The sequence below is a fragment of the Carica papaya genome, chromosome 9, assembly GCF_054855325.1.
Source record: "Carica papaya isolate Zhongbai chromosome 9, ASM5485532v1, whole genome shotgun sequence".
NCBI lineage: Eukaryota > Viridiplantae > Streptophyta > Magnoliopsida > Brassicales > Caricaceae > Carica > Carica papaya.
The window spans coordinates 6,635,667-6,707,755 of NC_142317.1; the positions used below are offsets into that span (position 1 = coordinate 6,635,667).

At 35.5% G+C, this 72,089-nt stretch overlaps 3 protein-coding genes across 4 annotated transcripts; all 3 read right to left on the reverse strand.

Moving 5' to 3' along the window:
• Positions 1-13,979: 13,979 nt before the first annotated feature.
• On the reverse strand, positions 13,980-15,110 carry LOC110820320 (ethylene-responsive transcription factor). The gene has a single exon (XM_022049770.2). It carries the CDS (start codon positions 14,940-14,942, stop codon positions 14,157-14,159), a length of 786 nt encoding a protein of 261 aa, XP_021905462.1. The 5' UTR covers positions 14,943-15,110; the 3' UTR covers positions 13,980-14,156.
• A 7,943-nt stretch (positions 15,111-23,053) lies between these two features.
• PFK4 (phosphofructokinase 4) lies at positions 23,054-40,425 on the reverse strand. 2 transcript variants are annotated; one of them, XM_088212157.1, is made up of 15 exons: positions 39,886-40,425; positions 38,092-38,138; positions 36,422-36,461; positions 36,132-36,194; positions 35,916-36,053; positions 29,152-29,310; positions 28,899-28,952; positions 28,722-28,790; positions 28,451-28,580; positions 28,304-28,344; positions 27,261-27,485; positions 26,867-26,915; positions 26,309-26,463; positions 25,340-25,533; positions 23,054-24,034 (listed from the first exon to the last, which is right to left on the reverse strand). In XM_088212157.1, exons 1-14 carry the CDS (start codon positions 40,123-40,125, stop codon positions 25,366-25,368), a joined length of 1,578 nt encoding a protein of 525 aa, XP_088068283.1. In that variant the 5' UTR covers positions 40,126-40,425; the 3' UTR covers positions 23,054-24,034; positions 25,340-25,365. The 2 variants fall into 2 exon arrangements, with proteins under 2 accessions (XP_088068283.1, XP_088068282.1); XM_088212156.1 differs by lacking the exon at positions 23,054-24,034 and having other exon boundaries at positions 24,963-25,533.
• Positions 40,426-41,703: 1,278 nt separating this feature from the next.
• LOC110820564 (alpha/beta-Hydrolases superfamily protein) lies at positions 41,704-45,712 on the reverse strand. Its single transcript, XM_022050071.2, has 11 exons — positions 45,381-45,712; positions 44,823-44,890; positions 44,261-44,331; positions 43,883-44,125; positions 43,502-43,665; positions 43,329-43,384; positions 43,119-43,171; positions 42,911-43,031; positions 42,479-42,576; positions 41,927-42,026; positions 41,704-41,835 (listed from the first exon to the last, which is right to left on the reverse strand). The coding sequence occupies exons 1-10, from the start codon at positions 45,500-45,502 to the stop codon at positions 41,955-41,957; spliced, it is 1,068 nt and encodes a 355-aa protein (XP_021905763.1). The 5' UTR covers positions 45,503-45,712; the 3' UTR covers positions 41,704-41,835; positions 41,927-41,954.
• Positions 45,713-72,089: the final 26,377 nt, after the last annotated feature.

Sequence of the window (72,089 nt, forward strand, 5' to 3'; positions counted from 1 at the left end):
GTTCCTATGTATATTTTTTAAAAGGAAAAAAATCCAGTTTTTTTCTTATATATTTATTAATATAATATTATCTCCAACTAAATAAAAAAATTATTATTATTATTATTATTTTTATGTAACTCACAATTTAAACTCAACTACTAAATGATTTGTAAAAAAAAAAAATGAAAATTTCACATTTTACAATTAAAAAAAAATCTTTTGTGGTTAAACTTTGAGGTGAAAACATAGAGTTTGTTATTTTTCTTTTAAGTAATTAATTATTTAGATTTTGTAAAAAAAGAAAAGAAAAGATATAAAATTGTTAGCTACGGTAACAACTAAAATTAATTTTAATTGTCACAAAAATAGGATGTGATTGCTAGTGCAGGCATGATAATGGTAACATTGTGCAAAAGATTATAGAGCGTGGTATTTCCCTAAATGATTGGGGATGCTCACTAGTCAGTAACTTTTAAGGACCGAAAGAGGAGCCTGTATGAGCAGATCATAAGAGCACACTAGGCTTGACCAATGGTAAACAACGACCAGCTAGCTAAGCTAAATTGTGAATACATTTAGTTGCTAGAACAAGAAGATATTTTCTGGAGATTGAGGGAAAAAAAGTTATGGCCGCAATAAGGTAATAGAAATTCGAAGTATTTACACAGACATGCTTCTTATCGTAAGCGGTGTAACCATATTGCGGGCTTGCAGGGTGTGGATGGCGAATGGATTTGGCATAAATTTGCACTACAAGAGCATATTATCCAATATTTTACGTCTTTATTCTCAATCATAGAAGGGGATTGAAGGCAAGTAATAAATAGTCTATCTCGTAGGGTGATTGTAGACGATAATGATATGCTACTCATACCCCTTAGCGGGGAGGAAGTCTGGTTGGCTGCGTTTTAAATGCAGCTAGATAAAACACCTGGACCAGATGGTATGAATCCAACGTTTTACCAAAAGATCTATCAAATTGTTGGATTAAAAATTAACAATGGTTTGAGCAGATGATATTTCTCGACCATCTCATTGACACCACCATTGTGCTTATCTTGAAGAAAGACAACCTAGAAACAATCAGAGACATGCGGCCCATCTCTTTAGGTAATGTTGTCTATAAAATCTTTATGAATACTTTAGCTAACTGATTGAGGGGTGTTTTATCAAGTCTAATTGTTGGAGCATAACTGACTTTCATCCCTGGTAGAAGCATGTTCAACAATATCCTCTTGATGTTCGAACTTATTCATAACATGAAAATAATAGGTAATCGTAAATGTGCGGAGATGGCAATGAAAATAGACATAAGTGATGCGTATGATAAAGTTCAATGGGAATTCCTTGAAGCTATGCTTCTCATGCTCGGGTTTGATAAAAAATAGGTGAGCTTGATGATGATGTGTGTGTCCACAGTGACTTACAATCTGAACTTCAATGGTAAGGAGATCGCCCCAATTACACCTTACAGGGGATTACGACGAGATGATCTGTTATCTCCATACCTTTTCATTCTCTATGCAGGGAATGTCTGTGTTGTTCTGATAAGCGGAGATGAATAAGGGGATTCATGAAATAGTAGTAAGTCCAAAAAGCCCGAGCATATCGCACTTACTGTTTGTATATGATTCTTTCTTTTTCTTCTTCATAACCAATGCAGAGGATTGTCAAAAAGTGAAACAGATCCTCACCCAATATAAGTTTGCGTCGGGCCAAGCTATTAATTTCTATGTAAAAAAATCCAACCGAGTGAAAATAGAATTTTTAATACTATTTTGATTTTCTACCTAGTTTATTGGGTGAAGGCATTGAGAATATATACACATGCAGGAGAGTAAAAGAAAAAGGGGGAAGGTGGTCTTTGGAATCTACTGAGACCACCGGTTGGCCCCAACAATCTAACCAATTTTAAAATAGAAAAAATCTTGACACTTTATTTTAGGATTTTGATTTGGGTAGTCCACCTGTCCATCTCCTTTCAGCCTTTCTTTTTTTTACTCTTAATTCTTTTCACCGCTCCTCAAGATGAAGTCTGTTCACTTTCGACTCTTCAAGTTCCTCACCACCACTTCTTTAACCCTTTGTTTTTTCCTGTTGCAGGTGCTTTATCTTGAATAGAATTCGGTGATGTGCTGAGGTTCCTAAAGGTTTCGTGAGCAGATCAGCAAGTTGTTCTCTCGAAGTGACATGTTTTGTTTTGATGAAGTCCTTTTGTACCTGGTTGGGAACTATGTGGCAATCGATGTCGAGGTGCTTCGTTCATTCGTGAAAGACCGAATTTGCTGCTATGTGCTCGGTGGCTTTGTTGTCACGATTCAGTATTACGGGTAAGTGAGGTACTATTTGAAAATATCGAAGGAGGTAGGTTATCCACTGAACTTCATATATTGTGGATGACATACTTCTGTAGTGCTGGCCTGAGGAAGACACAAAAGCTCGTGAGGGATTTGCAGGTCATCAGACACGATGCCCAGTTCGAGTCACAAAAGGCTTGAACTTTAAGGTCATTCCTTCTTGGAAAGAATATGCCTTACTCCGGATATTACTTTAGCTACTTTGTAACATGTACTGTTGCGTCGAGATGCGGCCGTCTGGGCTGTTGCATGAATTGACTGAGATGTTGGGTGGAGTATGTTATGTTAGGTCTGGTAAAGTTGAGGTAGAACAAGTGGTCGATTAGAAATCTGTACCTCTCTGGATCTGGTAAGATTTCTCTTTCTTCTGCATTTAGTTTTAGTCCGAAAGGCAGGGGAAAGTGGCTTTCTTTTGCGTCTTCCATCCTTGTATATTGTAAAATGTCTTTGATGTATTTCTGCTGGCTTATGTAGATCCCTTCTTTTGACCTGACTATCTCGACTCTAAGGAAGTATCTTGCTTGGCTGAGGTCCTTGACCGTGAAGGCTTCATCTAGGGCACTTTTGACTTTATAAATCTCTTCATCGTTAGAACCCGTAATAAGTAAGTCATTCACATACACCACAACTGCAACATACTTTCCTTTTGTTCTTTTTGTGAATAGACAGTGGTCGACTTCTGACTTGGTGAAGCCGATGGATTGAAGCTTTGAAGTAAGCTCCTTGTTCCATTAGTGACCCACTTATTTCAGGCCGTACAGGCTCTTGGTTAAACGATAGATTTGCCCTTCACTGACCTTGAAGTAGCCCTCTGGGGGTTTTAGGTATAGATCATCTTCTATAAACCCATGTAGGTACGCATTATTGATATCTAACTGATAAACTAGCCAGTCACTTGCAACTGCCACGACTAAAAGTAGTCGAACCGTGACCATTTTGGCCACTGGTGAGAAGCTATCATGATAGTTTATGCCAAATTCTTAATTGTAACATTTAACAACGAGTCTTGCTTTATATTTATGAACGGATCCATCAGCATTGTATTTTATTCTATATACCCATTTTGAGTCAATTGCTTTCTTTCATTTTGGTAGTGCAGTTAGTTCCCAAGTATTATGTCTTCTAGTGCGGACAGCTCAGCTTACATGACCTTAACCCACTTGCTATCCTTTTTAGATCCCTGTATGACATTTGTTCCTTCGTAATAGACACTTGTACAACGAAATTAACATAGCCATGATTGTATTCAAGTGAGGTGGACATGAAGAAGGGAGGTTTGGGCACAGGTTGTTCAGTGATATGGGCAATAAAGTCTTCCATGCAGGCGGGCCTGCTTCTCACCCTGGTGCTCCTCCTCGTTTTAGACTCTTGGGGGATGATGTTTGGTAAGGGAATTTCTTCTCTACTTTGTAACAGGTTTTCGGGTGTGGTTGCTGTGTCGATGCTTGATATTGGTAGTGGTGTATCATGATAATCTGGTTTAGGGTGTTGTGTTTGGTATGGATGAATATGTTCATGTAATATGACATCCTTTGACAAAATTGTTTTTCTGTTTATTATATCATATAATTTGTAGGCCTTATCATCGGATGCATACCTTAAGAAAACACATTTTAAAGCCCTGGGTTCAAAGTTGTCATTTTGGGGGTTAATATTTGTAGTAAAACATAGGCAACCGAAGAGTTTTAGGTTTGAGTAATCTGGCTATTTTTTTGTATAAAATTTCATAAGGAGTTTTTCACTTTAAAACAGAGCTTGAGAAAACGTTTATTATATGTATGGTTGTGAGTATGGCTTCATCCTAAAACCTTTTTGGTAATTTTAATTCAAACATCAATGCCCTAGCAATAGAGGACATCCTGCAGAATTAGATTATCACACAGTTTTATGGTTCCTTTGTGGGTTGAATGACTCGTGGTTCCGTCTGGTAGCGAGACATGCACTGTAGGTTCTTGTTTTATGGGTTTTGAAAGTATTTTAAAATCATGGCATATGTGTGATGTGACACCTGTGTCTATTATCCAAGTTCCTATATCATTAGAGATATGTAAAAAATAGCATTTAAGTTGTTTACCAGCAGGGCCAGAGTAGCCCACATATCCTACCGACTCTGCCTTGTTTGCTCCTTAGTTTTTCATGTATTTGCAGATTTCTTGTTATATGAGTGTGGCCATTTCTGTGCCCTAATTTGTGTTGGATGCTTTTTTTTTGTGCCATCAGAGGCATTGCTTGCCACTATATTGGCTTTTTCTTTGTTCCTTTTCCCTTTGAGTTCTGCAAACCATTCTAGGTAGCCACGGAGCTTGAAGCATGTGTCCTTCGTATGCCTTGTGTTTCTACAATAAATGCATGTCCAACTATCTTTTTCCCTTTTTTGGTTTGAAAATTTTGGATTGTCTTTCAAGTTGGTGTAAAATGCAGTGAGTGTCCCTTCAGGTGAGTTGATATTGTGTACTTCTCTTTATTTTTCAACACTAATCACTATGGAATAAGCTCTGTTCATAGCGGGTAAGGATTCCATGATCAATATTTGGTTTCTGACATGGTCGTATGAGTCATTAAGACCCATTAGAAATTGGATCAGGTTGTCGGTATTGTCTATTTCATTGTGTTGTGTTGCAGCATGGCAAGTGCAAACAAGTGAGGGCCTTAGGTAAGTTAACTCTTCCTATAGCCTTTTGAGTTTTGTATAATAGGCTGTGACAGAAAGGTTAGATTGCGTGATGTAACTTATTTCACGTTTTAATTGATATAGCAAAGGCCCGTTACTTTCACCATACATTTCTTTTATTTCATCCCACAGGGTTTTTGCTAATGTGGTGAACAAGAAGGCGCTAACAAACTCTTTGTTCATCGAGCTTAAGATCCAGGACAACACCATGCTATCTGTTTTGTGCCATTGTTCATATTCTGCTGCATCAGGTTCTAGCTTTTTGCATCTGCCATCAACAAGAGTGAGCTTGTCCTTGGCTCTCAACGAATTTCCATGGCTCGGCTCCAAGACAAATAGTTGGAGCCATCAAGGGTAGCTATGACAAGTTGCATTCTAGGTTGATGCGAGTTTAGGAGTGTCAACACATCTGTATTAGGGTTTGCCATTGAGTAGTAGAGTAATAGTGTAGTGTAGAAATCAGAAAAATAAGTGTTTATCACAGGCACTACTTTGATACCATGTAAAAAAAACCCAACCGGGTGAAAAAGAACTTTTAATACTCTTTTGATTTTTTGCCTAATTTATTGTGTGAAGGTATTAAGAATATATACACATGCAGGAGAGTAAAAGAAAAAGTAGGAAGGTGGTCTCTGGAATCTACTGAGACCACCAGTTGTCCCCAACAATCTAACCAATTTTAAAAGAGAAAAAATTTTGACCCTTCATTTTAGGATTTTGATATGGGCGGTCCACCTGTCTATCTCCTTTCAGCCTTTCTTTTTTCTTACTCTTAATTCTTTTCAATGTTGTATGTACTTCAGCTCAAATACACCAATTGAACTACGATCCTTATTGAATAATATTATGGGGATACACAATAACATTGATCATGGGAGGTACCAATGTTTGTCGTCCTTGGTTGGCTGCAACAAAAAGAATATTTTTGTCTTCCTCAAGGGTTTGCTTAACAAGCGGTTCCAAAGTTAGAACCACAAATTCCAAAGGTAGGTAAGAAGGTTTTGCTTAAATCAGTATCACAAGGTCTTTCAACATTCCGTATGAGGATCTTCTTAATCCCAGTGAGCTTATATGACGAACTTCAACGTATGATGAATAATTTTTAGTGGGGTACAAAGAAAAATAGCCAGTGAAACTTGCATTGGCTGTCGTGGGAGTCTATGCGTAGGAGCAAGGAGAAATGAGGCATAGGTTTTTGCAATTTACACGAGTTTGACCTTGCTATACTAACAAACAAGTTTGGAGGATCACCAGAAATCCACATTTCTTAACTATTAGAACCCTCAAAGCTAAATATTTCCCGCATGGGGACTTGTTAATTATAAAGTTAGGGGCCAACCCCAGTTTTACATGAAGGAGCCTGTTTATTGCAAGGAACATGATGAGGAGTGGTTTGAGATGGGTGATTGGAACTGGACAGAGAGTCAATGTTCGGACGGATCCATGGCTGCCTTAGATGCAGAGTTTCACATCCGTAGCCCATATATAACAGGATTGGAGGACATGATCATAGGGGATCTGAGGAACGAAGATCACCTAAGCTGGAACCCAGCTATTATCAGAAGACTATTTGCGAAAGAAGAACCAGACCTTATCCTCAATATTCCCCTAAATTTGAATTGGAGAGAGAAAAAATGCATCTGGGCACTCATAGAATATGGTAAATATACAGTCAAATCAGGATACTAACACATGAGAGGTTTTTGAAAAGAATTAAGTGTAAAAATGGAAAAAAGCTGAAAGAAAATAGATAGGTGGACCGCCTAGATCAAAACCATAAAATGAAGGGTTTAGATTTTTCTTTTATGTTTAAAAGTTGGGGATAGCTGGTGGTCTCAGTTGATTCTAGAGACCACCCGTATCCTCTTTTCATTTATTCCCCTGTATGTGTATATATTCCCAACGTCCCACTCAATAAAAAGTTGCAGTAGAAAATTAAAGATCATTAAATGCTCCCTATTTACCTTGTTGGGCTTCTTTACATGGTATCAGAGCAGTGCCTGTAATAAGCATTGATTCCTCTAATTTATACATTACAATATTACCCTACTGCTCAATGGCAAACCCTAATACAGATGTATTGACACTCTTAAACTTAGACCAGCCTGGAATGCAACTTGTCACAACCACACTTGATGGCTCCAACTACTTGTCTTGGAGCCGAGCTATGGTGATTGCATTGAGAGCTAAGGACAAGCTCGCCCTCGTCAATGGCAGATGGAAAAAGCCTGAACCTAATGCAACAGATATGAACAATGGCACAAAACAGACAGCATGGTGGTGTCTTGGATCTTGAAATCGATGAACAATGAGCTTGCTAGCGCCTTCCTATTCACCACATCAGCAAAAAACTTGTGGGATGAAATAAAAGAAAGGTATGGTGAAAACAACGGACCTCTATTGTATCAACTAAAACGTGAAATAAGTTCCATCACATAATCTAACATTTCTGTCACAGCCTATTATATAAAACTCAAAAGGATATGGGATGAGTTAGCCCACCTAAGGCCTTTACTTGTTTGCACCTGCCATGTTGCAACACAATATAGTGAAATAGACAATACCAACAACTTAATCCAATTTTTGATGGGTCTTAATGACTCATACAATCATGTTAGAAACTAAATATTGATCATGGAACCCTTACCCGGTGTGAATAGAGCTTATTCCATGGTGATTAGTGTTGAAAAACAAAGAGAAATACACAATAGTAACTCACCTAAGGGGACGCCCGCTATATTTTACACCAACCTAAAAGACAATCCAAAATTCCCAAGTCGAAAAAAGAAAAAGGACAGCAGGATATATACTTATTGTAAAAACACAGGGCACACGAATGACACATGCTTCAAGCTCCATGGCTACCCAGAATGGTTTACAGAACTCAAAGGGAAAAAGAACAAAGAAAAAGCCAATTCAGCAGCAAACAATGCCCCTGATAGCACCAAAATAGAACCATTCAACACAAACTGGGGCACAGAAATGGCCACACTCATACAACAAGAGATCAACAAGTACATGAAAACCAAGGAACAAACACGACAGAATCGACAGCATACGTGGGCTACTCTGGCCCCCCTGATAAGCAACTTAAATGTTGTTTTTTACATGCCTTTAATGATATAGGAACGTGAATAATAGACACAGGTGCCACATCACACATATGTCATGATTTCAAAATGCTTTCAAAACCCGTAAAACTAGAACCTGCAATGCCTATCTCGCTACTAAACGGAACCACGAGTCATTCAACCCACAAAGAAACCATAAAGCTGTGTGACAATTTAATTCTACAGGATGTCCTCTGTATACTAAAATTCACTTGTAACCTTATTTATGTCAGAAAACTAACCCAAGCTTCAAATACCTATATTTCCTTTCATCCCAACTATTATTTTATGCAGGATTTGACAACTAACAAAATATTGAGGAAGGTAACAATAATGAAGGGCCTGTACACCCTGAGTGAAGACATTGACCCTAAGAAAGCATGCATCAGCCACACCCAAGAAAATAACCTACAACTATAGCACAAAAGACTCGACCATACGTCCACAAAACAATTGATCCACATTCCCAGTCTAAAGTTACCAGGTAGTGCAACTCTACATGATTGTGAAATATGCCCCTTGGCAAAACAACAACGTTTTTCTTTCCCTAAAATCTTCATCAATATCAGTGATATTTTTAGTTTAATACATGTTGACCTTTGGGGACCATACCCAATCAATTGTATCTCTGGTGCACTATATTTTTTAACCATAGTTGATGATTTCTCAAAAGCCACTTGGACTTATTTATCAAAAGAAAAAACGAGTGTACCAAATACCTTGAAATATTTTTACAATCTAATACAAAACAAATTTCAGAAAACAATCAAAATAGTCAAGACAGACAATGGTACTGAGTTCATAAACATTTCATGTAAAATCTTTTTTTAAGAAAGGGGAATCCTACATCAAAAAACCTATACATACACACTATAGCAAAATGGTGTGGTGGAGAGGAAACATAAACACCTATTACAAATTGCTAGGGCATTGATGTTTGAATCAAAATTACCAAAAAGGTTTTGGGACAAAGCCATGCTCATAGCCACACACATAATAGACGTTTTGCCAAGCTCTATTTTAAAATGGAAAACTCCTTATGAAATTTTGTACAAAAAGCAGCCGAATTACTCAAATCTAAAAGTCTTCGGTTGTTTATGTTTTGCTATAAATATTAACCCTCAAAAAGACAAGTTTGAACCCAGGGCTTTGAAATGTATTTTCTTAGGGTATGGACCCGATGCAAAGGCCTACAAATTATATGATATAACAAAAAGAAAAACGGTTTTGTTAAGGGATGTCATATTTCATGAACATATTTTTCCATACCAAACTAAACACCCTAAACCAGATTACCATGATACACCACAGCCAATACCAAGCAACGACATAGTAACCACACCTAAAAACCAGTCACAAAGAAAAGAGGAAATTCCCCTACCAAACATCATTCCCCAAAAGTCTGACGTAAGGAGGAGCATTAGGATAAGAAATAGGCCCACCTGGATGGAAGACTTTGTCGCCCATACCACCGAACAACCTATGTCTGAATTCCTCTTCCTCATGTCCACCTCACCTACATACAATCATGGCTATGTTAATTTCATTGCACAAGTGTCTATTACGAAAGAACCAATGTCATACAGGGATGCTAAAAGGGACAACAAGTGGGTTGAGGCCATGGAAGTCGAGCTGTCCGCACTAGAAGAAAATAATACATGGGAACTAATTGCACTACTGAAAGGGAAGAAGGCAATCGACTCAAAATAGGTGTATAAAATAAAATACAATGTTGATGGATCAGTTGATAAATACAAAGCAAGATTCGTAGCTAAAGGTTACAACTAAGAGTTTGGCATAGACTATCATGATAGCTTCTCACCAGTGGCCAAAATAGTCACGGTTCGGCTACTTTTAGTCGTGACAGCCACAAGTGATTGGCTAGTATATCAGTTAGACATCAATAACGCGTACCTACATAGGTTTGTGGAAGAGGAGCTATACTTAAAACCTCCAGAGAGCTACTTCAAGGCCAGTGAAGGGCAAGTCTACTGTTTAACCAAGAGCCTGTACGGCTTAAAACAAGCGAGTCGCCAGTGGAACAAGGAGCTTACTTCAAAGCTCCAATCCATCAGCTTTACTGAGTCAGAAGCAGACCACTGTCTATTCACAAAAGGAACAAAAAAAACTACGTTGCAGTTGTGGTATATGTGGATGACTTACTTATGTCGCGGGTCCTAATGATGAAGAGATTTGCGAAGTCAAAAGTGCCATAGATGAAGCCTTCACAGTCAATGACATCGACTAAGCGAGATATTTCCTTGGAGTTGAGATAGCTAGGTCAAAAAAAAGGATCTACATCAGCAAAAAAAAATACACCAAAGATATTTTACAAGATACAAAGATGAAAGATACAAAAGGAAGCCACTTTTCCCTGCCTTTCATATTAAAATTAAATGCAGAAGAAGGAGAAATCTTACCAGATCCGGAGAGGTATAGACGCCTAATCGGCCACTTGCTTTACCTCAACTTCACTAGACCCAACATAACATACTCCACCCAACATCTCAGTCAGTTCACGCAACAGCCCAGATGGCCGCACCTTGACGCTGCACTACATGTTGTCAGGTATCTAAATCAATATTCGGAGCAAGGCATTTTCTTCCCGAGAAAGAGTGACCTTAAAGTTCAAGCCTTTTGTGACTCGAACTGGGCATCTTGTTTGATGACCCGCAAATCCCTCACGGGCTTCTGTATCTTCCTCGAGCCTGCATTAATCTCCTAGAAAATAAAGAAATAAACTACGGTGAGCAAGTCTCCCGCAGAGGCTGAGTACAAAAATATGTCATCCATAGTATGTGAAGTTCAGTGGATAACTTATCTGCTTTGAGATTTTCAAATAATACCCCACTTACCTGTAATACTGAATTGCGACAACAAAGCTGCTAAGCATATCGCAACAAATCTAATTTTTCACGAACGAACGAAGCACCTTGACATCGACTGTCACATAGTTCGCAACCAGGTTCAAAAGGGCTTCGTGGAAAAGAAACAAGTCCCCTCGAGGGAACAGTTCACTGATATGCTCATAAAACCTTTAGGAACCTCCGCACATCACTGAGTTCTGTTCAAAATGAAGCATCTGCAACAAGAAAGTTCAAAGGGTTAAAGAAGTGATGGTGAGAAATTCGAAGAGTCGAGAGAGAACTGACTTCATTTTGAGGAGCGGGTGAAAAGAATTAAGTGTAAAAACGGAAAAAGGCTGAAAGAAAATTGACAGGTGGACCGCCCATATCAAAACACTAAAATTAAGGGTCTAGATTTTTCTTTTATGTTTAAAAGTTGGGGACAGCTGGTGGTCTCAGTTGATTCTAGAGACCACCCGCATCCTCTTTTCATTTATTCCCCTATATGTGTATATATTCCCAACGTCCCACTCAATAAAAAGTTGCAACAGAAAATTAAAGAGCATTAAATGCTCCCTGTTTACCCGGTTGGGCTTCTTTACAGTTTTCACACAACCTATACTGAGCGATCAAGTAATCTGTAGAAGCATATTTGGTATGTCGAAGTTCCAGCGAAAATCAAGAGTTTCATTTAGAGGCTGCTGAATAATTCACTCCTTGTAAGAGTTTAACAAGGAGAGAAGGGGATTAGAATAGTTACAGCCTGCTCAAAATGTGAAGAGGTGCAAACCATTACGCATGTCTTCTTTGATTGTGACAAAGCCAGAAGGTGTTGGGAGATGCTAAGCATTCCAAATCAGGAGTCAGAAACTCCAGAAATATTTAAATGGTTGGAAGAGAGAGTTAAATCAATGACAAAACAAGAGGTGGTCGAGGTTTTTATTGTATGTGGTGGTTATGGATAGAAATGAATGACTTTGTATGGACTAGTGAATGTTTGCTTATCAAACCACTATCTATCTATTACGAAAATTCTTATGTGAATGGAGGCAAGTGAAGGAGATCAAAAGTAGAGGCAATGTACGTCTCTGGGCCAAACTCCACCCGACTGACATGTGTGGCAAGCTCCAGATTCTGGACTCTGAAAATGTAATGTCGACGACACAATTTTTTGAAACTAGACCTGAAGCTGGGTACGGTGCAATTGTCCAGGACACCTCAAGGACGGTGATGGCTTCCTTCTTGAGGCAGATTCAAGGGTGTTGGACGCCTTAGCTAAATTGTTTGGTTGCCGAAGTGCCTTTCAATATATCATTGCTAACGTTTGAGGGCCAAACATTTTAGAAATGGACGTCCAACGAGTGACAAATGCATTAATATCCAAATAAAAATATGTTTTTGAGTTTGGCTTCATCATAGCAAATTGTATAGCTTTACTAGACCTCAGACTTGATATAATCCTTAACTGGGTCAGAAGACAATGTAATAAGGTGGCTCACAGAATAGCGAGAGCTGCACGATCATTTTTTGGTTTCCATGTATGGGAAAGTTTTCCATTGGACATTGCTGTAATGGTTTCATAAGAAGTAATGAAGTTAGTTATTTGAAAAAAAAAGAGGATGTGATTTTGAAATGTGCACTATTTGTTTATTTAAATAATAAAATTAATGAAAAAGTAAGGTCAATCACTCTGAATATATTAATTCTAGTGGTGTCAGAGAAATTATAATAATATTTTTCAATAATAAAATATTATATAATATTAATTAATTACTAAATTATTATAAAATCTTAAAAGATCACTGTTGAGACATAATATCTAAAAAAAAATGTAATAAAATTTTAGTTGATATATAATAAAATAGTATATATGAGTAATGAATACAAGGGAACTGGTACATTCTACAAATACAATTTGTTTATTTCAAGCTTTTATCTTAATTTTGTTTTTCAAATATTTAAAACAGATCACTTTAATTTATATATATAATCTTCTAACTCATATTACACGAAATAAATTGATAGAATTTAAATCTTGATGAGTCAAGTTTGTTAATAAATAACGTAAATTTATATATTATGTTTAAAATTCAATTCCTTACAATAAAATAATAAGAATTTCTTCTATGTAACTTTTAACTTCAATACACATGACTTATATTTAATCATACTAAAAAAATTTAATCTCAATATACAAAAGTTAACTCTAGAAAAATTTATACTCACTAGAAAAAAAGTTAAAAGAACTTTGATAATCTCTTGTCCTTGAAGAACTCTAAATTCTACAAGAGAACCGACGGTAGAAGGAAGGAAGTTAAATTAGAGAATTGCATGTAAGTGATTTATTTATTTTTTTTTTAAGAAAAAAATCAGAACATATTTGTACTAAAACAATAAAATTTATTAAATCGGTTCAAACATAACCAAACGAATTTAATGTTTAAGAAAAAACATAATAAATAAGCTTTTAATTTACTCATGTAATTAAACGTCAAATGCCAAAAATTTATACTATTTTTATATTTATATAATATTCTTTTATATCTTACGTTATATCAAAGTTAAAATTTTATGGTGTAAATGACAATTTTATTATTATTATTATTTTCTATAAAAAAGACTCTCGTTACAAACAATAAGATTCACCAAAGTATAATACATTAACATAAACTCTAATTAAAGCTATGTATTTACACAGCCCTGAATTTACAGCAAAAGTATGTATACATACACAATTCAAAATTACACCCCCTTTTTTCTACTAAAAGACTAAAAAGTTTAAAAAATTTAATTTCCTTAAGTGTGTAATCCAATATTTGAATATATATTACTGTTTATCAATTGGCATCTTAAATTTTCTTTAATAATTATTATAATTTAAATGAATGATTTTTATTTAATTTGTAATCTTGTATATATATTCGTTTCAAAATTATTTTCATTATATTACTGTTGCTATATATATATATATATGATATATAGTAACAAAATATTTCTGTGATAAATGAGTATGTGTGGAAAATCGTCACTTAAATTGCTGGTTGAATTCAGCTGTGACATTACATCATTAATATAGTTTTAGCCATTAATTTACATTTTTCTTCGTCTCACAGAAAATTTTTTTTTTAAAAAAAAAAGAAAACTACCAATATTTATATTTACAGTTAAGCCACTCTTATCTATCCATTTCTTATTCATCTTCACTTGCCGTAACTCTTTTTCCAGATACCGGCGACGACTGATCACCATCCTCCTCCTCTTCCACCCACCTTCTCTCCGGCGATTCAACCCCCTTCTTTTCTCTTCTCCTCTTCCTCCCGGTCGTCGCCGGCGGCCCGCATTTTCCGGCCTCCAATGGGAAATTAAGGATCGCTTTCCGACCCCTGAATTTGAACGCAGCACAGTCATAGGCTTTTGCAGCGTCCACATCACTATCAAACGTTCCCAGCCAAATCCTACTCCCTTTTCGGTTCGGATCCCGGATTTCCGCTGCGAATTTTCCCCACGGCCTTCTTCTTACCCCTCTGTAATGCTTCCTCTCTTCCCCATCAGGCTCCATAATTTCCGTACAGGAGGCCGAAACGCCCGGCTCTGGGGAAGTCACGTGAAGGAAAATTTCGGGTAGAAATTGGTTGTGCGTATCCGAAATTGGGGAATCGGGTTCTTCTTGTTTGTATTGTGGGTTGAAATTGAATTGTAGAGCTGAGAGAAAGGAAGAGTCAAAGTCAAGGTCTGTAGAGAAGTCTTCTAGCAAGTGCTGACGAATGAGCTCCAAGGTCGAGGATTCCTCGAGCGTTGCCATACTAAATGAGAGAGAAATATATGAGAGAAAAATAAGGAGAAAAGAGGAGGTGGGTATGAATTGAATTTGGTTGTGTGTGTGTGTGAGAAAATGTTGAGGGAGGCTTATAAAGAAATGGGTATGTGGGACTAATCTGAAATTTGCAGGTAATGATCTTATCCATCCAGGTCTCATTTAAGAGTGAGGCTGGAGAAAGGGGGGACCTTAGGGTGAACTATTCTGCCACTTGCATGGAAGAGCCCAAAATGTTCAAGAGGATTTTCATTTGTTTTGCTGGTTGACAAGTTGTGAAAGAAGCCTTTTTTCGACATGCAAGGAACTGGGAGACCCATTTCTCCAGCCATTATTTTGGTTGACGTGAAAAATGATAATTTTATATTTATAGTATTTAATAATATTTTAAAAAGAGTATTTTTGGTGGCTCCATATTCTGCTAAGTGTATCTGGCATTTTGGATGTGATAGTCCTAGTTGTGGCGTACCATAATGGCTAGATGCAAGCTTCGGCACCCAAGTCTGGTTAATTACATCACGTTCAACTTTACGCCCACCCAATACAATATCTTCGTACTCTTTCTTGTCTTTTTATTATTATTATTGGGGTAATAATTAGAGGTGCTTTATTGTCTGTGCTGTGTGGATATGCCAAAGCAATTCACATAATGTTTTTTTTCAAAGTATTAATTTAACGAGGTTTGAATTTGTATAATTACCTTTACAAGAATATGATAATTTTCCAACATTTTTATAATCCAAACTTTCATAAAATTAAAAAAAAAAAAATGACGATTAATTATTCAAATGAGTTACTATTTATCTAATTAGATTGCTATAAAACTTACTTAATGTTATTTTATTATTGAAAAATCCAACTAAATAGTAGCTAATGTTAACTAATTATAAATGATACTTCATATGCAATACGTAAGATTATTTGACTAACGAACAATATTAAGTAGTATGTAAAACGATTTGGTTACTGAGTAATCTATGAAATGATAATTAATATTATTTAAATATTATGAAACCAATGAGATAATGCTTAATAATACTACTTGATTAACAATAACCCTACCAAATAGTATATATTAATATTGAGCTACACGAAAACTCTACCTGGTGCCACTTAATGCTACCTAACTACTGAGCACCTTACTTGCAGTTTATTTTGTATTATACTAAGTAATATTTCACATAATGTTATTTGGTTATTGAAAACCTTTTTAAGTGGTAGATAATGTTATCTAGCTAGTAAGATTACCTAGCAAGTACTAATTAATCTTACCAAACTATCATATATCCAACTAAATAGTACATAATGTTACTTAGTTACTTAGCACCGTACTATACTATAACTTATTCTATACCCAACTATCTAAATAAATACCTAATGTTATCTAGGTATCTCTGTACTTTCGTACCTTAAAACATTCTAAATCTCTATTTCGTGTCAACTTCTTTCAGCCATGGTAATAGAAAACTCTTCGTTATGGATACAAGAGCACATGTTTTGTTTGAAAATAAGAAGAAAAAAATTGAAAGAGAAAGAGAAGGATCTTAAATGAAAACTTTTTAGGAAGAGTTCACTTGGGTGTATAAGTTAAGGGTACTTTAGGCTAGATTTATTAAGTTTTAGGCATAAATTGTTTCATGATTTAAGATAAGAACAAAAACGTGTTTGAACCAAAAAATGCATTGGTGGACTAGAAAAATCATGAATTTTGATAGGTCTCAATCAAAGAAGAACCAAGCACGATGGGTTTCATTTCTGTTTATAGTGAGAAATAACACTATATTTTTCTAGAAAATTCTAAGACTTTTTTTATTAATGTTATGCATTGCTTAAATAATAAAAAAAAAACACTCTTTCATAATTCTATGGACACAATAAAGATAACTTAGCAAGAAATTAGCAACTATGTTAAATTCAAAAGTGGAATCAGATTGTGTGAAGATTTTCAAATCGTGCATGGATTTCCCTTCCTCTATTTTCATCACATTTTTCTTATTTTCTAGGTTTATCATTGCCTCCCTCTTTTTTTGGAACCTGTCATCAAGGTTCATGATGCTGGTTGCACATATAACTTCTTTTTTCCAGCAGACATCTCCATTTAACTAGGCTTTTTTGGTTCAACATCTTCTTTTGTGTCACCTTTCAGAAGCAACAACTGGGGTTTGTGATAATGGTGGTCGGGGGTGAATCGCTTGTCATAGTTGAAACACAACCTTTATGTTCGCCGCCTTTGCATTTCGTCCCAAGATATTCGCTTGGTGGCAGTAGGTGGAGCAGTTGTGATTTGTGATAATGGAGCTACTAACGCTTGGGACGATTGAGTGGTCGCGACTCACCCAAATTGTTGAGACCACCGTTGCTAGTTCAATTGATCTTCTTTCATGCAGGCTAGATTAATCACTTCCTTTAAGAACTTGGGCCGAAATATCCTAACTTTGTATGCTATTTCAGGCTCAAGCCACCGATAAAAGTCCTCATCAAGGTTTTCTATGTCTAGTCCTGAACTCAGTTACCTAGTCGCTCAAACTTTTTTCTGGTATTTGCGTAATGGACCGCGCTGTTTTACTTTGGACAATGCTTTATCAAAATCTTCAGTTTCAATGAGCCCAAATCGGGCCCAAAGCTCTTCTTTAAATACAACACAAGTAATTTCTTTCTCTTCTTCCTTGTAGACCTGACGAAGTTATTACCACCATTGGTTGGCTTCGCCTTCTAGGTGGTACGATGCCAACGCTACCTTTTGATTCACGACGGTGCTCTGGTGTTTAAAGAATTACTCTATACAGTTAAAACACTCCGTTGGGTCATTGTTCATATAAGAGGGAAACTCAAGCTTTGCTAGCTTGAAACAAAATGGTTGTTGGATCCCCTTTGCTCTCTCAGCTCCCTTTTCGTGTGATGGCTGGCTATAACTAGCTCGACCAAAAGTGTTACTACTGGAACCTTATCGATTCATCACCAATATTTCGTCAGTTGCTTCAGTGTTTCCTCGATCTGACAGAACTTGTCAGCCATGCCAACCTCCATTATAGACATACTATCCTGCAAACTGCCGATACCAAACTCCAAATTTTCGATCTTCTCTTAGCATAGGGCTTAAGTGGTACCTGGTGGATCAACGGCCTACCAGGGCACACTCAAGGTTTTGTCTCAATGGAACTTTGACCACACACGGTGATCAGAGGTCGATCAGGTAACATTTGATCCACCCGAGGCTAATGCCTCATGACGCCAAAAAACTCAACGGGGGACCCCCGAAAGGCGAATAGGAAGCTTCCAGCAATCTAGGATCCCACCTTTGATCGAGAACCTTGAAGTTAGGACCCAATAAGGCAACCATATCATAAACTATTAGATGCCATGATAAATCAGTTGATATAATTGAATTTTATAGATATTTTTATATTTTATTTGAGTTGATTTTGATTAGTTTTTGCCAAATATGCTGTTGGATTGTCTTTGGCACTTTTCAAGAATGATTTTAAGACTTGGAAGCAGAATTTGAACAAGATTTGGGCAAAAAAGGTTGAAACATGAAGATGTGGGAGACATGGCCATAATACATAGCTATGTATTATGGAGCCAGCGTTTCTATTTTTGAAGAGGAGTGAGACACGACCATATTCCTGGAAGACATGGTCGTGTGTCCTATACTGGGTTAACACACGGCCATGTGTTAACAAGGCAACGTTTTTATTTTGCTTAGTGAAAGAGACACAACTGTGTGTCTGGGAAATACAGTCGTGTCGTGTCTAAAAGCTATAAATTGATGTAATTTCGAGGAAGACATGATCGTGTGTCAATTTGACACATCCGTAGGACATACCAGATCATAAAATTAGGTCTTGAACGACATAAAAATGAGAGGATCTCAAAAATAAAGGGAGATCAAAGGAGGAGAAAAGAGAAGACGACTGCAGACATCAAGAACTTATTCTAGTTGGTTATTCTTAATCATTTCATGTTTCCTTTAGATTTCACTCTTGCAGTTTTCTTTAGGATGTGTAACTAAATTTTTCTGTTGGGATCTTTGATGAAACCTTAAGTAATACTTTGTGATTTCCTTATTCAATCTACGAAAGACTTTTTTCCCAATCACTATGTGTTATCTTGTGGCTTAATGCATAAATAAATTGATCACCTATTTATTGATTTATGATTAATGATTGAATTGAAAGATTGATTGTTAATTAGAATATTAAGTTAGCATAATAGATTGAATGTGAATAGAGATACGTGGTATGATCTATATATTTAATGATTGAATGTCAATACACCGATTTATACTAATTCATATATATATATGTGTGTTATTATGAAGTAGGTAGGGTAATTGATCTCGAGAAAAATATTACTACATGATTGAATGAAATTGGAGAAAAATTCTGGTTGTAGATGGAATTAAGAAAATTCATAGTTGAACTTAGGGTGAATTCTAAGATCTTAACCGTTATTATATATTAATTGTTAATTAATTCTAATTCATTGTTTCTTTTTATTGTTAAGTTTTAGTTTACACTCATTCTCTTAATCGTTGGCCAAATTATATCAATTAGCTGTGATTCTAGTAATTGTTATATTAGTTCTCGTGGGACGATATCCAAATTTATCGCTATAGTATGTGTTTGAACTAGTGTACTTATTAGGTGAGTTCATATCACAACAAGCTCTGATACCAATTGATAGGTCCCAATTAGAGAAGAACCAAGTATGATGGGTTTGGGTTTCGTTTATGTTTATAGTGAAAACTAATACTGTGTTTTTTTGGAAAATTATAATCTTATTTTCATTAATGTTATGAATTGCTTAAATACAAAACTGGATAATAATCTTTCCTAATTCTATGGACACAATAAAAATAAGTTAGCAAGAAATCAGCAACTATGTTCAATTCAAAAGTGGAAGCAGATTGTGTGAAGATTTCTAGATTGTGCGCAGATTTCCCTTCCTCTATTTTCTTCACGTTTCTCTTATTTTCTGGGTTTATCAAATTTCTAGTTGGATTTTGAGTTTTACGAATTGAATTAGTGAATATAGTTATAATAGTGATGCAGATAGAAATGTGTTTAATGGCTTTAGAGAAAAAGAAATGAGTTTGGGGCATAATCAAGAATTAGTTGAGTAAGAGATTAGTTTGGGTTATAAAAATAGGTATTATATAATAAGAATATTTTTTTAAATAAATAATTTCTATATATTATTGATACTTTATCAAAATTAACATAAATAAAATAAGAGTACGACAATGACGAGACACTAAATGGTCTCTAAAAAAGAAGATGAAACACTAGTTAAGGAAGTATATAAGCACACTTCTAGGGTGAGATACTAGTTCAGTGAGGTTCTAAAATAAAGATCATTTAAGGACAAGACCATTTAAGGAGATAGAAAGCCTAGAGTTGGAAAGAGTCTCTTTGCTTTTTGGTATAAGCACTACAAAGAATTGAGAAAAGATCCTTAAAATCCTCTGGTAGAATAATCGAGAAGAAGAGATAAAGAATTCTTTTTTAGAGTTTGTGAAGTGGGAGCTTCAAAAGCTACTCATAATTTGAATTCTATATTCCTCATCACGTAATCTTCTATAAACTCAAAACTTGAACTTTTCTTGATTTAGTTATTGATTGACATTGACATTATGTAAATATCTAAATTCCTATTCCTTATTTGAAATTGGAAGATTTAATATCCTGCGTTTGTAGATTTTTGTGAGTCGGAATAACTTGAATTTCAAATATACATGCATGTTGGTTAATCTTCTATTGTAATATTTGGTATGGGGCTATCCATTTGAGATTAATTGACCAAATAGGTTAAAAGCTGGAATAATTTTCTTTTGTTAGTATTGTGATTGACTCCATTATTAACATCAAGTTTAGATAATATAAGTCATGTACATATATTAATATGCATATATTTAAATATTCAAGAGTTTTTATAGACTGAAATGATATTGTAGATTACGATTTTGCTTTTTACTATAAGGATAAAAATGGAAGACTGATTATCAGAAAATACAAAAAAAAATAAGAGAATTAAAATTTTAAAAGATCCAACATAATTTTGAATAGATTACATTCATACCGATAAGAGTAAGAGAGTCATTAATGGATTACACATGTTTAGATCTAATAAAATTAATTTTTAATAGATTAAATTCATGTTAATTCTATTAAACATATTATGTAAAAATAAAAAGCAATACTATATACTAATATGATCGGTTTAGATACAAATTTTTTAATACTTAGAATATTTCGAAACCTCTAACTTAACTGAAAAAATTAAATCATCTACTCTACAAGTAAAGAATTCACAAAAAAAAAAAAAAAAACTCAGCAACTTTGCATTTATCTTAAGGGGAATCCTATTTTGAAACCCTAAAATCAACAGTTAATTAGATCAAAGACTCATCTACAGTGTACTAAACCAGGAAATGATAAGTCAATACTTTAGGAGCAATTTCCATTTTACCACCCCTGCCTGCAGTAATAAGCAGTAGTATATGACAAGTCAAGTCTTCAGAGCGCGGTACATATAAACCAAATCAACCTGATTGAACTCAGTGGGCCTCAACTTAAAGGCTAATTTTGAAATAAAGATCCAAATGGCCCACATCTTTTAATTCCCTGTTTGGGAACCCACATTAAATTATTTTAACCATGGAAAACCAACTCATGGATGGTATAGGTAATAGCAAGTCGACAAACCAGTTGCCAAAGTTTTGTCTCCTTATTTGGTGCAAGTCTAAATACAATGAAGTTGCCATAGACGCAACCAACTTCTACATAAAGCAAAGGGCAAGTTGCCAATGATAATAATCCACTCCCACCCATCAAATGCAACTTGCTACTTTATATGAATGAAAATAGACTAGTCGAGATATTTACTTATATCATCTGAATGTAGACTATATATAGTTGATGTCATTATTAAATATATGGGTTTATTTATGATGTCAGCTCTCTGATTTGCAGACAACGGTTTGGAGAGAATTATTATATGTAGAGATGGTTATTTATGTAATGTTGTAATCATGAGAATTGAGATGTGATATTTCACTCATATGGGCTGAGATATTCATTTAACTATTAATAAAAATTGAACAGTGCCTCAGTGTATATCTCCCCTATCAATGTGTACAATCTTTAGGTGTTCTTAGACTAATTGTTAAAATTTTACTTTTTAAAAGATATGATAAGGTATTTTATTTATTTCTTTATTTACCATGGAATGTAAAGTTATATATCTTATTGACCAGCAGCTAATCGTAACAAAAAGTAGTAATCGTAAGATATTTGAAAAATAATGATGGTTTAAAAGATTATAATTGATTAAAATTTTATAGTTGAGAAAGTAATCCTCTGTGTCATAATTATTTTACAACCAATATTATTACACCACTGTATGTAACATTTCCAAGAACTAATTAGTTGTAAGGTGAGATATAATGATAGCTGCTTTCAAATATAATAAGATGGAAATAGAATTAGAAAATCAATTTTGAATGTTAGTTCATGATAGGCACCTTACTATACGTGGTAAGAGCTTGATTTGGGGAAGAGATGGAGACAGAGGATAGATTTTACAGCGAGGAGATGGTTAAAAGAACCAGAAGAGGGGGGAGAAGGGGAATCAAAATGATAAGTCCAAGTCAGAAGCCAAAGTAAATTAATAAAGAAATTCTCTTCAGATGAGAATAAACCACAAGATTTTAGATTCAATAATTGCTTGCCTTCCTTGCTGGTTGGGAATGGTTTAAATATATAAAAATACAATCACAAACTCCTACTTTTAAGCAACTAAAGATAATGGAGGAAATGGGATAGTGCAGCAACTGCTTGTTGACCGATTCGGCTGCAACAGCTATTTTATCCCCACGTTATGTTACCGAAATATACAGCTTAACACAAAAAAAAAAAAAAAAAAAAAAGATATAGGAGTCTGTGATGGAGAAAACATGTGTTTAAGTTTCCAATCCTTATGTATAGTTATAGGATCCTGAACTGAGAAATTAGGATAGGAAACTGCACATGCTTCTGTGAACATTTCCCTTTTGTCCTATTGAATCGAAATTGTTTGATCTCGTCAAAGAAAATCCAGAAATCTCTTGAGTAAGAAAAAATATACAAAATTGACTGAAATGCTCTACATACTTCATCTCTTCTTGCATATCAACCTTTATGGTTTACGGAAAAGAAGAATTTACTGCTTCCTAAATCATAACATATCTGAACAAGAAAAAATCGACACTAATAACTAACCACAGCTGAAAATAAAAAATGCAAGCACATTAACACACAAACACAACATTAAATAGCCTATTTAAGTGGAGCATATGAAACATCATCATGTTTCTTACTCCTATCCTAAATAACCTATTATCCCATAGTATCTTGAAAAATCTAATCCCAAATATTTAAATAAAAAAGAACATCATGGTTCGCAACCCCTGAACTCCTGCACAGTCCCCTTACTTACACTTCCTTTCCCCAATTCGATCTGTCTGCCTTCTAATCAAACAGTGAAAATATTGGAGCAAAACTCCTCCAAGAGCCCGACCAACCCCTATTTTACAGCAGTTGCAGCCAGTCTTGCTCCCTCTCCTATTGGTCTCAGTGGAAAAATGTCATTGTTTCCAACCCTTCGACCTTTCTTCCGCACCATTTTCTACTCAGACTGCCTTCCCCAATTCGCATCTGGCTTCTAATTTAACAGGGAAAAGATCTCAGGGAAACTCCTCCAAAAGCTCTGTCAACTACAATTTCGCAGCAATTGCAGCCAATCTTGCTGCCTCTCGTAGGTACCATCATCCTACTTCGGTTCAATAAGGATTCAATTGCTGTATCTTCAAATTGGTAAGTTCAACTCAACCCCTAGATGGTTATAGGACCCTAAACTGAGAAATCACAGCAGGGAACAACAGAATGCTTTTCAAACATCTTCCTTTTGTGTCCTATTGTCAAACCCAACAATTTCTTGAGTAAAAGATACTCAAACCTTCTTGAAATTTTTTTGCATACTTCTTTTTTTGCATATCAGCTTTTTACGGCTTGGTTAACTGCTTCCTAAAGAATAGCCTACTTGAAAAAGACAAATCCAAAAAATCACAGCCAAAAATAAGAAAATATGTCATGAACAAAAATTTAAATGTAAAATAAAACACACAGCCATATTGCTAATTCCCCTCACAAAAGAAAAAGAAGCTATGTTGCTAAGTCTTCTTTCTTCTTCCGTAAGTGAAGCTCTTGTATACTCTGCCACAGAAATAAATCATTCTTATTATAGAATCTAAATGATTTGCTGGTTCTTGCTAACCAAAACAGAACATTTATGATCAGGGTAATTTAGGTATACAACAGTTTTTTTTTTTAAAATAAAGATTTACTATAGTTCATGGAAAGTCAATTTTTGTCCATTACGGGTTTGAATTCATATCCAGGTTATTTTTGTCAAGGCCATATTTAGAGCCAATGAACAATAAAATCCATGTACAAATAACTCTCATAAATAGAATAAGCCATACATTTGAAGTTTTTTATGGAATTGTATCTCTTTTTATGCATTCCCAGTTTAATAAAATTTTAGCAATTTTGTTTTGACTTAAAGTTACATTCTCTATATTTGAAGTTTAAAATGCACTGTTTCAATTCCATCTAGAATTCTTTTCAAATTTATGTTTTAAGTTTAGATGTTAAATGCTAAAATTGAAATTTGCAAATGAATTCCACAATTTTGGGGAAATTCATTTGCTCCAAAAAAAAATCTAAAGTTATTACTTCAAAATATCTTATGGAATTGTTTCTATTTTTGTGTACTCCTAGTTTAATAACGTTTTAGCAAATTTTTTTAGCACCTAACTTATATTTCTATATATTTGAAACTCAAAATCATATTATTTTAATTCCACCAAATAATCATTTTGAAATAAAATTTTAAGAAACCAAATGTTAAAATGAGCTCTACAAATGAATTCCACAAATTCTCTGGAAATTTATTTGCTCCAAACACACCCTAAAAGTTATTAATTACTTGCATTCCAGTCCTTTGGGATTAAATTACTCTGTGTTCAAAGAATTTCAATAATGGGCAAGACTGGACAATTAGAATATGAATCTCATAAACTGAATTATACAAAAAAGTCAGTAATTAGAAAAATAAAATTGGAACGAAATGGAATTTGAATGGGAATGATAGCGAACCAAACTAGGTCCGAAGTTGTTAATTATTATTATTTTATTCATTCACATGAATATCAAGTTATAGGAACATAAGACTGACAAAGTAAACAAGAAGAGTTATTTCTGTCTATGAGAGACAATTCTTGAAACATAAAATACAAATCGGAGAGACTATAAATTGATCTTTTATGACAACACTGAAATACAAATTATAGAACTAAATTGATGTTCTACGGACAAAAATTGAAATCTAGATCTCCTGCCCACATATTTAGTGAAGTCAACAATCCAGATTTTAAATGATTTTTCTTTTCTTTTCTTTTTTTTTTAAAAAAACTCTGCATGCACTACAAGGAACAAAGGTGGAGTGCTGGGACTGACCTGTTTGGATTGAAGCATGACGAATCCTAAACAGGAGATACTTTGAAGTCGTTTATCATGTCAACCGTCGGATCATCAACAGTTTCTTGCATCTCTTCATCACAGCTCAAAAAGGTAGGCTGATTTGTAGATGCAAGCACCCTAGCCCACATCCTATCGGTCAACTTCACAGTGTTTGTTGTCTCAGTCACACGCTACAATACCAAACCATATCATTCAAAGTTAGACAATCTGACGGGAAAAAGAACAACGAAACAAGACAAGGGTAAGATACATGTTGAATAAGACAGCATGCTGGACAACTTTTCTCACATTTCAGTTATTTAAAGAAAAGAAAGACTTCTACACACATAAAACTTCAATGACAGAATGGGCAAGGGAATAAGCTTCTGCAATCTGAAACTAAAGAAACTACAGGTTAACTATAATTAGAACTGCAGTATATGCTACTTTCGGCCGTCATCAGCCGTATAAAGTATCCCGGAACATGGTAATTCCATAATTCAGGAGAAATGTCCCAAGGTTGGTTGTCAAGGCTTAGACAGGAGAAGAGTATTTTGATATCTTAGGTAGATATATCATGCACATGTGGGTAACAGCAAGAGTATGGTAAGAGCATCGGAGGCCTGCAAGTGTTTCTAGCAAAATGTTTTCATGTTTTGAACCAAAATAGGTTGAAAAAAGGAAAACTCAAATAATCTTCTGTAATCTGGACAACCCATACCAAGAATCCAGGTCAGAGATAGAAACAGTACCGAAGCAAACATATCATAGCTATCTATGTGGCTTTAGATCTGGAACTAATCTTCATAACCTATCTACAAGCCACAACTTTCAACTTCTCAAATGATAATGTAATCAGTACTCAAGCATTCATAATTAGTTCTAATACGAGCTAAATCATAAGTTAAACTGATCTTCAATAAGGTCCTATGCTCAAAGGAAAGAATGAGAAAATTAAAAGCTTACAGCAATTGGAATGTAAGCTTGTTTGCTATTGACGAGACCCACTGTGAAACCTGTGTACCCAGCCATTGCCCCATGAACAGCACTGTGAGCAAGAAGAGTGCAGTAGATGTTGTCTGAGGCATTACTTGGAATAGCTCGTATCATATATGTTGGATCTGCATGCATATATGCATTCAGAATAATACAATTCTAAATTTGATTACTGCACAGGAAACTTAAATACATTTCAGGGTTTACTTCTCTTACTAGAACGAATTATCGAGTATTAAGTTCTTTTGGAAATTTGTACAGTGTAATTAATAAGCCTAGTTACAAGTACTTATTTAAGTACATAGAATTTGAGTTCAGTCGTAGAATGATAACTTCCCATGATAAAAATCAATGAGTGGCTAGCGAAAGCATGAACCCTATATAGTATTTTTAAAAAAAAAAGAACATAGAAACGGAAATGCAATCTGATACTATGCAAATAATGCATGACAGAGTTCTCAATACAGTTTCTGACAAAATAAATGCTTCCTCTGCACTAAAAAGTATATATAAGAATCTGGAAGATACCTATGTATTTGATATTTATTGCCATCTTGTGAACCTTTGAAAAATGATCCTGTACCATGAAGCATAAAAATGTTTTAATAGAAAACAATTAAGTAGAAAGGGAAACACCAATTGCATAGAAGATGATAGGGTTAATAACAGTTCCACAACTATACACCTTGTGCAAAGAAAATCAATTGAGTCATTTTCAGCTGTTTCTGGACTTAATTGTAACAATAAAGGTATAAATTATGCGTACAGAGTGTATGTATTTTGGTACTAAGTTGTAACAGAGAAATGGGATTATACTGCATTGCGGAACTACGAGACTAAATAGTAATTAACCCAAATATAAATATGTTGACTCAAAACACCATACTAAAGAAAGTTCCATTCCTAGTGAATTTGTGTCCACCTTGATCTTGTGAGATAACCATGGACCAATATCATGCAGTAGCCTGTTTCCCGATGCATCTTTCTCCTCGGCCGAATGCATGCTTTGAGCAACATATTCCTGCCCTGCTCCTTCAGCCACCACAATAACCATGTGACCATTATCTTTAAGCCGCTGTTCAATAAACTCAAAAAGACCACCCTGGCCTTCTAGATAGAATGTAGATTCAGGAATCAAGCAACAATCCTGTTATATGTCAAAGAACTATTAAAGAAAGTTTCTGGAGTTATAACTATTAGAAAGACCAGGAATGCATTTCATACAATCAAGTCTTGTTGTGCACCAACATATCCATATAGTTTCACTTGGACAACTAAGGAAGTTGTGTATCCAAAAAGAAAAAAAAAATATTGAAATAGTATTTGGGAATAAACCTTGCAGCACAAAACTTATCAGGAAAAACTGCCAAGTAATTTAAATCCACAGTCCCATTCGCTATAAGCAAAGCCATCTTTAGATCAACTCAAATTTTCTTTGAAGTGCATAGACTTGTAAATTAAAAAAAAAAAAATCACTGTTATTTCTAAAAGTTTGACATCTTCATACTTGTTTGGTTTGAATTTTTCTTTTTCTTTTTGCTAAAAATCTAGTATGACCCCAAGATCCAGCGTTGTTGTTACTAGCAATAACAATGACTTATATTAGCAGTATTTTAGAGACTTTACCATGCAAATGAGACCTGTTTTATCACTAATCTAAAACATGATGGGTAAATCAGCTGAAGAACACATCAGCAAATTGAAAGGCTTGTGCAAAAATAGAAGGTAATGACCTACAGCCATATTTCATATTATTCATCAAAATGCCAAGAAATAAGGTCATTATAAAGACCCAGATGCTTCCTTCCAAACTAATACCATGATGTTTACAAGTTTTATCATCTCACCATGTGCTCCAGACTTACTTTTTGGATAAAATTGTTTTCGTAAACCAGAATTTTATCAACGAATCTTTAAGATCGTAAGTAGGTGGTTTTCCATTAAAATATTAGAATAAGCTCTTACCACATCCCGGCTTGCTAAGGTTGCATACATCGCAATAAAACCTGCAGATTCAAATGGCAAACTATAGCAGCAAGATAAAAAATGTATAAATATATACGTTTAGACAAACATAATGTCCAGCATCAAACAATATAATTCAAATTTTACCACTGTATCTGCCCATAAGTTTGACAATTCCAACTCCATTTTCAACACTTTCAACTTCCACATGCGCAGCATTAATAGCTCTCTGAGCTTCTTCAACAGCAGTATCAAAACCAAAAGATTTATCTATCACCTAAAACCATAGATATATATATGAAATTAAAAAATTTACATAAAGTTCATTTCTGTGTTGCCCACATATAAATTCAGCATCTCAAGTGCGTTTGAACTAGAAAGAAGAGCTAACTTAAAACTGTGGTAGATAGAAACTTACAGCAAGATCATTATCAATTGTCTTAGGGATGCCAGCAACTGCAACTTGAAGTCCACGTTTTTCAACTTCCTTCATAAAAGAGGCCCATAAGAAACCCTCAAAGTTAAGAGGCACATGTGCCAAAACAACATCATGGGAAGTCACTGCATAGTGCTAAAGTGCCAAAAATAAAGTCACCTTGTAAATCAAAGCAGCTCCTTTTTGTGTACCATCACCTCCAATAATATAGACCTAATACCCACAAAGAAATCAATAATTTTTTTCGTGATTACTTGTTTAAAATAGTCAACTTTTTGTTCAATCTTTTGCTTCCACACGCTTTTTCTTTTCCTTTTCTCACGTCAGATATCTTCTCAGATCTCAGAAACTATTTGCAACTAAATAGCCTTTTCTTTTTTTGAATGCGACTAAAGCATCTAGAAATACATACCTGATTTATTCCCCTATCTTGAATGTTATCAACTATCTTCTTGGTGTCATGTCCTCCTCGAGAAGTACAAAGAAATGTGCCACCACGTTTATGGATATCATTCACGACTTTAGGGGTCAAATTCATGGTATTTCTTGAATAGAAGCCTCTATATCCTCCCTAGAATTTCAAGTTTTTCAACAGCAGCAAAGTGATGAGACAACTATTAAGTGTTAAAAATAAAAGGAGGAAAAAAATCACATTAATTAGGTTACAATGAAAGCCAATCACCCTCTTTTCCCCCTTTCTAAACGCAATTATTTTTTTAGATATATAGGAAGAGTGAAATTGCTATTCACAAGGCATTTAAGGGATACCAACAATGTGAAAAATCAAGGCATTTAAGGGATACCACCCATGTAAAAAATGTCTTGCTTCATGTTAGTTATACAATGAGGAACCAAAAGGGAACGGCCACCCATTTACAAAATTTACAGATTTACATTAGTTACACAACAAAAAGTCTATAAGATGTCCTAGATCTAAATCAGCATTGCGAGAGCAACCATTAATCCATGCACAGAGATTGTAACACATCTTAATCCTGTAAAAATGGGTTGCTCACCTCTTCAGAAGCCCTTCAATTCCTTTTCGATGAAATTAAAGAGGAGGAGAAAGCAGAAGGGTTTCTATTATGTTATTCCAATAAGTCTCTACACAAATATATAAAAGAACTTGTACATAGAAGGAGCTATATGCGGTTAGAATTATTCCAATAAGTCTCTACACATATATATAAAAGAACTTGTACATAGAAGGAGCTATATGCGGTTAGAAAATTATTACAAAATTGAAAAGAAATATCAATATCTTAATGAGAGAAATATTGATAACATATATAAAATATTAGTGGTCCTGGAGTATGACCATATATTCATAGAATATGATAGTCAAAGCTTTTCTTTTTCTTTTTTTTCTTATACAACCCGAATGATAGTAAGAAGAGTCAGGAGATAACTTATTTCTTTTCTCTAGAACTTCCACCCTCTGTTCTTAATAACCTAACTAGTCAAGTCGCATGGCTGTATGACCTATCATATAGACAGAAACAATCATGTCTCATGCTTTATATCCAGTCAGAGGAAAGTATAGCTTGAAACTTTCATTTTCATCATAACCTATCCGGTAGGGAGACTCCTGATCTGCTTAACCTCCTAAACTTGTTGGAGCCTGTTCATCTTAATTCTCAGCCTGATCACAGAGTTTGATCATTGGAATCTACCGGTCAATATACTTGTAAGTCTTTCTTTGTCTACCTCACTAATAATCCATCATCTGACCATTATATTGTTGCCCAGGACTTTTGCAAAAGTTAAGTTCTGTCAAAGGTAAGGGTGTTTCCAGGGATGATCATTTATCAAAGATTTAATACTAATGAGGTGCTAAAAGTCCTTCAATCTAATAGAGTTTTCTCTCCAGATATCTGTGTGATGTGTTATAAGAGAGGGGAGACAACTCCCACCTATTCATCCATTGTGAGACAGTGTGAGACGTCATGGAAGTTATGGACGAGCCTAATTAACTGGTTTGGTTTAAGCTGGGTGGCTCCTCATACAGTAGAGAGCTTTATGAGATTGAGTTTTGTGGTGAAGGGGTTAGGAAGGTGACAAAATCACTATGGCGAACTATTTTTGTTGGTTTATGGTGCATATGGATTGAGAGAAACTGCAGAACATTTCACAACCGATACTCCTCACTCCATGAGCTATAGGAGAGGGCAACGTTCTTGGCCACCTTATGAGCCAAAGCTCACGCGAATTATTCTTTTTTTCCTTTTTTGAAATACACGAGAACTATTCTGATTTAGCAACATCTAAGCTCCACTGGAGTTGGGAGGCAGTCATTTATTCTCCATTGGCAGTTTTGATATTTCTGCAACTGTTTTTCCTATTTACATTCTTTGAGGAGGATGTCTTATTCTCTATATATGTATTCTTTCCTTATTCCTAATAATACTTCTTTTTCTATCGAGAAAAACCCTAAGCAATCATCCAGACGGATAAAACCATTGACCCTAGATGATTTTGGTGATAAACACTAAGAACATATTAATATAAATAATATATTGAGTCATTTTCTATCAGCTTCAGCTTTTAGGATAATTGAATCAACTGTATTATTTCACACGGCACCAAAGCCAGAGGTTTTGAGTTTAAACCTTGAAATTTCACACTCTCCTATTATTATGTTGTCCATTAGTTCGCCTTTCTGTTCTTTGGCTTCCCATCTGCCTTCGTGTCTTCCGACATAACTTGGTCTTACTATTGCTTGGGTTTCATTCAAGTACATGCACTAAGTTCAAAATTTCGTAAGCACCTGAGGGGATGTATTAAGAATATAACATAAATAATAGACAATAGATTAGGTCATTTCTTTCATTTTTTTTTCTAATAAAAAGAGAATTATCATTGAGAAGCAGAAGACAACATTATAAAGAAAACAATAGATAAGATATCCAGCTAAAGGAAAAGAAAAAAGAAAAAAGAACAAAACAAGAATTAAAAAGTAGATAACATAGAAATGACAATTGATCACGTGACTATTGCATCCCAATTCCTATGGTAAGGGAAGTGTCAGAGTACTTCTCATGAGCCTAGGCCCAAAAAGAAGCAAGAATAATCATCATTTCCCAAAGAATCGTGTCCGGGAAAGAGTGATTATCAAATATTCGTCGATTTCTTTCCAACCAAATATCCAAAGACCTACAAACAATGAAGTGGCCTTGCCTTCTCCCTAACCCGGAAATATACTAGTGTTCATGAAGCCTCCCAAAAGAGGAGTAATTCATGATAGGTTAAATGTGTCAAATAACTTGATCCATAACTTCCTTGCCGCCTCACATTGCAAAAAACGATGATTGTGAGTCTCCCATTCTTATGACACATTACAAACATGTCAGGACACAAGGCTTAGTTAGGTCTACAAATTTGCAACAGCTCATTGGTGTTTAACTGACTCAGAATTAATGTCCATACGAACACCTTCATCTCTGAAAGAACCTTGACTTAACAGAAACTCTTGGTAAATGTCCTATAGTAACATTCAAGTTGTTCAGTTATGTGATCAGAAAATGATTTACAAATATTATACCCAATGATTCTAAGGGCCATACCTTGCAATCAGGCTGTTTAGAGGGCTGAAAAGATTATAATAACTTAACGTGGTGAGGAGCTCATCAGTTTCTCTGTCGTTCAAGCTACAGAAAAAAGCAGAAATCCCAAGTAAAAGAACCATTAGGTTGGCAAAAGAAATGGTCAATTGGATTTTGTGATGGGATGATATGTGAAAGAATGTGGAAATTGGTTACCCAAAGGTTGATTGCCCTTCTAAAGTCCTCCTAGAAAGGACCTTGGAACCATCCCCATGTTATATCTAGTTAGGGACATATAGAGGTTTAGCAAACTGGAAACAGTTTTCCATGAACTTTTGTGTTGGATGGATCTTGCAGCTACTACATCTTAACCATTCCACTGACTCCTGTGAACACTTTTCATTACTCCATGCCACAAGGAGTTAGGTTCCTGTAGGAAGAGCTATAGCCACTTAACCAATGATGACAACTTCTTCGATTTAAGGTTCCTGATAGCCAACCTTCCAAGAGATCTAGATCTATAACCTATCTCCCATTTCACTAAATGATCTCACTTTTTCTCACCATTCACTGCCCATACAAAGTTTCTCATCACATCCTCTAAGCGCTCGATCACACTAGCCAGAACCTTAAACAAAGACATGTAATAAACCAAGATACTGGACAAGAAAGCCTGAATAAGAGTAACCCTAACCACTATTGAAAATAAGTCCCTTTCCAGCTTTCTAAATGTCTACACTTTACTTAGTTCATTTCTAACTGTTAAACTTTTGGAATAATCCATCTAAAAAAATTAAAATAATCAGTTCACAATTGGTTATTTAACAATAATAAACATGTGCTACCAAGAATATCGGGTGAAAACCCTAGAGACATCTTCGTTTCGGCTTTTGGGGCCAACAATCCAATGGGCAAACTGATCATCAAAAGAAAAGGTCAATACTTAATACCAGAAGCATTTATTTATTTGGGATTTTTGGAGCCAATGATGGAGCTGGTCTCTTGTATGCTTATCAGTAGAGATACTCTAAATGCAGACTTTCATCAACTGCAGAAAAGCTTCTATTAGAAGCCATACCGCTATATAAGTTCCCACCATGAAATAGGTATTTGGATGCACATGGAGCTCACACAAACATTTGAAAATTCATGTCAATAGTTTGCATGGACAAGCATGACCTAGAAAATATGACGAATAATGAATATTCAAAATAAACAAAAGAATACATTCTTCAAGCAACAAAAGAACAAGTGCAAGTTATATATATATATATATTATCATTTATAAAAAAAGGATGAAAAGCTAGGAAGGAAAATTAACATCAAATGATCTAACATCATCAAGCAAATCACAAGTCACATGAAGATGCTCCCATAACATATGTCAAAATGTATAATATGTTTCTAAGTAGTTATTTCCCAGCGCAGTATTTCTAATATGAGATGATTTTCCTATCATAATTTTCCTTCTCTCAACATAGGAATCCCTCTTAGTACCTTTACCTATACATATCTTCTTAACACATTAGAAAGTTATAATATCTTCTAAAACATGATATCAATCACCATATGACCTTCTTTTTCCAGATACGTCCACCCTAGGTCTGGTATCATCGACCTATACAGACCTCTCTGTCAGTTGTCCAATTGCCATCATCAATACTTCACACACTGCCAGTTCCAGGTGCGTGGCTTACATCTGACCTGCTCTCTTTTCAGGGTGCCACGATATTGTTGGCCTAAAGTGTTCTGAGTCAGCTTTTGTGTGAGTTTGTCGACGTCACAAGGTGCCATGATATTGTTTTACATTGAAAGACACCAATTTGACACGGTTCCAGAATTAAGGAACAGATTATGGGTTAAAATATATGAAACTTTAGGGTTTAGGACTCTTTAGAGAAAACCCAAATGCCCTCTATAACCTATTGTCAGTATTATCGTTAGTATTCAACTTTTCAAAATTGCACTCGAAACAAAAACCAAAAGAGCTTTGTCAAAAAGTTATTTCGAATAAAGGGATTACGGGATAAATTGGCAAAGAAACATCTAGGTTCCTAATTAGAGAATCCTTAGTAGATCTTGTTTCCTAAATAATATATAATAGCTCCTATTTAACTAATTCCCAAAACTCAGCTCATGTCATAAACCCCTTTTTTTTCTTAATTAAACCTAGACTAGAAACTTTTACGGAGATTAGCCCAAAGTTCCTTTGTCCTGCGTGAGCCCCACACCGATACCCCGATCCTCTTCAGCCACTTCTTTTCTTTCAACTTCTTCTTTTCCTTTACCAACTTTAGGGCCTAAGATTTTGTTTTCAAGGAGTAGACCAAGTTTGTCGATTGACAAAGTCTTTTGGTTTTTTTTTTCACTTCATATTAAAAAAGAAGAATAAAATGATAAGAAACATAAAATGGGACTGGCTGAACTCAATAAAGAATAGTTGGTCAATCTCTATGTCAATTAGATAAAGAATAACCTTCAAAATGCCCATGCATGCTGGAAGAGATGCCAAAGAGAATAGTTTATGTGAAAGATGCATAGAAGTCAGAAGATGATCAAAGATCCTGTCAAGTGTCTCAAACCAAATTATCCACAACCCAGCAAAAGTAGCCCTGCGCCAAAAAGACTTAAGCCTCCCTCCTATCAAAACTCCTGAGAGCATAAGAAATAAACCCCTTAATATGTGAAGGTAGAACCTATAAACCCCCTAATTGTCAAATAACCATGTCCAGAGACTCCACGTCATCACAATGCAAGAAAAAGTGATTATCGGACTCAAATGCTTTAAGACATATAACACCTGCTCCAAGGGCTGAAGGAGGATTTGGTCTAAGAGCGTGGACTAAACTGTAAATATTAGGCCTACTCAAGGATTGCATTCCAAACAAAAAACATAACCAGCTAGTTGATATGTTCACAAAATTCTCAGGATAAACTAGTGCGAAATTCATGTATAACAAGTTTAATACATATGATGTATGCTCCAGCTTGAGGCACAGCTTTACAACATGAAATATATTTCCTTAGTAGTTATTTCTAATACAGTTCTTTATTATATAAGTTAATTTTCTTATTCATAGTTTCCCTTTTCTTAGCACAGGGATCCCCATAATCACCTCTATATATTTTCTTTCTAACATATGGTTAAGTTACAATATGTTCCGCAACAATATATGATAGTTATAAAAGAGCTGTAAGATTTAAATCATGTGAAGAACTACCAGTCACCGAAAGAAGAAGACAATCATCAAAGGCTCGTGAGCCATACACATTGTGATATGACAAAAGTGCACTGCTAACTTCTGAAAGTCTAAATGGAAAGTTCTGAGTCTAACATTTGAATCCATTAGCTTTTCCTGTTCAATAAGGATGCCATATGAATGTCTGGAGAATATTTTGGGGAATCACTAAAGTGTTAACGATTTGGGATTTAGAGGCGCTTGAAAGCAGAAATCCAAAGTTTGTTTACGCTTTTGCTGACACACCACACTATGGACTAGAAAGTAGTATGTTGGTTTAGTTATATTATCTAGAAATTTGGATAAAGAATTGAAAATAAAATGTGCATTAGATAAAACAAACAATTCTTTTTTAAAAAAAAAAGTCATCAGTAAAGAAAATATGTAGAGCAGACCTCAATTCCAAGTATGTCATCAACACCATACATGGAGTTCAAGCCACATACTATCTCCCGAATGACTGTGTTAATCCCTGGGCAGAGACCCCCACATGTTACTACACAAGCTCGCACTTCATCTGATTTGAAATAGACCTACCACCAGAGAGTACATTAAATTAGCTTCTGTCACCCTGTTCAACAAGAGCATCTAGATGTTAATAAGAATCGTACTTTTTCACGAGGACCAGCACGCCGAAAATGCACTCCTCTAGGACTATCTTTCTGTACAACAATCTGAAGGAAAGAAAATACGAGTAACGCTCATGTCTGTGTACATGCACACATATCTGTCTCTATATAGATCTATGTATGGTATCAATGTCTATATATATGTAGATATACATATATAGAGCGAGAGAAAGAGAAGCGCACAGAACATGACAGAACACATTGCAGGTCCTATAATTGTGAATATATAAACATATCATATCAAAATTTGGCTAAAAATTAATTTGACTTACCTTTTGAGCAACCACATCTTCTGGGCAAACAAAAGTTTGCCTACAAAAGACAATAAGTAGATATATAAGAACCAACAAATGACATCCATGGCCAGGAGCCCATAACAGAAGGAAATTTTAGACTATAAATGTAACAAATTATATCTATTTTTATATTTAAAAAAAAAACAAATGATCTCTATTTTTGGAATTCGTTTGGAAATTCCTACTTATTTCTACTATGAGAAGTTCGAGATCCCTTGTAAAAACAATAAAAATGAGCACTTAGACAATTCCCAGTGGAATTGATGCAATTTATTTTACATTTCATCAAAATACTAACAAACAAATCTGTGATGGCACTAGTTTCCCACAAACTATGTCTCCTAAATAATTTGCACAAACATATTATGGGCTAAGCAACAGAACAACTGAAAAATATGAGATTGCTCAGCAATGTAAAGGAATCAACTCTCAACATTTATTCATATCAAAGAAATGAACATTACACAAGGAAAAATCAGCAAGCCACCGAGAAACTTGCTCTTGCAGATCTCACTCTTTTTGCCTCGCTTAACAAATGTCAAGATATAAATAAAAAATCTGGCTACGATAGCAAGGTACCACCTAAACCGGTTAAAACCCCCAACCCCTTCAAAGAAATATCATGACTACTACATGCCATCAGGATGTGGATCAGGACAAGGACATTTGAACAAGAAAGTTTCTTCCCCTCTGCATCACTCTATATGTCAAAATCTAAATAAGAAATCCGGCCATAATGGTAAGCTCGCACCCCTAACCATAAATGATATGTCAAGACTTCTACATGCCATCAGGATGTGGATCAAGATATCAATATTTGAGCAAGGAGTTGCTATTCCCGTAAGTCTGGAGCTAATTATAGCACCCAAACAAGTAACAGCCATTGTCTACGCCACAATCCACGTGTGTCTAAGCTCCTCCACACAAGGCACCACTTCTTGCCTGCACAACATCACTTATCTTTGTGCCAATCCAAGACACAAGCACTCACATTTACCTATACATGCTTAGGCCATCTGAGATGCATGACAATTAACCATTGTTGTCACCCCACTTCTTCATCCGCAAGTCACTTTTATAGGGTGTGGTTGATGAAGAAAAGTGCAAACCTGGCACCAACTTATTTAAGGATCAAATGTCTAACAAACCACCTCTACAATAAGAAGTGCTAACTCGTTTGAATGAGCTTAAACACACATGTGGGTTGTATGGCTTCAGACAATGTAGTTGAATGCAGTTATTTTGCTGGTTTTCTATGCAGCTTGTAGACATTGCCTTATGTAATATTTCTTTGTTTGAGATAAATAAAGATTGAGAGTTGATTCATGTACAGTATTGCAATCTCACACTTTGTATTGCTTTGTTGCTTGTCCCATAATCTCTGTGTGACTTATGGGCTGAGATTGTATTTGTGGGAAATCATTATCATCACAGGCTGATCTGATATCAAACATCAGTCCCTTCAATTCCGGATGTAATTGTTTAAGAGCTTCATTTTGATGATTTTATAAGGAATTTCCACTACCTCATAATCAAAATAAGTTAGATTTCCAATGAATTCCACAAACAAAGTTCATTTTTTCCAAATATAGCCTTAAGTTTAATCAACAAATAAGTTATCGCCACAGACATGTAAGAGTACATACTTAACAACAGCATATGCTTGGCTGTCTTGTAAGGGATTTGGGTATGCCTGAAAGAAAAAGAGGAAGAAGACCTGAGTTTGACAGTGTGCATACACCAAAATACAGAAGAAAATTATGTATAGCCAAAGGGACAGAGAACTAGCCTATTAAATCAACTAATAAAGCCAGAGCCCACTATTTATGATGGGTGACTTCAATGAATTGTTTATGCATTCAGAATTTGCTTAAAGTCACCATTCTCCAAAAAGCAGTCATGCCCCTTTACTACCTCCGCTCACATTATTTCAAATCCCTTTTACATTCTTCAATCTCTCAAACCAAATAAGACTGCTTTCCCCACCAATATGCATTTTTAATTTGATATTGCATACTGAAGCAGCAAATATTGAGAGTGCATGAAAATTGATAATTCTGAATAAAAACCAGGGACTACAAAGTTTTTCCTCACCTTCAAATATAGACTAGGCCTAAATATGGTAGTATTAATGCTAGAAAAGTAACCTAAATAAAAAGAAAATAGAACCTAAAAGTACTTAAATATACTTTGCTTCCTGATTAAGAATAATTCATTGTCATGATAGAAGTATATAAGAGAACCAACAAAAACAGGAAAACCTGAAGAGGAAAACCAAATTGATAAGAAAACTTAAAAACTAAAGCATCCCTCTTATTTTCTGCTCCATAAGTTGTTCCAAGGTTGCAAACACATATCCACATGTCCAGAGGCTTTTTGGCACTTACTGTTTCGTTATAAGCAATTTATGCACTCTCTTCAAGCCTACATGTTTAGTAATGCAATAAACAGAGTCCTTGTTATTTGCCAATAAACAGGTTTTATGCAGGTGTTCCCCTCTAGATTTCTTTAGATTGACTTAAGAGTGTCTATTTTTCTCAATAGTTTCAGTAATTATTTATTGCCATATAGTCAGTTTTTCGAAACACACAATAAATACTTTTTCAATAATTATCTTTATCTAAATGTAGAAACACTTTTTTTTTTTTAATTTGTAGACAAGTGCTTTAATTTACTTGAAGCACTAAGCAGATTTCTACATTTCTGTCAATATTTCGTTCTCCACAATCTATCAGATAGTGCACTTCATCCTTTAGTTACTCTCTGGTTCATATTGATCAAAAGACTACTAAGTTGCACATATATTCTCTATTGACTACTAAAAAAACTTAGGCACTACTTATAGGTGATAATATTTTCTTTTAATTTCAAATTTCTAAATTCTATACATGCTTATAGATAATAATGTGTAGCATATACTCTCAATTGACTATTAAAAGAGCTTAGGCCTGCTTTGTACGTGAAAATATTTCTTTTACTTCCAATTTTCAAGAAAAAAGAATGCGCACCTGCTGAAAATGAAAACAAAGTTTTAGGAAATGATATTTTCTACGCACACTACATGATGCAAACTGCAACAATATTTTCAACCAAAAGGATTCTCTAATTTTCTCGGGTCTCAAGCGCAAGCATCCAACCTTTTTGCCAAAATGCTACCAGCACTTGATAGATACTAATAAACCATGCGCCAATTAGAATTACCAATCATTATCTTTATGAACACTAAAACACCATTAGGTAGCTCTTCATTGTCATATTAAATTGGCACTTGCAGTTTAACCTACTATAGACCGCGCAAGTTTCAGTAGCATAAGATACGTGGAAGAAAACTTAATCGAACACGCACAATTAAACTAATGAAGAATTCTCTCGCCAAAATAGAAAGAAAAAAATTCGGCAAGGAAAAGGAGAATTGAAGTAAAAGCAAAGGCGCGAATTACCAGTAAATCTGAGAGGAAATCAGTTAAATGAGGAACGTCTTCGAGGAGGAAACCATCATCTACTATTTGACTCGAGCACTGAGCCCTGATAATGATTGTTGGTTTAAATTGGCGCGAAGACAACAGGTTTGCTGGGGAGTGTTTGAATTGGACAATAGAACTGGGGAGAAGAGTAAGATTGCGGCATTTGAAGCATGCAGGAAAGGATTTAGAGAGACGAGAGGAAATCGGGATTTCCATGGAAGAGTTGAAATTTGAAGATCTCAATACGTTTTAACAGAATGATTTCTTAATAAAAGAGAATTTATAACAAATATAATTATTTTAAATGTAATTTAATTATTACAATTAAATCATTTTATTTTATCCATCTAATTTGGGCGGAAAAAGGAAGATCTAGTTTTCTTCACATCAACACTCGCTCCAATCTAATTTAGGCTACTAGAACCATGCTTTCTCGAACTTTTCTGATTTCTACTTTCAGCACCAGCCTTTCGCTGATCTCTTGCAAATCATTTGAGATGATCTTATCAGGGTGTCTTGACCTAAAAAGTCTAATTTCCATTCTTATAAGAAAAAGGAAAAGAGGAATCGGTGAGCGATGTTCATTTCATTTTATTTAATTACTATACATTTGATTTGATTTGATTATCATTTTATTTTAAATTAAATTTATTTTTTATTTTAATATTTAGATTTACGACAAAAGTTTTGTATTGATTAACCACCCTTGTCCCTCATATTTTTAGAGACATAATTCCAATTTCTGCTTAAAATTCTAATAATTAAAGATTGAAAAAAATCAAATACTTTACTTTTAAAAAAAAAAAAAAAGAAAAAAAGAAACCAAGATTCTGCTGGTCTGTATATTAATACTGCAGAAAGAAGTAATTAATAACAAAATGTAAATTTAAGCAAACATGTCTAATTTTATTTTGTTGCATTTCCATGTGAATAGAATGATAAGTATATAAATACTCCATTCCAATTATTGTGGGTAGCAAACTGTTTTGCCATATTTGGAATAAATTAAATTTATTTCTAAATACCCTTGTACTCTAGTTAAAGTAGATAATATGTTTTTTTTTTCAAAGAAAATTATAAAAATTAATTACATATATAAATTTGATGTAAAGTTAATACAGAGCATTTTAAATGTTAATGAAAATTATAAAATTGACTATGAATAATGCCAATTACACATAACTCAATTAATATCAAAACTTTTATTTTGTTTTAATGTAGTTTGAAATTTATTGTTCAAATTTTACATGAAATTTGGAATAAGATCAATTTTTATTTCTTCCATGAGAATTTTTAAATGTACTTTTAAAATGAACTACATAAAATTTTATTTTGTGTAAAAATAAATCTATAACACAATATAATTGGTTCTTAAATCTATATTTCTCTACATACAAGGACAAATTTAGTTCACCATATAAGACAGAAATATGTAGACAAGTGTTATAGTCATTACATGACAGATTTATTACTATAGTTATTTTGTAAATGCAACTATAGAAGAAGTTGTAACATTGATTCATAACTGAGAAATAATGAATCAAAATTACACTAATTCTATTTTTTAAATTATTGTATTTTTAAACTTTAATTAATTGTTTATTTTTAATTTTAAAAATTTTGAATGTATTTAGAAAATTTACAGTGAAACACAAGGAAGAAAGGAAGGATGAAAACCTGCAATTCAGAAAATATCTTTAGTTTCTGTATTTTCAAAGTGAATTCCTGCTTTTATATTCAGCATACTCCAGTCATGCTTTTGTAATTCACTCCAAAAAATTTGACAGCAACAGCTATAAGTGAAAACTGTTTATATTTCCTTACGACACTATTATGAATATAATATACAAATGAATCGGATTAAATCACTGTTTCCGTAGATTCACAACTTCAAAATATCCTTACAAGAATTGATCAGATAAAAACCTGCAACAACATGAATGTTTGCAGAACATGTTTAGTCCACAAACAACATAATAAAATTCAGACTTAACAGCATATTCAGCAGCAAGCTTACCGGAAATAAAATTGCATCCTCTTGTGATTCAAGTAAGAAAATGATCTATCATATGGTTTATAACATCTGCGCCTTCTATATGCATTATTTGATCTTTTACCTGCAAAACAGGCCCAGCATGGGTTTGACAGAATTTTCCGAGTAATAATTTATGCCAATATCCTTAAAATCAGAGCATTCAATCACCAAAGAATCAGTTCTCCAACTTCAAATTAATGATCCTTTTAAGTCCCAACATGCAATTAGATTCAAACAACAGCACTGTTTTTTTGACACAACGGATTAACTCTTTCACACAAACAACAAAATGTTTGCTTGTGTCTTCTACAAATTAAGGGCACATAATCTGCAGGAAAGCCTGAGTATCTCCTTAACCCACTTCAATTTTCAAAAAAGAGAAAAGAACGTTGAAGTATAACTTTAATGCACTATTACTGATAATGTATACAGCAGAAAGATTGACAGTTACCATTTCTTCTGATAGCACTAATGCACTAAACTACCATTTTAATGTTCAGAAATTATGATACAGAGAGAGAGAGAGAAAGAGACCTGGATAACACTATGAGCAGCAAACCTTTGCCTGCTGCTGTGAAAGCTAACATCTATTTTTTCCCATGAAACACAGGAGAGACCTTTCACCAGCTCCTCTACAAAAAAAAAAAACCATTATGTCAGAGCAACAGAAAGTAAATTGAGGAAACAAAAGAAGAAAGAGACAAACAAAACAGACTGGAAAATAATTATATAAAATCCATCAAACTTTTAGGAGTTGCTCAATTTGAACTCATCAAGAGCAGAATGAAATTTTCGGGTCAATGGAACGGTATAAAATTTTACCTTATCAATTAGCAACCTGGAAAACAATAGGCTAAAAAAGGCTAACAGAAGAAAACAAAACTACATAACCTGTCCTAGCATAAATGAAACCAGCCAAACACATATTTCCTCTTTGATCAAAATTTCAAGTTACAACTTGCAAACCTTCTATCTTGTCAGAACCATCATCTTCAGTTGAAATAGTCTCACATTCCACTGCCTCATAGCCCTTGCAGTGTTCTTCATAAACGATATGTGGATATTTTTCATTGAGAGAATCCTCCCACTAGTAGACAAAGATGTATCAGTCACCAAGATCAAAAGGCAAGTCAAAACGTAAAATTAAATTGATAAACTCAAGCTAATTAACTACCTTTGGCAACTCATTATCTCGTCTAATTGATGATGTTCTCCAACCCACAATATCTATTCAGTATTCAGTAATGGAAAACATTGAACTTCTTCAATAATAATATTAGTAGTAAGAACAATAATAATAATAATAAAAGAAAGTGAAAGAAAAACTCGACAACAATGATTACATATACATCAACAAAAGCTATTTAGTCATGAAACAGGATACGGTCATAGCCCACGTTTGAATATACAACTCGACGTTTGAAGCCACGCAGTGCAGACCTGCAAAAATATGTTGGCTATGTTCAATCAATTTAACAAATTCGGATAACTTAAAGACATCTGAAGAAACCCCCATACTGGGAAGTGATACTTATAACAGGAAAGAAACGACCATACAGAAAATGACAATCGTTGTAATCTTCCAACATGCGTCGAAGAAGTGGAGGTTTTCCCTCATCTTCATCAGTAAGAAAAAGATGTCGACCTGTTCTCCTGAATATCCAATGAATAACACAACTTGCAGCCTTCTCAAAGGCAGTTACGCCAAAGAGGAAAGGTACCTACAAAAGAAGGCCTAGTTTTAGATGAACAGCAATGTTAAGTACTCAATCAAAATCCATGGTCCCTATCTTGAGCTGACTATAAGACTTCTAATCTGGAAATAGAAATAATAAAATCCCACAATGCAACTGCTATCAAGGTTTGACAACTTGCAAAGAATCATAAAAGTAAAAGAAATTTATCCCGCATGATGGCAATAGTTTTTGAGGCTAATACCTGCTTATTACCCCTGGAACCAAGGTGAGGGGTAGCAACAGTGATGAAGTTCATGGCCTCCAAGCCACATAGTGTACCTTTTGTATCTTCTTCGCATTTGTTAGTTGATGAATTCTCTATTTTCTCTCTTTTGGGTGGTCTATATAATCTCCCAATTGCATACCTTGCCACAAGTCCTCCAACAGAATGCGCAACAAAGGAGATCCTACGGACATTTGGTCTTCTCTGAATCACTTCAAGGACCTAAAATTCAGTTGTTTTTACAAGGTAAAGTATTCAACAGATGGATCATGTATGAAACAAAGAGCTAAACAGTTTCAAGACATCAGGCAAGTTCACTAGTCTAATTCAAATATATAATATAAACTACGCACCAACCTCTTCAGCCAATCTCTCACCCATTACATCCACACCATCCAAAGTGAGCCTAGACATATTTCGCTCGCTGCCTGTGAAGTAGATGAATCAATGCTCAAACAATAAGAATGAGGAAAATATTTTCCTGTTAGCCACATAAAATCATGATAATCAAAATTCCACTTTGACCCGCTTAAGGAAAAAGCTTTCTTTGGACTAACATAAAAGATACTAATTAATCCCAGATCCTGAACCCTAAGAACACTTAATAGAGCCTATCTTAAGATGAACTATCGCATTAGCTTCAACTCCCATATTATCAGAATTGTGACAATAAGGCAAACCAGAGTGGTCAAATGGGGAAGATTCATTTAAGGGTCCTCGTATGTTATTGGATAGACAATGGAATTATGCCATTAACGCTCAACTGATGCATCACCAAACTATATATTACTATTTGATAAACTGGGAAAGCACAAAGGCTTAGAACTAAAAGTAAGTTGCATTTTCTTCCCTTCCTTTTTTACTTTATATTTTTGCTTTATAGGAATAGGCATATTATAACAATAATGAACCCCCTTACAATGAACGAACACTCTGTCGGGTAGCATTCTGACGAACTGCTCAGCAGCAAACTTCCAATCCGTTGCACTGCAGAAGCAAAGTACAGAACATATGTAGATGAGAATCAGTCAAAGTCTCATTGCATCATTTAACCGTAGAGGAAATTCCATTAATTTAACTGATTATCGTACATAATCTGTTCGAAAAAGGAACATAACCAAAGCAATTATCGGTAAGTACTTTAAGAAACGAAACATAAAGTCCGACGCCAAATTCACTGAGAATTAGAAACAAATTCCGGCTTGAACAGTTAGCATCAAATTCTAATCAAAATTGAAGATGAAGTAAAGAGAAGGTTATAGTACGCTTTAAATTCACAAATAAAAATTTCCATGTCAATTGGAATTTGAAATTTGAAAACACGCACACCAAAAAGATGAACTAAATCATATTCAGACAACAAGTAACCAAAGCAAAATACCTAATTTCAATCCAGAGCACCAAATAAAAAATCAAACTTTGCTTGAAAACCTGATCGAAGAAGATATTTTGAAACGGAGAAGAATAAAATCCTGACCTCCCAAGGATTCCGTGGACCATGATAACGAGATGATCAGCTGAGGATGAATCAGAGTCTTTACAACTCCACACATCGCGACTTCCATTAATTGACTCTGACGAGCAAACTCCGTTTTTCATATTACTCTCATAAAATAATTATTTTGACATCAAAAAACAATGATGCCCATTCGATAGAGTGAGAATGAAGATTGAAATAAAACTAGTGGAGATTGTCGATAAATCCTGGCAGATAAAGTGCGAGAAACACAGAGAAAAGAGGAGAGAAGCCGCAGTTTGATGGGAGCATATATATATATATATATATATATATCGGAGAGAGAAAAGAGCTGAGAGCGAAGGAAACTTAAAATAAGAACCGACGTAACGATGAGTGCAAGCAAGATATGTATGAGTTTTAATTGAACATGGAACGGTTTTTTTTCCTGCAGTTCGTACAGTGACCAGTTGGCAGCTACTTTTTAGTTCCCAATTTATTTGATCCAACCGCATCACCAACTGTCTAGTATCTTTAAAAATGCTATGAATTTAATTAATAAATATAATTATTAAAAATGCTATAAATTTATATTATATTATTATATTTTAGATTATTCAATATCCATATCAAATAGTACATTTAATACGATAATATTTGATGCAGAAACTTTAATTGTTTTAATATTTTTAGTAAAATTTTTAAAAAAATTATAAGTTCGAAACCACCACAAAAAATGACTTCTACAACAGCCACGTCATAAGGACGTTTTTTTTTTTTTTTCAAGTTAAAGTGTTTTTTTTTATTTTTTATTTTTACTTTTTAAAATAATTTTTTACACACCGAATTTTAGATAACTACTTCTACAATAACTATGTCGTAAGTCTAGTGGAAGATGTTTCCTGCAAGATAAGTTATTTTGTTTCTATATTATTTTTGAAAAATAAAATAAAATATTATATTATCAAATATGATATTTGACATAAAAATTGATTTAACTAAAATTTGACACATTTTCTAATCTAGATAAACATGACACTTTCACTCACATTGTGAGTATGTATTAATTATTATGAACTAGATCATAGTCTTTTTTTAAAGTACACATATTAAAATTATAAAAAAAAAATAGTAAATGGATCAATTTATTAGTTTGATCATCTTAATAATTAAGTTATTAATATTAAGTTCACAAATTTAAATTTTACTAAAATATAAAATTTAAGTTCATCAATTTGTGATGATTGATTTATAATATTTAATTCAATAACTTATAATTTAATTTATTAATATATTTTTTTGTAACTAATTTTTTTAACTAAAGTAGTTGTAATTTGACCCATATATAGTTTATTATTTTAATATTTAAAACAAAAATTTATTTGATTCAAACAAAAGAACAAAGGTAATTGGCTAAATTAAATATCCTAAATAATAAAAAAAAATTAGAAGTTAATCTACTTAAAATAAGAAGCCAATTTTTTTTTTTGTTCTTAGTTTATAAATTTTTTATGGCCATAAGTTTATGAAATTTATAAGTTCTTTAAAAATAAATAAATAAACATGTTCAAATAGATGAAATAAATATAATATGCACGTGTTTATTTATTTATTTTTAAATTTATTTATAAATTCAATGGTTCATAATTATACGGAACTAAAAATCAATTAAAAGTGAGATTTGCACCAAAATAAAACAAAAAGCTTTTTTTATATTTTAAATTAATAAATTAATAAAATTTAAATTTAAATTATATCTTATATTTTTGCATTTTAACGTAAATCAATTTATTTTAATTTTAACATAAAAAATATTAATTTTTTTAGCCTTTTTGTAGTTGACCCAAAAATCAGACCAAATAATATTTAATTATAATTGATTATAACCTCGGTCATGATTGTAATTTGAACATGTAAAGGCGCAAACATTTATGCTAAATAATAATATTAAAATTTATAAGTTTACGCAAACAATTCAGAATTTCGATTTTACATTTCTTGCACAGTTTAATTTGAATGTTCAATAGAAATACGAGAATATTTTTTTTAAAAAATCAACATAAAAGAAAAAAAAATATAAACTAGAAATCTATGTGGTCGATCTCTGTTGCACAACTCTGATAAAAAGAAAAAGGGAGGCAACCTTTATTTTGCTAACTCTCTTATTGCTCAAGATCAGAATCTTGGTTGTTTTGATTTGAAATAGTTAATAATAAAGAGATGAGCTATACTAACTCAATAAAATTATCAGCACATACTATCGATACGAAAAATCAAATATTAGTAGAAATCGTAAAATAATCAGTGGAACCATTTTTTCTTTTTAAGTAAATTCATTTAGTCTTAAAACATTTATTCATACTCGCCTTTAAGTTCCTGGATACCATTTATGAAGGAAAAAAAATGGAATAGTAACACACATCATCTATTTAAAGATACCAACAGTAATCAACTTTATTTATTTACTTACTTACCAATGTCGCTAGGGGTCCATAGGGGTCCCAACTACACGTGGACCCAATATTCATTATATTAATCAATTGGTCGTCTCCATACTTCGTCTGGTAATAAGTGCCAAATGAACCACCACTTCAATATCCCGTTCGGTATAAGTGTGATCAAAATACTTCCTAACCCCTTCCGGTATAAGACTTCTCAGCTCCGTTCGACTGAGAGTAACGTCCATGGTAGAGTTGCCCTATGTGTAACGGCCCTAGAAATTTAAAAGGAAATGTATATAAAGAATATGAGTGTGGAAGCGAAATAAAAGGTTCTGATTAATATCCCTTACACAATAACTTAAACGTACTAACAATATCAAAAAATAAGTTCTCTAAAGGAAATACTAGAAATAAAAAACTATAAGGAAACTAATAAACATCTTGGCATCTACTCGCTATCTTCTTGTGGATCGGGCTCGGGAACTAAGTCCTCCTGATCTAAAATGGTTAAGTAAGAAATGAGCTACACTAGCCCAGTAAAAACATAACACTTTATCACTGTCACAGAAGTAAAGGTTGGTATAAAATCAAAAACAACCAATGGAGCACAAATTTGAATAAATTCATTTATCAATAATCAAACCAGTTACCGTCCACTTACCTCAGTGGGATTTATAAAAACGACCCATGAAAATAATAACATCATAGATATCATGAATTCACACATAATCTGTAACATAGCGCATATCATACTTTTATATTTCAGTCATCAAACAACAGTTATCTCTTTTTCATCAGCCTACTAGTATCTATGGGGATCCATAGGGGTCCCTACTATACGTGAACCATTCCATTAACAAACTTAATTTCCAAGGCCGTCCCCATACCCCGTCTGGTATGGGCGTCAAACAATAAACCTCAATACCCCGTCTGGTATGAGCGCCAAAACATTTAAAGTCTCCATACCCCGTTCGGTATGAGACAACGTTCCCGATAGGGTTCCCTATGGACCCGGTCCGTCCATCATCTTCTAGAATATCTAGTGAGGCTGTCAACTTATCCATTTATCAATTCACACCCCTTTCCTATTTTTTTTTCTTAGTTTTCCGTTGCCCATTCAAACATGAATACTTAATGAAGTAACGTACATCCAACAAGGCAAGCATATCTTAGATTCACAAAATCAAGCAGCAGTGAAGTAAACAGTGATTCATGTATTCAAAATCATAAAATAAATAAAACAGATCCCATAATGCATCTAAACTGTAAAATAAATTAACAGAAACTGACAGAGAAATATGTCCAGTTCGGGCTCCATTAGCAACTAGAATTAATTATGCACATCTACTTAATTTATACAAAATACAGTTTTATCATTTATTAGACTTTAATCATGTGATAGGAAATAGAGTGAGGGATCCTTACCTAATTCGACGTCGAAAATCGGATTTTCATTGCGCCTAGGGGTAGTCCTTGGATTTCCTGATTTTTTTTTCAGGAACTGACGATACCTACACGTCCCAAATAACTCAAAAATCATACCCAAGGCCTATTCGGCCAATTTTGAAATTCCAGCACGGAGGCTCCGTCGTGCTCCGGTGACGGCGCCGTCGCAAGCGGCAATGATCCTCCTCGGGTTAGTTGTTTCTGGCCGTTTTCAGCTGAATTTAGCCAAACTTGCATTGGTTCCTGTGAGAAAACACTCCTAGGGCCCTCGGTGGGCCCAAAAAAATATTGAAAATTGAAACTTACCAACGGCGGGGCTCTCTAGTGCGGCGGCTCCTTCGGCTCGCGTCGCGATTTGGTATTTTGCTTCGGTCAACCTGTAGAAGAAGGAACGGTGGTCACAATGGTGGAAATATTACATCGAACGGTAATCGGGAAGGGCTTCATCGGAGGAAAAAACTGAGAAAACCAGCGGCAGCGTTGCTGGGCTTCGGCAGTGTTTTTTGGCCAATTGGCTGGTGATTTTGCTCCGATTTGGCCATAGGTGGGTTCAACATCGAATTCTGAGCCAAGGGGAGAATTTTTACCTCGTTTGGTGGCCATAAATTGCTCCAGTGCGGCGGCAGGTGGCGGCAGTTGGCTCCCCGGCGGCTGGGCTGTCTTCTCCGGCGAGGGGTTCTGGTAGCTAGGGTTAAGGTTTAGGTGCGGATGAGATTATTTATAACCATCCGCTTTTAATCTGAGCCGTCCATCGTAATTTAATCTGGATCGTCCGATCGTGATTAAATAGAAAATGAATCTGTACCATTCATCGCGATGCAATCTGGGTCGTCCGTGCGCGATTTAATCTGCACCGTCCGTGCGCATGCAATCTGGGCTGTTCGTGCGCATTTTTGATCTGGGTTGTCCGTGCGCAATTCAATCTGCACCGTTCGTGCACATACAATTTGGGCCGTTCGTGCGCGTTTTTGATCTGGGTCGTCCGTGCGCGCGGGAACGGATCTGAGCCGTTCGATCGCGCGCACGCGGATCGCCCACATGGCTCCCTTTCGCATGGCCTCCTGCGTCAGCATCTCTGCCACGCAGTGTGTCCTAGTTGGCCGGGGCTACTGACGTAGTGTAATTTTTCTAAATTGTGTTTTAACTCCCGATTTTCAATTTTCTTTTCAAAAATACCCCAGAACCTAAATTTTCACCCTTTTTTCTCAAAATTATTTTCAATTAAATCCCTAAATAATTTTATCCGTTATTATTATTATTATTACTATTATTATTTCTATTTAAATAAATTAAATTAAATTAAAACTATATATTATTACATAATAAATCATTATATTTATATAATAATTACAAAAAATAAAATAAAATAAAATAATAATAATAAATAAAAAATAAAAAGAAAATGGTTGGGGGTGTTACACTATGTACTGAGTCCACACACCTTTTCCTATTACACCCAGTAAGCCTTTCAGCTTAATAAAGTTAATTAACACACACACACACACATATATATATATATATGTCCCCATAATCATAAGCCACCAAATACATACAATAATTTCATTTTATAGTTACATAAAATTATAACAATCATTTAATAGGCAATATAGTTTAATAGTTAATAATTAAGGAAAACGTAATCAAGTCATTCGTTGCAAACTGAATAAGCGGAATAAAGATGAAAATATTTTGAGTAAACTAATAAACAAGAAAGTAATTAAAACTAATGAATTACAGTACATGAAATAAATGTAAGCATTATAACAATAAATAAGCAACACAAATAAGCTAGGACAATTACACACTGCCCAGTTACTGGCTCCATCATTAACCTGTATTTAATTAATAAAAGGGTTGCCAACATTTATAATTTTTTGTTTATTATTTATTAGACTTTAATTAACCATAACGAGAGAAGGGGTGAGGGATTCGTTGTAATGACCCAGAACTTGAAAGGAAATAAATTAATGAAGGAGTGAGTTATACTAGATAAGTAAGAATATCACACTACTCACTGATACAGAAACTGGAGATTGGTAAAAATCATAAAAACAACCAATAGAGCTCTTAATTTAAGTAAATTCATTTATCATAAGTAAAATAATTTATTGTGTACTTACCGCTGCGAGATTTTTAAAACTGACCTATAGAGATAATAGCTGAACAACATTATAATCTCATATTCAAGTAAATAAGAATAATAACTTTCCTTTTTTATTTATCTACTAGCATCCATGGGGGTCCATAGGGATGTCCTACTACGCGTGAACTAACATCCAACCTTGTCAACTAACCAGCCGTCCCCATACCCCGTCTGGTATGAGCACCAAAAATACTAATCATCGATACCCCGTCTGATATGAGGCGACGTTTACAGTAAGATTCTCTATGTACCCGGTCCATCCACCATCTTTTAGGACGTCTAGTAAGGTTACTATTCATTCATTCACTTAACCAATCAATTTGTCGTTTACATTTAATTTTTGATTTCACAATTTAACCGTAAATCAATGCAAGAAAAATAATACATACATCAAGGAAACACATCTCAATTATTTTACCAATTTCAGTATATTATCATGCATTTAAAGTTGTAAAATCAAACAATCGGTTAAACATGACAAATAATAATAAATAACCAGTTCTACCTCCATTAATAACCTGTAATTAATTCTCAAAATTTTTTAAATTACGCAAAATACCGTATTATTGGTAATTAAACTTCAATTCTATAACAGGGAATAAGGTGATGGATTCTTATCCGAATCGGAATTCGAAACACCAAAATTTTAGCTGCGCCTACTGTCAATCATCGGATTTTTTGAATTTTTCTGCGAAGATTAAAACACATTTCACGTACTTAATAGTACCCAAAAAAAATCTAAAATTGATATTAAAAACCTTTTTCGGTAAATTTTAAAATTCTAGCACGGCAACACGCTGCGGGCTTACCTCGGACTGGCCGTTTTTGGCTAGTTTTGGCCATTTTTATAACTATTCCTGTGAGAAAACACGTTAAGGAGCCTCGTTGGGCCAAAAAAGTTGAAAAATAAAAACTTTTAAGTGGCATGATTATTCGGTGCGGCGGCTCCGTCAACTCACCTTTGCGGCTTAGCATTTTTTTTTTGTCAACCTGTAGAAAACAGAATGGTGAACACAATGGTAGAAAAATTGCATGAAATGGGAAATGGAAAGGGGCTCATTGGAGGCGATTTTTAGTTTTTTCCGCAGTTGCGCTGCTAGAATTTACCTACGATTTTCAACTCATCTGCTATTCCTTTTGCTCCGATTTGGTCATGGAGATGTTTAAAGTCAAATTCCGAGTGAATAGGAGAATTATTACCTTTTTTGTGGTAGGAGGTGGCTCCGGTGTGGCGGTCAGCTCCCTTCTCCGGTGACTGGTTCTTCTTCTCCGACAGGGTTAGGGTTTGGATTTGGTGTGATGTGAAATATTTATACCCGTCTTTTTTAAATATGAGTTATTCATCGTATTTGATCTCGACCGTCCGATCGTATTTAAAAAGAAAATAAATCTGGACCGTTCATCGTGATTTGATATTGACCATATGATTGCGTTTAATTACGACCGTCCGATTGTGCCTGAGGAGATAGTGGATCTGGACCGTCCACGCGCATAGGAATGTATCAGGTCATTCGATCGCGGGCATACAATTGCCAGAGTGGCCTCCTGTGTGGCACCGAGTCAATGTGCCTTGCCACGCGGTGTGCTCCAGTTTATCAGGGCTGTTGACTGGATGATCCTACGTGACGCATTTTTCTTAATTGTATTTTGACCCACAGTTTCTGATTTTTCTTTTAAAAATACCCCCCGAACCAAAATTATTTTTAATTTCATCATCTACCTATTTTTTTCCTAATTTTATATTAAATAAAAATTTATAAATTTAAAAAATATATTTATATATATTTTTAATTTTAAAATTAATCCCAAACCAAATTTCGGGCTCGAGTATTACAACTCTCCCCCCTTAAAAGAAATTTAGTTTCTCAAATTTGTCCATCTCTCACTCAATCAAATAGTTGGAGATACTAGATCCTGAAGTTTGATTCTATCTTCCATGTGGCCTCTCTGTGTGTGTGATTCTGTCATAGGACCTTAACGAAGGAAATTTTCTGGTTGAGGAGTATTCTGCTCTTTCGGTCTACAATATCCACCGGTACCTCCTCATAGGACAAATCCTCTTAGAGTGAAAGGGGCTCGTGGGCCAAGACGTGAAAGAGGTTCAGGTTGTACTTGCATAGCATGGACACATGAAACATATTATGGACCCTTGTTAGTTCTGGAGGTAGTGTTAGTTTGTAGGCGGCGGTGCCAATTCTTTCTAATATTTCAAATGGCCCAAAAAATCGAGAATTTAGTTTCCCCCTCTTGCCAAACCTATTGATTCCGTTAAAATGAGTGACCTTAAGAAACACCCGATCATCTTTCTTAAATTCCAAATCCCTCCTCCAGGTATCCACATAACTCTTCTACCTACTCTCTGGATGTTCTTCATGATCTTAACTATTTTGGCTGTAGTCTCATCCATAAGATCTGGACCGAACAATTTTCTATCACTCACTTCTTCCTAATAGATCGGCGATCTGCATGGGCGGTCATATAACACCTCGTACGGAGCCATGCCGATACTTGATTGGTAGCTATTATTGTAGGTGAACTCTATTAAAGATAAATGATCATCTCAATGATCCCTGAAGTCAAGAACACAAACTCGGAGCATATCCTCAAGTGTGTAGATCGTCCTTTCTAATTGTCCATCGGTTTGAGGATGGAATGCGATACTAAAAGATAGTTTCGTTCCCATGGTTTGCTAAAAACTAAACCAGAACCGAGAAGTGAACCCAGGGTCCCTGTCAGATACTACTGTCACCGGCATTCCGTGAAGCCTGATTATTTCTCGGATATACATTCTTGCTATATTATCTAAGGGGTCGGTCATCTTGATGACCAAGAAGTGGGAAGACTTGGTGAGCCGTTTAACAATTACCTAAATGGCATCATATCCCGAACATGACTTAGGTAATCCTGTCACGAAATCTATTGTGATGTGTTCCTACTTACACTCTGGTAATGGCTGAAGTAGCCTGCAAGTATTGATGCTCTGCCTTGACTTGCTAACACACCAGACACTTGGAAACAAAGTCGATCACCTCTTTTTTCATCCCATTCTACCAAAATCGGAGTCGCATACTTTGATACATCTTAGTACTTCTGGGATGCATGATAAATTTTGAGCTATGAGCCTTTGTCATGATGCCCCTTTTCAGCTTATTGTCACATAGAACACACACTTTGTCCTAAAATCTAAGCAACCCATTGGTAGAGACTCAAAATTCTGAATTTACTCTATCTTTTGCATCTTTCCTGAGGGCTGCTAGGGTGGAATCGGCGGATTGAGCTTCTTTTATTCTTTGGATCAACTCAAGTCGAACAGTCAGGTGGGTCAAGCATGTGACTCTCCTCAGGTCCTAAAGTCGTACCTGTTGTGCGGCCCCTATTACTCTGCATTCTGAAACTATTAAGTGAGCTAATATACCTGCAATTTTTCTACTGAGTGCATCGGCTACCATGTTATCCATGTCCGGGTGATATAAGATATTGCAATCATAGTCCTTGAGGAGTTCTATCCATTTTCTCTTACGCATGTTAAGATCATTTTGAGTGAATATGTATTTTAAACTCTTATGGTCGGTATAGATATGAAAAGTCTCCCCATACAAGTAATGGCATCAAATTTTCAAGACGTGGATAATCGTGGCAAGTTTTAAATCATGAGTGGGGTAGTTTTTCTCATAACTCTTCAACTGCCTGAACCCATAGGTTATGACATTCTCATGTTGCATTAGAACACAACCCAACACCAGGTAGAAGACATCACTATAAACTATATATCTACCTGTCCCACTCGGTAAGGTCAACATAGATGTAGTAGTCAACTGCTTCTTTAGTTATAAAAAAATCCTTTCACAGTCCTCGTTTTACTCAAACTTGACGTTCTTCTTTGTGATCCCAGTCAAGGGAGCAGGTAGGCTAGAAAATCCTTCTACAAACTTGTGGTAATAACCTGCCATCCCCAAAAAGTTACGAATCTCCTTAACTGAGGTCAATTTTTTACAGCTGAGTACTGCCTCAACTTTTTCGGGGTCACTGACACTCCATCCCTTGATATAATCTACCATAGAAAAGTAGTCTACTCGAGTCAGAGCCCACACTTACTCAATTTTGCATACAACTTTTTTTCACTGAGAACCTACAAAACCTAAGTCAGATGGTGAGTGTGTTCCTCTCTACCTTTTTAATAGATTATGATATCATTGATAAATATAATAACAAACTGATCTAGGAATTGTCTGAAAATCATGTTCATCGAATCCATAAAGATGGCTGGTGCGTTCAAATGGTATGACTAGGAACTCATAGTGTCCGTATCTGGTTTGGAAAGTTATTTCGGGAATGTCTTCTACCTTAATCTTTACCTTATGGTAACCTAAATGTAGGTCTATTTTAGAGAAGACCTAGGCACTCTGTAACTGATCAAAAAGGTCAACGGTCTTGGGGAGGGAGTATTTGTTCTTGATCGTGACCCTGTTCAGTCCTCTGTAGTTAATACATAACCTTAACGTCCCATCTCCCTCCCTTACAAATGTGACTTCAACACCCCAAGGGGACACACTATATCAGATGAATCCACTATCTTGCAATTCATCGATCTAAATCCTTAGCTCCTCCATCTCTACACGACTCATGCGGTAAGGGGCAACCGAAATAGGCTGGGTGTCTGGCTGAAGATCTATCGTGAATTCAACTTCTCTATCCACTAGCAGTCCAGATAGTTCATCCAGGAACACATCCAGAAAGTCTCGAACTACCGAAATCTATTAAATATAATTTTTTTCTTAAATTTGCCTAGTTAGAGAAAACAGCCGAGTTAAAGCACTTAATAATAGGAAAAATTGCCATAAGGGAATAATGTTTAAATAATTTTATTAATTTGTAAATGACTCTTCATTAGTAGGGTTAAATACAAGGTTTTTATGAAAATAATATATGGTGGCGTGATACACCGTTATCCAATTCATTCCTAAGATTACATCAAAGTCCTCCGTGTCAATATCTAATAGGTCCACACTCAATTTTCTATTTGCTATATCTATGATACATGCTCTGTATATAACCTCTCCTAGTAGTGTCCTGCTTCCAAGAGTAGACACAAACAACATAAAATCAAGTCTTTCAGGTACTACATTCAAGTTTGGTGTAAAAACATGTGAAACAAATGAATGTGAGGCACCAGTATCAATTAAAATATGTGCAAGATAATCACAGATAGTCTACATACCTTGTATCACGTCTGGGTTGGCTTTTGCATCTTGCTGAGTGAGGTTGTAAGCCCTGCTCTAGATAGGAGGTATGGCCTGGTCCTGATTTCTCGGGCACTCTCTCGCGTAATGTTGGGCACTCTCACATATACGACAAGTATTGTTGAGGCGATAGCAGGGTCGGTCCCCATGATCCTTGCCGTAGTGCTGGCAAGTCCTACCACGTCCTGTTGTCGGAATTTAATGAGGAGCCTGAGTCACTGGCTTAGCTCTCTTATTCTGCTAAATAGGTGCAGTGGGTGTTGGTCTGCGGTGTAAAATCAAGGGCCTGAGGTTCCCTGCTGCTGGAGGAAAAATGCAAAAGTTCCTCTCCACTAGCTGTGCCTTGGGCAGAACGACTGAATAAGTACTGAGCTCGAACACATATAGCTATTGTCTAATCTCAGGATGAAAGCTCCACTCAAACTTTTTTACCTTTTTACCTTCACTCATCATGCTCTTAGGGGAATACCGGGCCAACTCTAGGAACTTTCGGGTATATTCTAATACAGTTATATCACCTTGGACCAGGTATGCAAACTTTATTTTCTTCAGATATCGAAGATGCTATAGGAGGTACTTTGCATTGAAGGCCATCAAGAACTGTTCTCAAGTGACAGGAACGGGTAGAGTGGCTTACTTGAGTTGCCACCAGCGGCCTGCCTCTCCCACAAGTATGTAGGTGGCAAGTATGACTCTCTGTTGGGAAATCACCCCAAGAGTCGTGAAGATCTTCTCTAGTCTCAGCTAACTAGTACTCAGCCTCTTCAAAGGAGGATGTCATCGCAAAAGTAGATGAGTTTACTCTTTTATACTTCTCAATGTAGCCAGAGTCCATCATGGGAGGATCTAGGTCCTATGGAAGAGGGATTGTGCTGGGGATGGACCAGATGGCCCTGTGGTGGTGCTAGATGATACGGTGGGGGCATTGGATTGTATTGTGGTGGTGCCGGGTGATGCGGTTGAGGCATTAGGCTATACTATGGTGGTGCCGGGTGATGTAGTTGGGACACCATACCATACTATGGTGGTGTCGGATGGTACTATAGAGGAGCAGAGTCGTACTAGGGTGGCTCAGGATCCTCCCGCTGCAGGAGTGGCTCAACTTGTGACAGCGGGGGAGGGTCAGGTAGCTCCCTCATTTCCTCTTGGGCCTACTGGATAGCTATGAGTCTCTCCAGCATTTCAAATAGTCGGTCAACATCCTTTCAAAACGAATCCTCCCAAGCTGCTCGGTTTAGTGAGGGTCTTACTCTCCTCATCTATCTGTACCTGCATTTCACAAGGAATGGTTGAGTGATAATTTATTTTTTTGGTGTTTCCTAAAGTTTTTGTGTAAGTAATAGTTTCGAAGAACGCAGTTCTGATACCAACTGTAATGCCTGGAACTGAAAAGGAGATAATGACATTAATTGAATGCGGAAGCGAAATAATAGAGTTTAGGGTTTACATTTTTTACACAATAATTTAGAATGCGCAATAGGGCTACGAGAATGTCTATTCTAAAAGAACAAATAAAAATCAAAGAAATAAACGAAAAGTAAACAACTGAGCATCTTAGCACGACCTTCACTAGCTTTTGAAGGAGTCTAGGTGGTAAATTATTTACAACCGTCTTGTTGATCGGGATATAGATCTTGATCCTTTTGATATGAAATAGTTAATGAATGGGTGAACTACACTGGTCCAGTAAAAATATCACACTACTCACTAATACAGAAAATGAAAGTTGGTAAAAATCATAAAAACAACTAATGAAGCTCTTAATTTAAGTAAATTCTTTTATCATAAGTAAAACCATTTATTACATACTTACTGTTGCGAGATTTTCAAAACCAACCTATAGAGTCAATAGCTCAACAACATCATAATCTCATATTCAAGTAAGTAAGAATAACAACTTTCCTTTTTATTTGCCTATTGGTATCTATTGGGGTCCATAGGGATGTCCCACTACGCGTGAACCAATATCCAACCTTGTCAACCAATCGACCGTCCCAATACCCCATTCGGTATGAGCTCCAAAGATACAATCCCTCAATACCCCGTCCTCTATGAGCGCCAAAAATACCAATCCTCAATACTCCGTCTGGTATGAGCACCAAAAATATAATCATTCAATACTCCGTCCTGTATGAGTGCAAAAAATACAAATCCTCGATACTCCATCCAGTATGAGACGATGTTCACGGTATGGTTTCCTATGTACTCGGTCTGTCCACCATTTCCTAGGATATCCAGTAAGGCTACCATTTAAAAAACTCAAAATCGATGTTAAAAATTTTTTTCGACTAATTTTGAAATTCCGGCACGGCGGCATCACCGTGCTCCAGCGACGGCACCACCGCCCATGGCGGCAGTTTGCCTTAGACTGGTCGTTTTTAGTCAGTTTTGGCCAATTTTATATCCATCCCTGTGAGAAAACACGTTAGGAGGTCTCGGTTGGTTAAAAAATGTCAAAAAACAAAAACTTACCGGTGATGAAATTTTCCGATGCAGCGGCTCCACCGGGTCACATTCGCGGCTGGGCATTTTTCTTCAGTTAACCTGTAGAAAACATAATGGTGAACACGCTAGTAAAAAAATTGCACGAAATAAAAAACGGGAAGGGGCTCATCGGAGGCGATTTTTGTTTTTTCTTGCAGCAGCGCTGCCGAACTTTACTCGCAATTTTTGGCTCATCTGTCGTTCTTTTTGCTCCGATTTGGTCATGGGTGTGTTCAAAATCAAATTCTGAACGAATAGGAGCATTTTTACCTTTTTTGGCAGTCGAAGGTGGCTCCGGCGCGGCGGGGGGTGACAGTCGGCTCCCTTATCTGACGACTGGTTCTTCCTCTCTAGTGGGGGCTAGAGGTGAGGGTTTGAGTTTGGTGTGATGTGAGATATTTATACCCGTCTTCTTTAAATCTGGATCGTTCATCGCGTTTGATCTCGACCGTCCGATTACGTTTATAAAGAAAATAAATTTAGACCATCTATCACAATTTGATCTCAACCGTACGATCGCATTTAAAGAGGGAACAAATATGGACCATTCATTGCATTTAATCGCAGTCCGATCGCACTTGAAGAGGGAACGTATCTGGACCGTCCATGCGCGCGGGAACGTATCCAGGTCGTCCAATCGTGGGCATGCGAATTGCCAGCATGGCCTCCTGCGTGACACCGAGTCATAATGGCTTGTCACACGGCGCGCTCAGGTTCGTCGGAGCTGTTGACTGCGCAGTCCTACGTAGTACATTTTTTCTTAATTGAGTTTTGACTCCTAATTTTTTATTTTCTTTTAAAAATACCCCCCGAACTCAAATTTTCACCCATTTTTCCAAAATTATTTTTAATTCATCCTCCATCTATTTTTTTTTTCATAATTTTACATTAAATAAAAATTTATAAATTAAAAATTATATTTATATATATTTTTAATTTTAAAATTAATTCCGGACCAAATTTCAGAATCGGGTATTACATTCTTACTTTGGGTTGGTGTTCGAAACATCTTCTTTTTCATTGCACTCTTTGACAGTTCTCGGTTCCCGAATTTATTGAATTTTTTTGCAAAAACCAAAAGACATGCGTCAATTATCATGGAAATATGCAAAAAATGGGCAAAAGGGGTTAAAATTCTTCTGGGACCGGTTTAGGATTCCGGTACCACAGCGCTGGCTTCGCTGCCTACGGTGGTGCCTCCTCTCAGTTAGACCAGTTTCAACTGGTCATATGTGAAAACTTACGAAATTCGAGATTAGGTTGCCTCTGTTGGCGAAAAATGGGAAAAAATCAAAATTTAGCGGTAGTTTGGGGTTCCAAGGTAGTGGCTCTGCTGTTACTTCGTTACAATTGTGGTTTTTCTTCGGTTGCCCTATACCAGAAACACGTTAGAAAATCAATGGCCAAAAATAGGAAGGAACGGGAAGGAGATTCGGGCTCACTGGAGGGGTTTTGGGTTTTGGGTACAGCGGCTTGGCCGAGCTCCACCTTCTATTTCTAGCTTCTCATTTGGTTTTTCAGCACCGACAAGGTTTTGAGGTGGCTTAAAATTAGAAGATGAATCGAAAGGGAAGAAAAAACTCACCTTTCAACATCGGTGAGGGTTATGGTACAACGGCGATAGTGGTCGGCTTCCCTTCCAGCCGCTCTTCTTCTTCTTCTTCTCCGGCGAACTGGTTGCGGCTAGGGTTAGGGTTTCGGTGGAAGAAGAGTTTAAATACTCCTCCGACTTCGATCCAGACCATCCATTTGATTAATTTATATGCAAATTTCTTGTACTACGTACATATTTCCATTAAATTCATATAAATCATGAATTCATATTAATCCATACATGTGAATTTCAATGTTGGTTTTTGAATATGCTTGAATCAATTTCTCATTGTCCAGTCATATATTATGACTGAATGAATTTCCAATGCAGCAATGCATGCCGATTCAGGTTTCAAACCAATTATGAAAGAAGCACCCGGATTAGATATTCATACTGAAAAATATGAGGGAAGGAGTAAGAAAATATGTTGTGTTATGATAATTATTACTTTAATAATTATTGTCATGACCTTCAATGTTTTGTCAATCACCATCTTTAAACTCAAGCAACCAGAAATTAAGGTAAACGCTCAAAAGCTCAAAAATCTTGGACATGGCGGTAGTAGCAACAACATAAACTCAAAAACACTAAACACGACAATAATCACGATAATCACCATTAATAATCCCAATTATGGGAGTTTCGAGAACGAGAACACAACAGCAATCATGGAATACCATGGAGAAGTTGTGGTGGATATTCCGATTCCACAACAAATTGCACCAGCTTGTGAATAGATTAATATTACAACATTTGCCAAGTTAAACGTAGACAAAATGGTGAGAAGTCCATACTTCTCCAGCGATGTGGAGAATGGGAGTTTGAACTTGAATTCAGCGGCTACGTTGTGAGGTAACGTGAAGATACTTAAGATTTTAAGGTTCCCTGCTATTGTTGTAAGCATATGCGATATCGTTTTTGGTCTTCTTACTCAAAATATTAAATCAACCTGTAAGACCCAAGTTAAATTATAATTTTTCTTGACTTATATGTAAATTATACATATGAATGTTTTCTGTAATTAAGAAAAAAATATTTTTTATCATATTAAATAAGAAAAAATTATCATTAATTTGAGTCTATAATTATATTGACTACACGTAAATATTAATTTTTTAATCATTATATATTAATATCTAAATGACTAACATTTATGTTATTGTTTACTATAACAGAGTTTTTTTTTTCTTTTTTTTTCTAATTTATGCCTTGTTAAAGAAGTATTTTATGATATTTATTGAATCCTAATGATAAAAACATAAATTTAATTAACATGAATAAATTAATGCATTTGTTCTTAATAATTTTAAAACTAAGAAAAACTTTGAGCACACCTTTTTAGTTATTAAATTTTAAAAGTATGATAGGATAATTGTGTCTACTATTAAATTTTTACTTATTACACATGATCTGCTTTATAATTTTCAAATACAAAAATAATTTTGATTATATATATAATGTAACACCCTGGCCTAGGAAAAACAGAACCCAGCCCAAACTAGGCATTAAGAAAGAAAAAGGGCAAAACAATGTTGTTTTGAAAAATCTCAAAACGACACTGTTTTGGTTAAAAAGAAAAAAAAATGGCAACCAGAGGCATGCATGCCTTTGGAAGTCGGAGAAGGAGGAGAAGAAGAACACACATGCATGCTGGGGAAAAAGGAAGAAAAGGCGTGCAGGGCTCCTCTTCTCCGCCTACAAAAAAAGAGAAAGCTATTCTGAGGGAGGGAGATCTTGAGCATGAAGAGAGAGAGAGAGAAGGAGAGAGAGGAACAGAGAGGCGCAACAGATTTGATTTGTGTGAGGCAGATTGCGGCGGAAGAGTGCGTCAAACGAAGCAGCTTCCCCTGCGTATGTTTGAGCTAGAGGAGGCAGGTGCTACGCATGTCAATGAGAGCCGGAGAAGAAGATCGGAGCACGACAGCAATCGCATAATTTCACATACCCATGGCTCTTTTTGACGCAATCTCACAAGATCCGTGCCAGATTTGAGTGTGTGACATATTCCATGATGAGTTCGAGTCAATCCACAGTGGTGAGCGATGGTTCTAGTGGTAGCGCATGGTGATCCAACAATAGCATGTGTCGTGGCGCGTTCTTTAGTGCGTGGCGGCATCTGGTGGAGCATGGTGCCTCCAACGACTAGAATCGCGTGTCCAAGGCAAAGCTAGTTTTCTCTTTTGTGTTGTGTTTGTTTTTAAAAATTTTTTATTGTTTAATATGCATGTTACTTATTTGTGAATAAGAAAATTAACCAAGTGGCAATCAAGATTTAAAGGAGGCCGTAAACCTGAACCAGTAGGAATTCTAATATTTTTTTATCAGACTTTAGGTAAGAGATTGGATTAGTCTCATTCAAAGACGCTCACATTTTTTACAAAATTTTACTTTCTTTAGGATAAATTATTTATAGATTTTATAAATTATTTAAGTTTTCTAATACATTTTAGTAAACACATCTTGTGTTTGTATGTTATCGTGTGTGAACGTTTCGTGAATATATGTAATTAAATATGTGAAAGCGTGTATGTGTGTATGATATGATAATGTATAAACTTGTACAAACATAGTTTCTGTATATGCATAAATGAGTATGTGAGTATTAAAATATGTAGAAGTGAATGATTTATGAAATTGTGTAAATGAATGATGTATGAGTCTGTGTATGGATGTACTGTATATAGGTAAGAATGTATAAGGGTTATAGTTGTAAGGATTATCTTTTAATTTCCCATAAAATAGTGAGGTTATGTATGTATATATATAAAGCTATACATGCATTATGTTGTGTGGGTTGTTGAATGTGTATGTATAAAACTTTTTATATAAACGGTGCATTAATTGATAGTTGAATAGTTGTTAAAGTTACACTGTGCATCAGAATATGTGTAAATAATGTATACTTGTTATGAGTGGAAATATATAAGCATTTAAGTTGTATGAGTAGGTGTGTTAGAGCAATAGGATTGACTTGCAAAATAATAATATAAGAACATCTAAAAGACGTTAAAATTCATTTAACAGGTATCAAAGAGGGCAGTGTGTGTGTATGTGGCCATTTTGGCAAATGAAGTACGGTGAACCATACTGTGGATACGACCTTGGCCAAATGTAGTTGAGAAGTCCCATACATAACAGTTTCGTGTTCAGGTGTATGTGGAAAGTGATAAATGATACTCAATGCATAACCGTTCTGTATTCGGGTGCATTAAAAAGTAATTAGTGATAAGTAATTAAGTGACAAATGATAAATGATGTATCCACATAGTAGAGGGGATTCTTAATGCCCTCGTTGATGCCCGTAGAAATAGCATCGTACGATGAAACTCTTAAAAGACGTAAAAGTGAAAATTGTAAGCCATACTGATAATGTAAGTGAAAATGAAAGTGTATATAAAAAGTATATAGTGCAAAGTGAAAGTGATGTTGACATATGTTGTAATAAGTGACTTAGGGATAAGTGTAAATAACTGTTGAAAAATATAAGTATAAATGTTGTGTGAAATCAGTGAACGGTATTTATGTGGACTTATTAGCTAACGTGAGTGCAATTTTAAAATATTTTTGATGTTTTAGAAACCATATGTAATATCCTGAAATTTTTTGGTGTCTCTATTTGTGCACTATAAATATATTAAGCATGCGTATGTATATAGAAATACATGAAAATGGTAGAAATTAGAAATCGAGAAAAGAAAACAAAGAAGAAATTAGGTCTAGAAAGAATGATTTAATGTTATATATACAATATATAATATTAATATATATAAATTAATCAATGTTACATATCTATTTTGTAACGGCCCCGGAAATTTAAAATGAAATATGTGTATTAAAAAGGTCAAATGCGGAAGTGTAATGAAAATTTTGATTAACATCTCTTACACTAAAACCAAAAACGTGCTCAAAGTATAAAAGAACAAACTAACAAAAAGAGAAACTCGAAAGTAAAAGCTATAAATATAACTACGGAGTCTTTAGGCGTCCCCTTCGCCGTCTTCCTGCGGAACGGGCTCGGGAACAATGTCTTCTTGATCTGAATGATTAAATAAGGAATGAGCTACACCAGCCCAGTAAATACATCACACTATCTCACCGTCACGAAGGTAAAGGTGGGTAGAAAACACAAAAAGACCAATGGAGCATAATCTACAACAAATTCTTTTATCAATAATAAAATCTTTTACTATCCACTTACCTCGGTGAAAGTCATAAAACAATATACGAAAGCAATAACATTATCATTATCATGAAATTATATGAGCTGTATAACATAATACTTATCACACCTTTGCAATTCAATCATTACACAACATATTTTTCCTCATTTACCAGCCTACTAGTATCCATAGGGATCCATAGGGGTCCCGCTACCCGTGAACCCTTAACACTTGTAATCAGATTCCAGGGCCGTCCCCATACCCCATCCGGTATGGGCACCAAAACTATAAACCTCAATACCTCGTCCGGTATGAGGGTGAAACGGGTCGTCCCCATACCCCGTCTGGTATGGGCGCTAAAACACATAAGGTCTCCATACCCCGTCCGGTATGAGAGACCATAATCCCGGTAGGGTTCCCTACGGACCCGGTCCATCCACCATCTCCCAGGATATCTAGTCAGGCTGACCACATTATACAATTATCAATTTACATAACCTTTCATTCCCCTTTCCTCACTCAGCATCATCAATTCACACACAAACAAGCAAACCAGTAATTTATGCCAAACAAGACAACATACAACATCGGATTCTTAGTCATTCAACCCATAATTAATAAAACAGTAATATATACACACGAAACTATGAAATGAAAACATCAGACCTCATACTGCATTTAAAACCGTAAAATAGGTCAAACAATAGCTGACCGACAAACACACAAGACTCGGGCTCCATTAGTGACCTTAAACAATTTCACACATCTATTGATTCATGAAATACCGTTTTATCATTTATTGAACTTTAATACCGTGATAGGAAATAGGGTGAGGAATCCTTACTTGTTTCGGGGTCCGAATACGGCTCTACAGTGCGCCTGCAGGCTGTCCCTAATTTTTCCTGAATTTTTCCCGGGGAACTGAAACGCACTACTGGTACCTGCATGCGTCCCAAAAAATCCCAAATTAGACCCAGGGCCCCTTTCAGCCAATATCGCAATTCCAGCACGGCGGCTCCGCCGTGCTCCGGTGACGGCGCCGCCGTTTGCGACGGTGATTCGCCTCAGGTTGGCCGTTTTCGACCGCACTTGCATCGGTCCCTGCGATAAAACAACCCTAGGGCCCTCGGGAGGCTAAAAAAATTACGAAAAACCGAAGCTTACCGGCGGCGGTGCTCTCGGGTGCGGCGGCTCTCCGGTGAGGTTCGTGTTTTGGTGATTTGGCTCCGATCAACTTGTAGAGAAAAGAATGGTGATCACGGTGATATAAAAATTGTATCAAACGGAGGCCGGGAATGGCCTCATTGGAGGCAAAAACCGAGGAGGGGCGCGGCGGCGCCGCTGGGTTTTGGTCGTGTTTTTCGACCGTTTGACCGGGATTTTGGCTCCGATTTGGCCACAGGGGAACTCAGCATTGAAAAACGAGCCGGGGGTATGAAATTTACCTCGATCGGCGGTCGGAAAACTCCCCGGTGCGGCGGCGGGTGGCGGCAGCCGGCTCCTCCGGCGTCTGGTTCGTCTTCTCCGGCGAGGGCAGGCGGCTAGGGTTTTTGTGGTCAGGTATGGGGGTTTTATTTATACCCGTTTGCCTTTTAATCACAGCCGTCCATTTTGATTAAATCTGGGCCGTTCGTACTTGATTGAATCTGGGCCGTCCGTGTGCGTGCATCTGGGTCGTCCGTGCGCACGCTTGATCTGGGCCGTCTGTGTGCGCAGGGACGCATCTGGGCCGTCCGATCGCGCGCACGCGGATCACCCACGTGGCTCGTTCCTAGGTCGATGTGGTCTTCCCACGCGGCAGGTCCTGGTTGGCCAGGGCTGCTGACTGGGCCGCTGACGTGGCTGCTGACGTGGCGCTGACGGGGCACAATTTTTTCTAAATTGTGTTTTGACCCCGATTTCCGATTTTCTTTTCAAAAATACCCCCAAAATCCTAATTTTCACCCATTTTTCTCAAAATCAATTTCAATTAAATCCAAATAATATTTTTACCCAATTTTATCATTGTTATTATTTTTATTTTTATTAAAAAAATTAAATTAAATTAAATAAATCAATTAAAATAATAAAATTATGAAATAAACTAAACAAAATTAATAATAATAATCAAAAAATTAGTGTGCGTTACATATTTTATGACAATTAATATATATATATGTTAATTAATGAAAGTATAAACGTACATACATTATTATAAGTTAATTAAATTAGTATTAATGTCATATAATATATAAATATATATGAAGAGAGGGGGTAAAAGACCACATGAACCATTTAATATTATATATACAATACACATAAATTAATAAATATATAAATTAATTTATTAAGGTTACGTATATCTATATGTAAATTAATATATATACACAAACACACACACACACACACATATATATAATAAGAAGAGGGTCATCAAATAAGTTAAAAGAAAAAAAAATAAGTTCCATTGGGTAGCCAAGAGAAAATAACAAGAATGAGGTGTCATTTTATTAGATTATTTGGGGCATGATATATATGTATATATATTAATTAATCAATTAATATATATAATATGTAAACTAATGTATATGTTATATATATAAGAGAAGAGGGAGACCACATGCATTATTTAATATTTTATTTATGATATATAAATTAATATATACATAAAATTGATTAAATTAGTTAATTTAAAAATATATAAGAAATAAGAAGAGAAATGTAAGGACATGAAATATATATATATATAATATAAATTAATGTATGTACATTAATGCCACATTGTAATATCTCAATTTTTTAAGAGTCACTTAATTTATTAAAACTAAAGGAATAAATTAGAAATTAAGAAATAAATTAAAAAGAAATAAAAATACTACAGTATATAAAAATAGAAATAAACTCAATAAAAATATAAAAATGAATTTAAACTTTTAAAAATATGAAATAAAACTTTAGGAACAAAAACAGGCAAAATTGGAGTGCTTGGTGGCCTTTTGGGCATAAAAATAGGACCCAGAGACCAAAATGAAAGAATTTTTAGGAGACTGGGGCCTTCTGTAATTTTTGAAAACCAGGGCACGCCAGCATGTGACGTGTCTGCGTGCCTTATGGGCTACGATCGCATGGTAGCTGCATGTAAAGGATCGCCTACATGGCGATCTGCGTGAGGGATTTCCACCATGGCAATCCGCGTGCGAGGGGCGATCAGATACTCTTGGTCTTCTTACGCGAGGCCGATTGCACGGTAGGGATGGTTTCCTACCTAGATTGATCGTTGCTCAAATTGAGTCTCGAATGGATGACAAAGATCTCACCGGTTGGAGCCGAAAGAAGACTCCCGATTCAGATTAACTTGAATGGCTTAGATCTGATCTAGGACGATTGGACGATGGGGATGAAACGTATACTAGGAACATTCAAAGGAAATTGGGAGAGAGAAAGAGAGGAATCGAGGTCGCGGTCGAGAGAGGAGGAAGAGGAAGAGGATGAGATCACATAACCGCGATCTCCACCCGAAGGGGAGCTGCTTATGGCGGCAGCCGCAAGCTGAATTGAAGAAAAAAAGTGAAGAAGAGGAAGGAAAGAGGAAGAAGAAGGAAGGAGAAGGAAGAGATCGCCCAGTTGTGATCTCAACTGGAAAAAAAAAAGAGAGAAGAGAGGGAGAGCTGAGGGAGGGGAGGAATAAAGGAAGAGCGGGCGTGTGCAAGTGGCCATGTTTGTAAGCGTAGAAACGTGCGAAGGGGCACCTGAGCGATGGAGGTTGTGAGTAGCTTGGACAGCAAGTGGGGGAGAAAAGGGTGCTGCGTGCACCCTTGCCCGCTGTACAAGGGGCTGCACAGGTGCGTGGGTGCTGTGCTGCGTGCACCGAGCATCGTGTGCCCACTGTGCCATGCGCAAGCCATTTGTGCGGCTCTATCTGCATGAATGAGGGGCTGTGTGTGTGCTGTGCTGCATGCGCATCATGCCATGTGCATGTTGTGGGTCTCTGTCTGCAAGCGTGAAGGGCAGGAAAAAGGGGATGGTGGGCGGCACAATGTGTGGGTGCGAGGAAGGTGTTGTGCAGGTGGTACTGCAGGCACCAGGCACCCGATCTACGAGACCCATAGGATTTTAGGCGTGAGGGGAGAAAGGGGAGTGAGGATGAAGGTCTTTAAGTGCGATAGGTGTAGGTGCAGCCACATAGGTGAGCGGAGATAGGTTGAGCAGTGCATGTTGGTGCTGCGAGCACCAAAGGTGCCGGATCTGCGGGATCCATGGGCTTCTGTTGCATGTGGCGTCAAAGCTGCCAAGTGAGGGTGTTTATGTGGGTGTTTGGAGGCGGCTAGTTGTGTTGGGATATGTGACTTGAACGCGGGTTATTGTGTGCATGTGTGATAGTGGAGGAAAATTGGAGGCCGCAACCTGTGTCTCTTTCGGCTACCACATAAGATATGAATAATGGCTCCACTTCTATACGGTGAACCTAAAGGATTTCTTCAGAAGACCCAAATCTCCAATAAATATTAGTTTCTTAGATTTAATTTTTAATCATAAGACATAATAATAATTAATCAAGCTAAATTCTTAAATTTAGTATGATACCGTGCCACGGTTGAGGTAAGAATTACAGCACTCCTTTATAATTTTTAATGAGTTTTCTATATGCATGTAAAAGGTGCAATTTCAATGAAAAAAGAAAATAATGTGATTTTAAATGAATGTAGGTGTGTGTTCATGTTTATGAGATTTTAAGTAAAATAAATTAATATTTTATGATGTATTTTCTATTACTGGATGTCCATTGCTATGTGTAGATATTAGGGATATGCTAAATTATTATAAAAGGAAGTTAAAAAATAAATAAATAATAAAATGATGATAAAAATTATAAATAATTAATTAAGTAAAAAATAATCCTAGAAATAAGAAGTAAATAGAAACTATTAAAATGAGTTGTTTTCGAATGCATGAATTGAAATAGAAAATTGGGTTAGGTTGTCTTCCAAGAAAATACCAGTAAGAGTGGAAAGAACAAAAGAAGGGAAACGAGGGAACCAAAGAAGAGTTAGAATTGATCACGTCTAGGGTAGCTAGGAGTTGTGTCTAAAAAGAGAGAAAAATCAAGAGTTTAATAAAACGTACTCAACCAAACAGTTGGTAAAATTCGATTCGCCTAATTTTCTTGGAGGGCCTAATTTTATTGTGTTGATTTTTTTGGGACTCGATTACAGTGCGGGTGCAGGTATTTGGGTTCCAGGTTAGAATTAATGTTTAGTGTTTTGGGGATAGAGAACTAAACTTTTTAATTCATGTATGGCGACCGAAGAGATTGAGTGATTGCATTCATTATTATTTGATTGACATCACCGCTCTATGGCTTTGGTCTATGTCTGGATTACCTTATTGGAAATAGATGTAAATGACCATGCACATGAGTTTGGCAACATGAACTTAATTGAAGATATAAATGAATGTAAAAGACTTAATAAAGAAGAAGAGTCAGAGTCAGTCCTGAGTTAAAGTCATTGTGTCAATTTTAGTCCAGGTGTGTGTGTAGAGCTTGCGTGTGATTGATGGTATGGGTGTTTGAATGGGTTTTTGGGGATTGGAGAATGGAAACAAGTCTATCTCATCTCTTCATGTCATCTACAAAAGGGAGTAGATTTACAAGGGGGGGGGGGGGGGGAAGCAGAGGTGCACCCAGATCTGATGGGGAGCTGACACAAACTCGAACTATTGGAGAAGAAGGAAGATCATTACAAATTGCATATCGAAAACAATCCTCATAAGAATGGGTTTGTATGAAGTCATCATCCAGACATACCGAGTTGCATTAGCTCATCTACTTCTTGGAAATTTAGAAAAAAAAAGGTTAAAAGTCGATCATTTAACGTTGATTAACGTCGAAGCCAACAAGTAACAGGGAGGAAAAATAGTGAGAAGTCATCACTTGAAAAAAACCAGCACTATAAGGGGCACGGACTGTAGATAAGTGTTTGAGCTCCAAAAGAGATTTCAACCTTAGGGAATTATAACCCGCAACACCTAATGATAACTACCAATTGCGAGAAATAAACCATAGAGGGACCCTGATACAGTTTTTACAGCCAGTCCACTCTCGCGGGCTTGGCACATAAACGGGCACCTCCTATTTAGGGAGTTTATAAGAACCTGTATCCAACCATACCGACTAAATTAAAATGTATGTATTCACCATCAGACTTTATGCTCACATGACTATCTAATTAATTATGACAATGGTTCGTCATATCTACATTATACATGATTTCTCTTTCTTTTCATTAAACCCCAACATTACATTTCTTTATACTCGCATAGATGCCATATCGATGGATTTTTAAATAAAGAAAACCTTTACTTAGTACCGACAATAACCATGTGAGCATAAAGTCTAATGGTAAATACGGACATTTAAATTTGGAAAAATTTTGAAAATACAAGTTTCCTCTGGATCCAAAAAATCAGTGTGGCTAATTTGAGTGAAGTCGTAGAGCACAAAGACTTTTTATATATTCAACTATTAATTTTGTATTATCACTATAATTGAACATGTAATGTTACAGGACATTTTTTATTACATATAATATTGAATAATATCTTTTATTATCAAACAGACATATATTTAAAAACAAATTTTGGCACTGCATTCTAATTTAGTTAAAACCCCAATTTTCTCTATTTTTATCAAAATTTACCTTCTCAACGTATATAAAAAAATAATTAAAAATGTTCAAGGGAGTACTGCAATTCTTACCTCAATCATGGTGCGTTATTGTACTAAATCCAAAGATTTAACCCCAATTGCATTTTTCCATTTCAGTCCCTAATTTTAGGTAAAATATAAAATTATGTTATGTTTACATTTATTATTCAAATAATACTCTAATTATATTCTAATTATATTATCAAATTAATTCTAAAACTAAAACTTTGTAATTTACAAAAAATATAAAATTATACCTTCGAGACTCCTCTGATTTAGTTTCAATTTCTTTACTATTTAATCCACGACTCCTTCTTTCTATCTTCTTTATTTCTTAATTCTTATTCTTTTCAAAATATTCTTAAAAATCTCTCCAACATTCTCTTTTAATTTTTTTTTTCAAATTTTCTTATCTCAAAATAATATTTTTCTTAATTTTTCTTTTCATTCTTCACACCTCTCTCTCTCTCTCTCTCTCTCTTCTTGTCTGCTAATTAATTCTTCCCTCAATCCCCTCCCTATTTATAGAGAAAACAA

What these genes read in the sequence shown, in the direction of transcription:
- LOC110820320 (XM_022049770.2), bottom strand. Translation starts at nt 14,942, where the DNA reads ATGAGACCTGGATGGATAAGATCATTACCTGCAAATTTCAGATTAGTC.
- PFK4 (XM_088212157.1), bottom strand. Translation starts at nt 40,125, where the DNA reads ATGGAAATCCCGATTTCCTCTCGTCTCTCTAAATCCTTTCCTGCATGC. An exon ending in AAGATAGGGGAATAAATCAG is followed by an intron (nt 28,953 to 29,151) that starts GTATGTATTTCT and finishes TGTGGGTATTAG; the next exon opens with GTCTATATTATTGGAGGTGA. An exon ending in ACTTATGGGCAGATACAGTG is followed by an intron (nt 28,345 to 28,450) that starts GTAAAATTTGAA and finishes TTGAATCTGCAG; the next exon opens with GTTTTATTGCGATGTATGCA.
- LOC110820564 (XM_022050071.2), bottom strand. Translation starts at nt 45,502, where the DNA reads ATGAAAAACGGAGTTTGCTCGTCAGAGTCAATTAATGGAAGTCGCGAT. An exon ending in GTCCACGGAATCCTTGGGAG is followed by an intron (nt 44,891 to 45,380) that starts GTCAGGATTTTA and finishes TTGCTTCTGCAG; the next exon opens with TGCAACGGATTGGAAGTTTG. An exon ending in TTCAAACGTGGGCTATGACC is followed by an intron (nt 43,172 to 43,328) that starts GTATCCTGTTTC and finishes AATACTGAATAG; the next exon opens with ATATTGTGGGTTGGAGAACA.